Genomic DNA, 72,089 nt, shown 5'->3' with positions numbered 1-72,089 from the left:
ATAGTCATTACCGCTATCTAATCACCACCAACACTAGCTTAAAGAAGAAACATTCACCTGTACTAGAAGCAAAGATATCATTGAGTTCAACATGGTCATGAGATTAAGTTCAGGACGAAGAACACAGACATGAGAGGACAAGTACCACTAGTAGAAAAAGGGTCAAACGTGAAGCACATTAGTGCCGGTTTGAATTAGAGGGTTTCTCGTTTATGGAGGTGACGAAGAGCTCGTCGTAAAGGGTTACGTCGACGCTAGCTTCGACACAGATCTGGATGACTCTAAGTCACAAACCGGATACGTGTATATTTTGAATGGTGGGGCAGTAAGCTGGTGCAGTTGCAAGCAGAGCGTCGTGGCGGGATCTACATGTGAAGCGGAGTACATGGCAGCCTCGGAGGCAGCACATGAAGCAATATGGGTGAAGGAGTTCATCACCGACCTAGGAGTCATACCCAATGCGTCGGGGCCGATCAAGCTCTTCTGTGACAACACTGGAGCTATTGCTCTTGCCAAGGAGCCCAGGTTTCACAAGAAGACAAGGCATATCAAGCATCGCTTCAACTCCATTCGTGAAAATGTTCAAAATGGAGACATAGAGATTTTTAAAGTACATACGGACCTGAATGTAGCGGATCCGTTGACTAAACCTCTCCCTAGAGCAAAACATGATCAACACCAGAATTCCATGGGTGTTCGATTCATCACAATGTAACTAGATTATTGACTCTAGTGCAAGTGGCAGACTGTTGGAAATATGCCCTAGAGGCAATAATAAAAGCATTATTATTATATTTCCTTGTTCATGATAATTGTCTTTATTCATGCTATAATTGTGTTATCCGGAAATCGTAATACATGTGTGAATAACAGACACCAACATGTCCCTAGTAAGCCTCTAGTTGACTAGCTCGTTGATCAACAGATAGTCATGGTTTCCTGACTATGGACATTGGATGTCATTGATAACGAGATCACATCATTAGGAGAATGATGTGATGGACAAGACCCAATCCTAAACATAGCACAAGATCGTATAGTTCGTTTGCTAGAGTTTTCCAATGTCAAAGTATCTTTTCCTTAGACCATGAGATCGTGTAACTCCCGGATACCGTAGGAGTGCTTTGGGTATACCAAACGTCACAACGTAACTGGGTGACTATAAAGGTAGACTACGGGTATCTCCGGAAGTGTCTGTTGGGTTGACATGGATCAAGACTGGGATTTGTCACTCCGTATGACGGAGAGGTATCGCTGGGCCCACTCGGTAATGCATCATCATAATGAGCTCAAAGTGACCAAGTGTCTGGTTACGGGATCATGCATTTCGGTACGAGTAAAGTGACTTGCCGGTAACGAGATTGAACGAGGTATTGGGATACCGACGATCGAATCTCGGGCAAGTAACATATCGATTGACAAAGGGAATTGCATACGGGGTTGATTGAATCCTCGACATCGTGGTTCATCCGATGAGATCATCGTGGAGCATGTGGGAGCCAACATGGGTATCCAGATCCCGCTGTTGGTTATTGACCGGAGAGTCGTCTCGGTCATGTCTGCTTGTCTCCCGAACCCGTAGGGTCTACACACTTAAGGTTCGGTGACGCTAGGGTTGTGAAGATATGAATATGCAATAACCTGAATATTGTTCGGAGTCCCGGATGAGATCCCGGACGTCACGAGGAGTTCCGGAATGGTCCGGAGGTAAAGAATTATATATAGGAAGTGCTGTTTCGGCCATCGAGACAAGTTTTGGGGTTATCGGTATTGTACCGGGACCACCGGAAGGGTCCCGGGGGCCCACAGGGTGGGGCCACCTGCCCCGGGGGGGCCACATGGGCTATAGGGGGTGCGCCTTGGCCTATATGGGCCAAGGGCACCAGCCCCTATAGGCCCATGCGCCTAGGGTTTCCACCAAGGAAGAGTCCAAGTGGTGGAAGGCACCCCTAGGTGCCTTGGGGGGGAGGGAAACCTCCCCTTGGCCGCCGGCCCTAGGAGATTGGATCTCCTAGGCTGAGCACCACCCCCCCTTGGCACCCCTATATATAGTGGGGGAGAGGAGGGACTTGATGAACCAGCCCCTGGCGCCTCCCTCTGTCCCCGTTACGTCTCTCTTCCTCGTAGTATAGGCGAAGCCCTGCTACTGTGACGCCCTGCATCCACCACCACGCCGTCGTGCTGCTGGATCTTCGTCAACCTCTCCTTCCCCCTTGCTGGATCAAGAAGGAGGAGACGTCTCCCGTCCCGTACGTGTGTTGAACGCGGAGGTGTCGTCCGTTCGGCGCTTGGTCATCGGTGATTTGGATCACGTCGTGTTCGACTACATCATCACCGTTCTTTTGAACGCTTCCGTGCGCGATCTACAGAGGTATGTAGATGCATCCAATGACTCGTTGCTAGATGAACTCCTAGATGATCTTGGTGAAACGAGTAGGAAATTTTTTGTTTTCTGCAACGTTACCCAACAGTGGCATCATGAGCTAGGTCTATGCGTAGTTCTTCTTGCGCGAGTAGAACACAATTAGTTGTGGGCGTAGATTTGTCAACTTTCTTGCCGTTACTAGTCTTTTCTTGCTTCAGCGGTATTGTGGGATGAAGCGGCCCGGACCAACCTTACACGTACGCTTACGTGAGACCGGTTCCACCGACTAACATGCACTAGTTGCATAAGGTGGCTGGCGGGTGTCTGTCTCTCCCACTTTAGTTGGAGCGGATTCGATGAACAGGGTCCTTATGAAGGGTAAATAGAAGTTGACAAATCACGTTGTGGCTTTGACGTAGGTAAGAAGACGTTCTTGCTAGAACCCTAATTCAGCCACGTAAAACTTGCAACAACAATTAGAGGACGTCTAACTTGTTTTTGCAGCAAGTGGTTTGTGATATGATATGGCCAAAGTTGTGATGAATGATGAATGATCTATATGTGATGTATGAGATGTTCATGCTATTGTAATAGGAATCACGACTTGCATGTCGATGAGTATGACAACCGGCAGGAGCCATAGGAGTTGTCTTTATTCTTTTATATGACCTGCGTGTCATCGAGAAACGCCATGTAAATTACTTTACTTTATTGCTAAACGCGTTAGCCATAGTATTAGAAGTAATAGTTGGCGAGCAACTTCATGGAGACACGATGATGGAGATCATGGTGTCAAGCCGGTGACAAGATGATCATGGAGCCCCAAGATGGAGATCAAAGGAGCTATGTGATATTGGCCATATCATGTCACGTTAATTATTTGATTACATGTGATGTTTATCATGTTTTGCATCTTGTTTACTTAGAACGATGGTAGTAAATAAGATGATTCCTCATAACAATTTCAAGAAGTGTTCTCCCCTAACTGTGCACCGTTCCTAAAGTTCGTCGTTTCTAAGCACGCCGTGATGATCGGGTGTGATGGATCCTTACGTTCACATACAACGGGTGTTGACGAGCCTAGCATGTACAGACATGGCCTCGGAACACATGCAAAACACTTAGGGTTAACTTGACGAGCCTAGCATGTACAGACATGGCCTCGGAACACAGAAGACCGAAAGGTCGAGCATGAGTCGTATAGAAGATACGATCAACATGAAGATGTTCACCGACGTTGACTAGTCCGTCTCACGTGATGATCGGACACGGCCTAGTCAACTCGGATCATGTAATACTTAGATGACTAGAGGGATGTCTAATCTAAGTGGGAGTTCATTAATAATTTGATTAGATGAACTTAATTATCATGAACATAGTCTAAAATCTTTGCAATATGTCTTGTAGATCAAATGGCCAACGTAGTCCTCAACTTCAACGCGTTCCTAGAGAAAACCAAGCTGAAAGACGATGGCAGCAACTATACGGACTGGGTCCGGAACCTGAGGATCATCCTCATAGCTGCCAAGAAAGATTATGTCCTACAAGCACCGCTAGGTGGTCCACCCGTCCCACAGAACCAAGACGTTATGAACGCTTGGCAGACACGTGTTGACGACTACTCCCTCGTTCAGTGCGGCATGCTTTACAGCTTAGAGCCGGGGCTCCAAAAGCGTTTTGAGAGACATGGAGCATATGAGATGTTCGAAGAGCTGAAAATGGTTTTTCAAGCTCATGCCCGGATCGAGAGATATGAAGTCTCCGATAAGTTCTTCAGCTGTAAGATGGAGGAAAATAGTTCTGTCAGTGAGCACATACTCACTATGTCTGGGTTGCATAACCGCTTGTCTCAGCTGGGAGTTAATCTCCCGGATGATGCGGTCATTGACAGAATCCTCCAGTCGCTTCCACCAAGCTACAAGAGCTTTGTGATGAACTTCAACATGCAGGGGATGCAAAAGACCATTCCTGAGTTGTTCTCAATGCTGAAGTTGAAGGAAATATGCCCTAGAGGCAATAATAAAGTTATTATTTATTTCCTTATTTCATGATAAATGTTTATTATTCATGCTAGAATTTTATTAACCGGAAACATAATACATGTGTGAATACATAGACAAACAGAGTGTCACTAGTATGCCTCTACTTGAGTAGCTCGTTAATCAAAGATGGTTATGTTTCCTAACCATAGACAAAGAGTTGTTATTTGATTAACAAGGTCACATCATTAGTTGAATGATCTGATTGACATGACCCATTCCATTAGCTTAGCACCCGATCGTTTAGTATGTTGCTATTGCTTTCTTCATGACTTATACATGTTCCTATGACTATGAGATTATGCAACTCCCGTTTGCCGGAGGAACACTTTGGATGCTACCAAATGTCACAACGTAACTGGGTGATTATAAAGGAGCATTACAGGTGTCTCCAAAGGTAGATGTTGGGTTGGCGTATTTCGAGATTAGGATTTGTCACTCCGATTGTCGGAGAGGTATCTCTGGGCCCTCTCGGTAATAAACATCACATAAGCCTTGCAAGCATTACAACTAATATGTTAGTTGTGAGATGATGTATTACGGAACGGGTAAAGAGACTTGCCGGTAACGAGATTGAACTAGGTATTGGATACCGACGATCGAATCTTGGGCAAGTAACATACCGATGACAAAGGGAACAACGTATGTTGTTATGCGGTCTGACCGATAAAGATCTTCGTAGAATATGTAGGAGCCAATATGGGCATCCAGGTCCCGCTATTGGTTATTGACAGGAGACGTGTCTCGGTCATGTCTACATTGTTCTCGAACCCGTAGGGTCCGCACGCTTAAGGTTACGATGACAGTTACATTATGAGTTTATGCATTTTGATGTACCGAAGGTTGTTCGGAGTCCCGGATGTGATCACGGACATGACGAGGAGTCTCGAAATGGTCGAGACGTAAAGATTGATATATTGGAAGCCTACGTTTGGACATCGGAAGTGTTCCGGGTGAAATCGGGATTTTACCGGAGTACCGGGAGGGTTACCGGAACCCCCCGGGAGCCATATGGGCCTTCATGGGCCTTAGTGGAAAGGTGAAAGGGCTGCCCACAAGGGCTTTGCGCCTCCCCCCTTCCCCTAGTCCTATTAGGACTAGGAGAGGTGGCCGGCCACCCCTCTCTCCCTTCCCCTCCGAGGAATCCTAGTTGGACTAGGATTGGGGGGAGGAATCCTACTCCTAGAGGGAGTAGGACTCCCCTGCGCCTCCTCCCTTGGCCGGCCAGCCTCCCCTCCTCTCCTCCTTTATATACGGAGGCAGGGAGCACCTCTAGACACACAAGTTGATCCACGTGATCTATTCCTTAGCCGTGTGTGGTGCCCCCTGCCACCATATACCTCGATAATACTGTAGCGGAGTTTAGGCGAAGCCCTGCTGCTGTAGTACATCAAGATCGTCACCACGCCGTCGTGCTGACGGAACTCTTCCCCGACACTTTGCTGGATCGGAGTCCGGGGATCGTCATCGAGCTGAACGTGTGCTCGAACTCGGAGGTGCCGTAGATTCGGTGCTTGATCGGTTGGATCGTGAAGACGTACGACTACTTCCTCTACGTCGTGTCATCGCTTCCGCAGTCGGTCTGCGTTGGGTTCGTAGACAACACTCTCCCCCTCGTTGCTATGCATCACATGATCTTGCGTGTGCGTAGGAAAATTTTGAAATTACTACGAAACCCAACAGTGGCATCCGAGCCTAGTTTTTATGGTTTGATGTTATATGCACGAGTAGAACACAAGTGAGTTGTGGGCGATATAAGTCATACTGCCTACCAGCATGTCATACTTTGGTTCGGCGGTATTGTTGGATGAAGCGGCCCGGACCGACATTACGCGTACGCTTACGCGAGACCGGTTTCCCCGACGTGCTTTGCACAAAGGTGACTTGCGGGTGACTGTTTCTCCAACTTTAGTTGAACCGAGTGTGGCTACGCCCGGTCCTTGCGAAGGTTAAAATGGAGTCTATTTGACAAACTATCGTTGTGGTTTTGATGCGTAGGTGAGATTGGTTCTTGCTTAAGCCCGTAGCAGCCACGTAAAACTTGCAACAACAAAGTAGAGGACGTCTAACTTGTTTTTGCAGGGCATGTTGTGATGTGATATGGTCAAAATGTGATAAGTTATAAGTTGTTGTATAAGATGATCATGTTTTGTTGAAGTTGTCGGCAACTGGCAAAATCCTTATGGTTGTCTCTCTATTGCATAAGATGCAAGCGTCCAATAATTGCTTTACTTTATCGCTATGCGATAGCAATAGTTGCAAGAGCAATTGTTGGAGAGACGACCACGTGACGACACATTGATATAGATCAAGATGATGGAGATCATGGTGTCATGCCGGTGACGATAGAAATCATGACGGTACTTCGGAGATGGAGATCACAAGCACAAGATGATGATGGCCATATCATATCACATATATTGATTGCATATGATGTTTATCTTTTATACATCTTATTTTTGCTTAGTTTGACGGTAGCGTTATAAGATGATCTATCACTAATTATCAAAAAGTGTTCTCCCTGAGTATGCACCGTTGCGAAAGTTCTTCGTGCTGAGACACCACGTGATGATCGGGTGTGATAGGTTCTACGTTCAAATACAACGGGTGCAAAACAGTTGCATACGCGGAATACTCAGGTTATACTTGACGAGCCAAGCATATACAGATATGGCCTCGGAACACGGAGACCGAAAGGTCGAGCGTGAATCATATAGTAGATATGATCAACATAATGATGTTCACCAATGAAATTACTCCATCTCACGTGATGATCGGACATGGTTTAGTTGATTTGGATCACGTGATCACTTAGAGGATTAGAGGGATGTCTATCTAAGTGGGAGTTCTTAAGTAATATGATTAATTGAACTTTAATTTATCATGAACTTAGTCCTGGTAGTATTAGCATATCTATGTTGTAGATCAATAGCTCGCGTTGTTGCCTTCATATGTTTATTTTGATATGTTCCTAGAGAAAATTGTGTTGAAAGATGTTAGTAGCAATGATGCGGATTGGATCCATGATCTGAGGTTTATCCTCATTGCTGCACAGAAGAATTATGTCCTTGATGCACCGCTAGGTGACGGACCTATTGCAGGAGCAGATACAGACATTATGAATGTTTGGCTAGCTCAATATGATGACTACTTGATAGTTTAAGTGCACCATGCTTAACGGCTTAGAATCGGGACTTCAAAGACGTTTTTGAACGTCATGGACCATATGAGATGTTCCTGGAGTTGAAGTTAATATTTCAAGCAAATACCCGAGTTGAGAGATATGAAGTCTCCAACAAGTTCTATAGCTAAAAGATGGAGGAGAATCGCTCAACTAGTGAGCATGTGCCCAGATTGTCTGAGTACTACAATCGCTTGAATCAAGTGGGAGTTAATCTTCCAGATAAGATAGTGATTGACAGAATTCTCTAGTCACCATCACCAAGTTAGTAGAACTTCGTGGTGAACTCTGATATGCAAGGGATAACGAAAATGATTCCCAAGCTCTTCGTAATGCGGAAATTGACGAAGGTAGAAATCGAGAAAAACATCAAGTGTTGTTGGTAGACAAGACCACTAGTTTCAAGAAAAGGGCAGAGGGAAGAAGGGGAACTTCAAGAAGAACAGCAAGCAAGTTGCTGCTCAAGTGAAGAAGCCCAAGCCTGGTCCTAAGCCTAAGACTAAGTGTTTCTACTGCAAAGGGACTGGTCACTGGAAGCGGAACTACCCCAAGTGATTGGCAGATAAGAAGGATGGCAAAGTGAACATAAGTATATTTGATATACATGTTATTGATGTGTACTTTACTAGTGTTTATAGCAACCCCTCAGTATTTGATACTAGTTCAGTTGCTAAGATTAGTAACTCGAAACGGGAGTTGCAGAATAAACAGAGACTAGTTAAGGGTGAAGTGATGATGTGTGTTGGAAGTGGTTCCAAGATTGATATGATCATCATCGCACACTCCCTATACTTTCGGGATTAGTGTTGAACCTGAATAAGTGTTATTTGGTATTTGCGTTGAGCATGAATATGATTTGATCATGTTTATTGTAATACGGTTATTCATTTAAGTAAGAGAATAAATTGTTGTTCTGTTTACATGAATAAAACCTTATATGGTTATACACCCAATGAAAATAGTTCGTTGGATCTCGATCGTAGTGATACACATAATCATAATATTGAAACCAAAAGATGCAAAGTTAATAATGATAGTGCAACTTATTTGTAGCACTGCCGTTTAGGTCATATTGGTGTAAAGCGCATGAAGAAACTCCATGCTGATGGGATTTTGGAATCACTTGATTATGAATCACTTGATGCTTGCGAACCATGCCTTTTGGGCAAGATGAATAAAACGCCGTTCTCCGGAACAATGAAGCAAGCAACAGATTTGTTGGAGATCATACATACTGATGTATGTGGTCCGATGAATATTAAGGCTTGCAGCAGGTATCATTATTTTCTGACCTTCACAGATGATTTGAGCAGATATGGGGATATCCACTTGATGAAACATAAGTCTGAAACATTTGAACAGTTCAAATAATTTCAGAGTGAAGTGGAAAATCATCGTGACAAGAAAATAAAAGTTTCTACGATATGATCGCAGAGGTAAAATATTTGAGTTACGAGTTTGGTCTTCAATTAAAACAATGTGGAATAGTTTCACAAACTCATGCCACATGGAACACCACAGCATAATGGTGTGTCCGAACGTCATAATCGTACTTTATTGGATATAGTGCAATCTATGATGTCTCTTACTGATTTACCGCTATCATTTTGGGGATACGCTCTAGAGACGGCCGCATTCACGTTAAATAGGGCACCATCAAAATCCGTTGAGACGACGCCTTATGAACTGTGGTTTGGCAAGAAACCAAAGTTGTCGTTTCTTAAAGTTTGGGGCTGCGATGCTTATGTGAAAAAGCTTCAACCTGATAAGCTCGAACCCAAATCGGAGAAATGTGTCTTCATAGGATATCCAAAGGAAACTATTGGATACACCTTCTATCACAGATCCGAAGGCAAGACTTTTGTCGCTAAATTCAGAAACTTTCTTGAGAAGGAGTTTCTCTCGAAAGAAGTGAATGGGAGGAAAGTAGAACTTGACGAGGTAACTGTACCTGCTCCCTTATTGGAAAGTAGTACATCACAGAAAACTGCTTCTGCGACACTTACACCAATAAGTGAGGAAGTTAATGATAATGATCATGAAACTTCAGAACAAGATACTACTGAACCTCGTAGATCAACCAGAGTAAGATCCGCACCAGAGTGGTACGGTAATCCTGTTCTGGAAGTCATGCTACTAGATCATGATGAACCTACGAACTATGAAGAAGCGATGGTGAGCCCAGATTCCGCAAAGTGGCTTGAAGCCATGAAATCTGAGATGGGATCCATGTATGAGAACAAAGTATGGACTTTGGTTGACTTGCCAGATGATCGGCAAGCAATTGAGAATAAATGGATTTTTAAGAAGAAGACTGACGCTGATGGTAATGTTACTGTCTACAAAGCTCGACTTGTCGCAAAAGGTTTTCGACAAGTTCAAGGGATTGACTACGATGAGACCTTCTCACCCGTAGCGATGCTTAAGTCCGTCCGAATCATGTTAGCGATTGCCGCATTTTATGATTATGAAATTTGGCAGATGGATGTCAAAACTGCATTCCTGAATGGATTTCTGGAAGAAGAGTTGTATATGATGCAACCGGAAGGTTTTGTCGATCCAAAGGGAGCTAACAAAGTGTGCAAGCTCCAGCGATCCATTTATGGACTGGTGCAAGCCTCTCAGAGTTGGAATAAACGTTTTGATAGTGTGATGAAAGCATTTGGTTTTATACAGACTTTCGGAGAAGCCTGTATTTACAAGAAAGTGAGTGGGAGCTCTGTAGCATTTCCGATAAGTATATGTGAATGACATATTGTTGATCGGAAATAATGTAGAATTATTCTGTAAAGCATAAAGGGGTGTTTGAAAGGAGTTTTTCAAAGAAAGACTTCGGTAAAGCTGCTTACATATTGAGCTTCAAGATCTATAGAGATAGATCAAGACGCTTGATAAGTTTTTCAATGAGTACATACCTTGACAAGATTTTGAAGTAGTTCAAAATGGAACAGTCAAAGAAAAAAGTTTCTTGCCTGTGTTACAAGGTGTGAAGTTGAGTAAGACTCAAAGCCCGACCACGGCAGAAGATAGAAAAGAATGAAAGTCATTCCCTATGCCTTGGCTATAGGTTCTATAAAGTATGTCATGCTGTGTACCAGATCTATTGTATACCCTGCACTGATTTGACAAGGGAGTACAATAGTGATCTAGGAGTAGATCACTGGACAGCGGTCAGAATTATCCTTAGTGAAATAAGGATATGTTTCTCGATTATGGACGTGACAAAAAGGTTCGTCGTAAAGGGTTACATCGATGCAAGTTTTTGACACTGATCCAGATGATTCTAAGTCTCAATCTGGATACATATTGAAAGTGGGAGCAATTAGCTAAAGTAGCTCCGTGCAGAGCATTGTTGACATAGAAATTCGCAAAATACTTACGGATCTGAATATGACAGACCCGTTGACTAAAATTATCTCACAAGAAAAACATGATCACACCTTAGTACTCTTTGGGTGTTAATCACATAGCGATGTGAACTAGATTACTGACTCTAGTAAACCCTTTGGGTGTTGATCACATGTCGATGTGAACTATGGGTGTTAATCACATGGTGATGTGAACTATTGCTGTTAAATCACATGGCGATGTGAACTAGATTATTGACTCTAGTGCAAGTGGGAGACTGAAGGAAATATGCCCTAGAGGCAATAATAAAGTTATTATTTATTTCCTTATTTCATGATAAATGTTTATTATTCATGCTAGAATTGTATTAACCGGAAACATAATACATGTGTGAATACATAGACAAACAGAGTGTCACTAGTATGCCTCTACTTGACTAGCTCGTTAATCAAAGATGGTTATGTTTCCTAACCATAGACAAAGAGTTGTTATTTGATTAACGAGGTCACATCATTAGTTGAATGATCTGATTGACATGACCCATTCCATTAGCTTAGCACCCGATCGTTTAGTATGTTGCTATTGCTTTCTTCATGACTTATACATGTTCCTATGACTATGAGATTATGCAACTCCCGTTTGCCGGAGGAACACTTTGGGTGCTACTAAACGTCACAACGTAACTGGGTGATTATAAAGGAGCATTACAGGTGTCTCCAAAGGTAGATGTTGGGTTGGCGTATTTCGAGATTAGGATTTGTCACTCCATTGTCGGAGAGGTATCTCTGGACCCTCTCGGTAATACACATCACATAAGCCTTGCAAGCATTACAACTAATATGTTAGTTGTGAGATGATGTATTACGGAACAAGTAAAGAGACTTGCCGGTAACGAGATTGAACTAGGTATTGGATACCGATGATCGAATCTTGGGCAAGTAACATACCGATGACAAAGGGAACAACGTATGTTGTTATGCGGTCTGACCGATAAAGATCTTCGTAGAATATGTAGGAGCCAATATGGGCATCCAGGTCCCGCTATTGGTTATTGACCGGAGACGTGTCTCGGTCATGTCTACATTGTTCTCGAACCCGTAGGGTCCGCACGCTTAAGGTTACGATGACAGTTACATTATGAGTTTATGCATTTTGATGTACCGAAGGTTGTTCGGAGTCCCGGATGTGATCACGGACATGACGAGGAGTCTCGAAATGGTCGAGACGTAAAGATTGATATATTGGAAGCCTATGTTTGTGTTGGAAATATGCCCTAGAGGCAATAATAAATTAGTTATTATTATATTTCCTTGTTCATGATAATTGTCTTTATTCATGCTATAACTGTATGATCCGGAAATCGTAATACACGTGTGAATACATAGACCATAATATGTCCCTAGTAAGCCTCTAGTTGACTAGCTCGTTGATCAATAGATGGTTACGGTTTCCTAACCATGGACATTGGATGTCGTTGATAACGGGATCACATCATTAGGAGAATGATGTGATGGACAAGACCCAATCCTAAGCCTAGCACAAAGATCGTACAGTTCGTATGCTAAAGCTTTTCTAATGTCAAGTATCATTTCCTTAGACCATGAGATTGTGCAACTCCCGGATACCGTAGGAGTGCTTTGGGTGTATCAAACGTCACAACGTAACTGGGTGACTATAAAGGTGCATTACAGGTATCTCCGAAAGTGTCTGTTGGGTTGGCACGAATCGAGACTGGGATTTGTCACTCCGTGTAAGCGGAGAGGTATCTCTGGGCCCACTCGGTAGGACATCATCATATGCGCAATGTGACCAAGGAGTTGATCACGGGATGATGTGTTACGGAACGAGTAAAGAGACTTGCCGGTAACGAGATTGAACAAGGTATAAGGATACCGACGATCGAATCTCGGGCAAGTAACATACCGCTAGACAAAGGGAATTGTATACGGGATTGATTAAGTCCTTGACATCGTGGTTCATCCGATGAGATCATCATGGAACATGTGGGAGCCATCATGGGTATCCAGATCCCGCTGTTGGTTATTGACCAGAGAACGTCTCGGTCATGTCTGCATGTCTCCCGAACCCGTAGGGTCTACACACTTAAGGTTCAGTGACGCTAGGGTTATGAAGATATGTGTATGCAGTAACCCGAATATTGTTCGGGGTCCCGGATGAGATCCCGGACGTCACGAGGAGTTCCGGAATGGTCCGGAGGTAAAGAATTATATATAGGAAGTGTTGTTTCGGCCATCGGGACAAGTTTCGGGGTTATCGGTATTGTACCGGGACCACCGGAAGGGTCCCGGGGGCCCACCGGGTGGGGCCACCTGTCCCGGGGGGCCACATGGGCTGTAAGGGGTGCGCCTTGGCCTATATGGGCCAAGGGCACCAGCCCCTATAGGCCCATGCGCCTAGGGTTTCCATATGGGAGGAGTCCCACTAGTGGAAGGCACCTCTAGGTGCCTTGGGGGGGAGGGAAACCTCCCTTGGGCAGCCGCACCTAGGAGATTGGATCTCCTAGGCTGGCGCACCACCCCCCTTGGCCCTCCTATATATAGTGGGGGAGAGGAGGAACTTCACACACCAGCCCCTGGCGCCTCCCTCTCTCCCCGTTACGTCTCTCCCTCGTAGTATAGGCGAAGCCCTGCTACTGTGACGCCCTGCATCCACCACCACGCCGTTGTGTTGCTGGATCTTCATCAACCTCTCCCTCTCCCCTTGCTGGATCAAGGCATGGGAGACGTCTCCGGGCTGTACGTGTGTTGAACGCGGAGGTGCCGTGCGTTCGGCACTTGATCATCGGTGATTTGAATCACGACGAGTACGACTCCATCAACCCCGTTCACTTGAACGCTTCCGCATAGCGATCTACAAGGGTATGTAGATGCACTCTCCTTCCCCTCGTTGCTAGTCTCTCCATAGATAGATCTTGGTGATACGTAGGAAAATTTTGAATTTCTGCTACGTTCCCCAACAGTGGCATCATGAGCTAGGTCTATTGCGTAGATTCTATGCACGAGTAGAACACAAAGAAGTTGTGGGCGTTGATTTTGTTCAATGTGCTTGCCGTTACTAGTCTTATCTTGATTCGGTGGCATCGTGGGATGAAGCGGCCCGGACCAACCTTACACGTACTCTTACGTGAGACCGGTTCCACCGACAAACATGCACTAGTTGCATAAGGTGGCTGGCGGGTGTCTGTCTCTCCCACTTTAGTCGGATCGGATTCGATGAACAGGGTCCTTATGAAGGGTAAATAGCAATTGGCATATCACGTTGTGGTTTTGCGTAGGTAAGAAACGTTCTTGCTAGAAACCCATAGCAGCCACGTAAAACATGCAAACAACAATTAGAGGACGTCTAACTTGTTTTTGCAGGGTATGCTATGTGATGTGATATGGCCAAAAGGATGTGATGAATGATATATGTGATGTATGAGATTGATCATGTTCTTGTCAAGGGAATCACGACTTGCATGTCGATGACGAGACAACTTCAAGAAGACACAATGATGGAGATCATGATGATGGAGATCATGGTGTCATACCGATGACAAGATGATCATGGAGCCCCAAGATGGAGATCAAAGGAGCTATATGATATTGGCTATATCATGTCACTATTATTTGATTGCATGTGATGTTTATCATGTTTATACATCTTATTTGCTTAGAACGACGGTAGTAAATAAGATGATCCCTTACAACAATTTCAAGAAGTGTTCTCCCCTAACTGTGCACCGTTGCTACAGTTCGTCGCTTCGAAGCACCACGTGTTAATCGGGTGTGATAGATCCTTTCGTTCACATACAACGGGTGTAAGAAGTTTTACACATGCAAAAACACTTAGGGTTAACTTGACGAGCCTAGCATGTGAAGACATGGCCTCGGAACACAGAGACCGAAAGGTCGAACACGAGTCGTATGGAAGATACGATCAACATGAAGATGTTCACCGACGATGACTAGTCCGTCTCACGTGTTAATCGGACACGGCTTAGTTGACTTGGATCGTGTAACACTTAGATGACTAGAGGGATGTCTTATCTAAGTGGGAGTTCATAAGATGAACTTAATTATCCTGAACATAGTCAAAAAGGATTTTGCAAATTATGTCGTAGCTCGCGTTTCAGTTCTACTGTTTAGATATGTTCCTAGAGAAAAATTAGTTGAAAGTTGATAGTAGCAATTATGCGGACTAGGTCCGTAAACTGAGGATTGTCCTCATTGCTTCTTAGAAGGCTTATGTCCTTAATGCACCGCTCAGTGTGCTGAACCTCGAACGTTGTCTGTGGATGTTGCGAACATCTGACATACACGTTTTGATAACTACATGATAGTTCAGTTAAACGGTTTAGAGTTGAGGCACCAAAGACGTTTTGAAACCTCACGAAACATATGAGATGTTTTGAGGGCTGAAATTGGAATTTCAGGCTCGTGCCCACGTCAAGAGGTATAAGACCTCCGACGATTTTCTTAACCTGCAAACTAAGGAGAAAAGCTCAATTGTTGAGCTTGTGCTCAGATTGTCTGAGTACAACAATCGCTTGAATCAAGTGGGAGTTGATCTTCCAGATGAGATAGTGATGTTTCTCCGAAGTCATTACCACCAAGCTGCTAGATCTTTGTGATGAACTATGATATGCCAGGGACATATATGATGATCCTTGAGATATTCGCGATGATTGACACCACGAAAGTAGAAATCAAGAAGGAGCATCAATTGTTGATGGTTTGTGAAACCGCTAGTTTCAAGAAGGGCAAGGGCAAGAAGGGATACTTCGTGAAACAGCAATTCAGCTGCTGCTCTAGTGAAGAAACCCAAGGTTGAACCCAAACCCGAGACTAAGTGCTTCTGTAATAAAGGGAACAGCCACTGGAGCAGAATTACCCTAGATACTTGGTAGATTAGAAGGCTGGCAAGGTCGATAGCAGTATATTGGATATACATTATGTTAATGTATACTTTACTAGTACTCCTAGTAGCACCAGGGTATTAGATACCGGTTCGGTTGCTAAGTGTTAGTAACTCGAAATAAAAGCTGCGGAATAAACGGAGACTAGCTAAAGGTGAGATGACGATATGTGTTGGAAGTGTTTCCAAGCTTGATATGATCAAGTATCGCACGCTCCCTCTACCATCGAGATTGGTGTTTGCGTTGAGCATGGACATGATTGGATTATGTCTATCGCAATACGATCATTCATTTAAGGAGAATAATGGTTACTCTGTTTATTTGAATAGTACCTTCAAATGGTCTTAGACCTAAAATGAATGGTTTATTGAATCTCGATCGTAGTGATACACATGTTCATGCCAAAAGATAGTAATGATAGTACCACCTACTTGTGGCACTGCCACGTAAGTCATATCGGTATAAAACGCATGAAGAAGCTCCATGTTGATGGATCTTTGGGGTCACTCATTTTTGAAAAGTTTGAGACATGCGAACCATGTCTATTGGTGTATATGCATGAAGAAACTCCATGCAAATGGACCGTTTGAACTCACTTGATTTTGAATCACTTGAGACATGCAAATCATACCACATGGGCAAGATGACTGAAAGCCTCGTTTTCAGTAAAATGGAACTAGAAAGCAACTTGCTGGAAGTAATACATTTTGATGTGTGCAGTCCAATGAGTGCTGAGGCATGTAGCGGATATCGTTATGTTCTTACTTCACAGATGACTTGAGTAGATGTTGAGTATATTTACTTGATGAATCACGAGTCTGAATTATTGAAAGGTTCAAGTAAGTTCAGGGTGAAGTTGAAAGATCGTCGTGACAAGAGGATAAAATATCTATGATATGATCATAGAGATGAATATCTGAATTACGAGTTTGGCACAGAATTAAGACATTGTGGAAATTGTTTCACAACTAATATAGCCTGGAACACCATAGTGTGATGGTGTGTCCGAACATCATAACTGCACCCTATTGGATATGATGCATACCATGATGTCTCTTATCAAAATTACCACAATAGTTTATGGGTTAGGCATTAGAGACAACCACATTCACTTTAAAAGGGGGCACCATGTAATTCCGATGAGATGACACCGTATGAACTATGGTTTAGAGAAACCTAAGCTGTCATTTCTTAAAAGTTTGGGACTGCGACGCTTATGTGAAAAAGTTTTAGGCCGATAAGCTCGAACCCAAAGCGGATAAATGCATCTTCATAGGACAACCCAAAACAGTTGGGTATACCTCCTGTCTCAGATCCGAAAGCAATAAAGGATTGTTTCTAGAATCGGGTCCTTTCTCGAGGAAAAGTTTCTCTCGAAAGAATTGAGTGGGAGGATGGTGGAGACTTGATGAGGTTATTAACCATTACTTCAACTAGTGTATAGCAGGGCACAAAGAGTTGTTCCTGTGGCACCTACACCAATTGAAGTGGAAGCTAATGATATTGATCATGAGACTTCGGATCAAGTCACTCCCAAACCTCGTAGGATAACAAGGATGCGCACTACTTCAGAGTGGTACGTAACCCTGTCTTGGAAGTCATGTTGCTAGAAAACAATGAACCTACGAGCTATGGAGAAGCGATGGTGGGCCTGGATTCCGATAAATGGCTTGAGGCCATATAATCCGAGAGAGGATCCATGTATGAAAACAAAGTGTAGACTTTGGAAGAACTACTTGATGGTCGTAAGGCTGTTAAGTACAGATGGATTTTAAAAGGAAGACGGTCAATGATGGTAAGTATTACCATTAAGAAAGCTCGACTTGTCGTTAAGATGTTTTCCGACAAGTTCAAGGAGTTGACTATGATGAGACTCTCTCACTTGTAGCGATGCTAAGAGTCTGTTGGAATTATATTAGCGATTACTGCATTATTTATGAAATCTTGCAGATAGGATGTCAAAACATTGTTTCCTCGACGATTTTCTTGAGGAAAAGTTGTATGTGATACAACCGGGAGGTTTTGTCAATCCTGAAAGATGCTAATAAGTATGCAAAGCTCCAGCAATCCTTCTGAGGACTGGAGTAAGCATCTCGGAGTTGGAATATATGCTTTGATGAGATAATCAAAGATTTTGGGTGTATACAAAGTTTATGAGAAACTGGTATTTCCAAAGAAGTGAGTGGGATCACTATAGAATTTCTGATAAGTATGTTGTTGACATATTGTAGATCAGAAATGATGTAGAATTTCTGGAAAGCATATAGGGTTGTTTGGAAAGTATTTTTCAATGGAAAGCCTGGATTAAGCTACTTGAACATTGAGCATCAAGATCTCTAAGCATAGATCAAAACGCTTAATGGTACTTTCAAATGAGCACATGCCTTGACGTGATCTTGAAGGTGTTCAAGATGGATCAGTCAAAGAAGGAGTTCTTGCCTGAGTTGTAAGGTATGAAGTTAAGACTTAAAGCTCGACCGCGGCAGAATAGAGAGAAAGGACGAAGGTCGTCCCCTATGCTTAAGACATAGGCTCTACAGTATGCTATGCTGTGTACCGCACCTGAAGTGTGCCTTGCCATGAGTCAGTCAAGGGGTACAAGAGTGATCCATGAATGGATCACAGGACAGCGGTCAAAGTTATCCTTAGTAACTGGTGGACTAAGGAAGTTTCTCGGTTATGGAGGTGGTTAAAAGAGTTCGTCGTATAGGGTTACGTCGATGCAAGCTTAACACCTATCCGGATAGCTCTGAGTAGAGATACCGGATGCATATAATGGAGCAACAATTTAGAATAGCTCCAAGTAGAACAGTTATTTGGAATAGCTCCAAATAGAGCATGGTAGCTACATCTAGGAGATGACATAGAGATTTGTAAAGCACACATGGATCTGAAAGGTTCGGACCCGTTGACTAAAACCTCTCTCACAAGCAACATGATCAAACCTAAAACTCATTGAGTGTTAATCACATAGTGATGTGAACTAGACTACTGACTCTAGTAAACTCTTGGGTGTTAGTCACATGGCGATGTGACCTGTGAGTGTTAATCACATGGCGATGTGAACTAGATTATTGACTCTAGTTCAAGTGGGAGACTGTTGGAAATATGCCCTAGAGGCAATAATAAATTAGTTATTATTATGTTTCCTTGTTCATGATAATTGTCTTTATTCATGCTATAACTGTATTATCCGGAAATCGTAATACACGTGTGAATACATAGACCATAATATGTCCCTAGTAAGCCTCTAGTTGACTAGCTCGTTGATCAATAGATGGTTACGGTTTCCTAACCATGGACATTGGATGTCATTGATAACGGGATCACATCATTAGGAGAATGATGTGATGGACAAGACCCAATCCTAAGCCTAGCACAAAGATCGTACAGTTCGTATGCTAAAGCTTTTCTAATGTCAAGTATCATTTCCTTAGACCATGAGATTGTGCAACTCCCAGATACCGTAGGAGTGCTTTGGGTGTATCAAACGTCACAACGTAACTGGGTGACTATAAAGGTGCATTACAGGTATCTCCGAAAGTGTCTGTTGGGTTGGCACGAATCGAGACTGGGATTTGTCACTCTGTGTAAGCGGAGAGGTATCTCTGGGCCCACTCGGTAGGACATCATCATATGCGCAATGTGACCAAGGAGTTGATCACGGGATGATGTGTTACGGAACAAGTAAAGAGACTTGCCGGTAACGAGATTGAACAAGGTATAAGGATACCGACGATCGAATCTCGGGCAAGTAACATACCGCTAGACAAAGGGAATTGTATACGGGATTGATTAAGTCCTTGACATCGTGGTTCATCCGATGAGATCATCGTGGAACATGTGGGAGCCATCATGGGTATCCAGATCCCGCTGTTGGTTATTGACCAGAGAACGTCTCGGTCATGTCTGCATGTCTCCCGAACCCGTAGGGTCTACACACATAAGGTTCAGTGACGCTAGGGTTATGAAGATATGTGTATGCAGTAACCCGAATATTGTTCGGGGTCCCGGATGAGATCCCGGACGTCATGAGGAGTTCCGGAATGGTCCGGAGGTAAAGAATTATATATAGGAAGTGCTGTTTCGGCCATCGGGACAAGTTTCGGGGTTATCGGTATTGTACCGGGACCACCGGAAGGGTCCCGGGGGCCCACCGGGTGGGGCCACCTGTCCCGGGGGGCCACATGGGCTGTAAGGGGTGCGCCTTGGCCTATATGGGCCAAGGGCACCAGCCCCTATAGGCCCATGCGCCTAGGGTTTCCATATGGGAGGAGTCCCACTAGTGGAAGGCACCTCTAGGTGCCTTGGGGGGGGAGGGAAACCTCCCTTGGGCAGCCGCACCTAGGATATTGGATCTCCTAGGCTGGCGCACCACCCCCCTTGGCCCTCCTATATATAGTGGGGGAGAGGAGGAACTTCACACACCAGCCCCTGGCGCCTCCCTCTCTCCCCGTTACGTCTCTCCCTCGTAGTATAGGCGAAGCCCTGCTACTGTGACGCCCTGCATCCACCACCACGCCGTCGTGTTGCTGGATCTTCATCAACCTCTCCCTCTCCCCTTGCTGGATCAAGGCATGGGAGACGTCTCCGGGCTGTACGTGTGTTGAACGCGGAGGTGCCGTGCGTTCGGCACTTGATCATCGGTGATTTGAATCACGACGAGTACGACTCCATCAACCCCGTTCACTTGAACGCTTCCGCATAGCGATCTACATGGGTATGTAGATGCACTCTCCTTCCCCTCGTTGCTAGTCTCTCCATAGATAGATCTTGGTGATACGTAGGAAAATTTTGAATTTCTGCTACGTTCCCCAACAGTTTGGACATCGGAAGTGTTCCGGGTGAAATCGGGATTTTACCGGAGTACCGGGAGGGTTACCGGAACCCCCCGGGAGCCATATGGGCCTTCATGGGCCTTAGTGGAAAGGTGAAAGGGCTGCGCACAAGGGCTGTGCGCCTCCCCCCTTCCCCTAGTCCTATTAGGACTAGGAGAGGTGGCCGGCCACCCCTCTCTCCCTTCCCCTCCGAGGAATCCTAGTTGGACTAGGATTGGGGGGAGGAATCCTACTCCCAGAGGGAGTAGGACTCCCCTGCGCCTCCTCCCTTGGCCGGCCAGCCTCCCCTCCTCTCCTCCTTTATATACGGAGGCAGGGAGCACCTCTAGACACACAAGTTGATCCACGTGATCTATTCCTTAGCCGTGTGCGGTGCCCCCTGCCACCATATACCTCGATAATACTGTAGCGGAGTTTAGGCGAAGCCCTGCTGCTGTAGTACATCAAGATCGTCACCACGCCGTCGTGCTGACGGAACTCTTCCCCGACACTTGGCTGGATCGGAGTCCGGGGATAGTCATCGAGCTGAACGACTACTTCCTCTACGTCGGTGGTGCCGTAGATTCGGTGCTTGATCGGTTGGATCGTGAAGACGTACGACTACTTCCTCTACGTCGTGTCATCGCTTCCGCAGTCGGTCTGCATTGGGTACGTAGACAACACTCTCCCCCTCGTTGCTATGCATCACATGATCTTGCGTGTGCGTAGGAAAATTTTGAAATTACTACGAAACCCAACAGAAGTCAGCGGAGGTAGAAGTCAAGAAGGAACATCAAGTGTTGATGGTCAATAAAACCACTAAGTTCAAGAAAGGCAAGGGTAAAAAGAACTTCAAGAAGGACGGCAAGGAGGTTGCCGCGCCCGGCAAGCAAGGTGCCGGGAAGAAGCCAAAGAATGGACCCAAGCCTGAGACGGAATGCTTTTATTGCAAAGGGAAGGGTCACTGGAAACGGAACTGCCCCAAATACTTAGCGGACAAGAAGGCCGGCAACACCAAAGGTATATTTGATATACATGTAATTGATGTGTACCTTACCAGTACTCGTAGTGACTCCTGGGTATTTGATACCGGTGCCGTTGCTCATATTTGTAACTCACAGCAGGAGCTGCGGAATAAACGGAGACTGGCAAAGGACGAGGTGACGATGCGCGTCGGGAATGGTTCCAAGGTTGATGTGATCGTCGTCGGCACGCTGCCTTTGCATTTACCTACGGGATTAGTTTTAAACCTCAATAACTGTTATTTAGTGCCAGCTTTGAGCATGAACATTGTATCGGGATCTCGTTTAATTCGAGATGGCTACTCATTTAAATCTGAGAATAATGGTTGTTCCATTTATATGAGAGATATGTTTTATGGTCATGCTCCTATGGTGAATGGTTTATTCTTAATGAATCTCGGGCGTATTACTACACATGTTCATAATGTGAGTACCAAAAGATGTAAGGTTGATAATGATAGTCCCACATACTTGTGGCACTGCCGCCTTGGTCACATAGGTGTCAAACGCATGAAGAAGCTCCATGCAGATGGACTTTTAGAGTCTCTTGATTATGAATCATTTGACACGTGCGAACCATGCCTCATGGGTAAAATGACCAAGACTCCGTTCTCAGGGACAATGGAGCGAGCAACCAACTTATTGGAAATCATACATACTGATGTGTGCGGTCCAATGAGTGTTGAGGCTCGCGGTGGCTATCGTTATGTTCTCACCCTCACTGATGACTTGAGTAGATATGGGTATGTCTACTTAATGAAACACAAGTTTGAAACCTTTGAAAAGTTCAAGGAATTTCAGAGTGACGTTGAAAATCAACGTGACAGGAAAATCAAGTTTCTACGATCAGATCGTGGAGGAGAATACTTGAGTCACGAATTTGGTGCACACTTAAGAAAATGTGGAATAGTTTCACAACTCACGCCGCCTGGAACACCTCAGCGTAACGGTGTGTCCGAACGTCATAAGAGCACTCTATTGGATATGGTGCGGTCTATGATGTCTCTTACTGATTTACCGCTATCTTTTTGGGGCTATGCTTTAGAGACTGCCGCATTCACTTTAAATAGGGCTCCGTCGAAATCCGTTGAGACGACACCGTATGAATTATGGTTTGGGAAGAAACCTAAGTTGTCGTTTCTGAAAGTTTGGGGATGCGATGCTTATGTCAAGAAACTTCAACCTGAAAAGCTCGAACCCAAGTCGGAAAAATGCGTCTTCATAGGATACCCAAAAGAAACTATTGGGTACACCTTCTACCTCAGATCCGAAGGCAAGGTCTTTGTTGCCAAGAATGGGTCCTTTCTAGAGAAAGAGTTTCTCTCGAAAGAAGTAAGTGGGAGGAAAGTAGAGCTTGATGAAGTATTACCTCTTGAACCGGGAAATGGCACAACTCAAGAAAATGTTCCTGAGGTGCCTGCACCGACTAGAGAGGAAGTTAATGATAATGATCAAGATACTTCTGATCAAGCTCCTACTGAAATTCGAAGGTCCACAAGGACACGTTCCGCACCAGAGTGGTACGGCAACCCTGTCTTGGAAATCATGTTGTTAGACAACGGTGAACCTTCGAACTATGAAGAGGCGATGGCAGGCCCGGATTTCGACAAATGGCTAGAAGCCATGAAATCCGAGATAGGATCCATGTATGAAAATGAAGTATGGACTTTGACTGACTTGCCCGTTGAACGGCGAGCCATAGAAAATAAATGGATCTTTAAGAAGAAGACAGACGCGGATGGTAATGTGACCATCTATAAAGCTCGACTTGTCGCTAAGGGTTATCGACAAGTTCAAGGGGTTGACTACGATGAGACTTTCTCACCGGTAGCGAAGCTAAAGTCCGTCTGAATCATGTTAGCAATTGCCGCATTCTACGATTATGAGATATGGCAAATGGACGTCAAAACGGCATTCCTTAATGGTTTCCTTAAGGAAGAATTGTATATGATGCAGCCGGAAGGTTTTGTCGATCCTAAGAATGATGACAAGGTGTGCAAGCTCCAACGCTCGATTTATGGGCTGGTGCAAGCATCTCGGAGTTGGAACATTCGCTTTGATAAGATGATCAAAGCGTTTGGGTTTACGCAGACTTATGGAGAAGCCTGCGTTTACAAGAAAGTGAGTGGGAGCTCTGTAGCATTTCTCATATTATATGTAGATGACATACTTTTGATGGGAAATGATATAGAACTCTTGGACAGAATTAAGGCCTACTTGAATAAAAGTTTTTCAATGAAGGACCTTGGAGAAGCTGCTTATATATTAGGCATCAAAATCTATAGAGATAGATCGAGACGCCTCATAGGTCTTTCACAAAGCACATACCTTGATAAGATATTGAAGAAGTTCAATATGGATCAATCTAAGAAGGGGTTCTTACCTGTGTTACAAGGTATGAAATTGAGCTCAGCTGAATGTCCGACCACGGCAGAAGATATAGAAGAGATGAGCGTCATCCCCTATGTATCAGCCATAGGTTCTATTATGTATGCCATGCTGTGTACCAGACCTGATGTAAACCTTGCCGTAAGTTTGGTAGGAAGGTACCAAAGTAATCCTGGCAAGGAACACTGGACAGCGGTCAAGAATATCCTGAAGTACCTGAAAAGGACTAAGGAAATGTTTCTCGTTTATGGAGGTGACGAAGAGCTCGTCGTAAAGGGTTACGTCGACGCTAGCTTCGACACAGATCTGGATGACTCTAAGTCACAAACCGGATACGTGTATATTTTGAATGGTGGGGCAGTAAGCTGGTGCAGTTGCAAGCAGAGCGTCGTGCGGGATCTACATGTGAAGCGGAGTACATGGCAGCCTCGGAGGCAGCACATGAAGCAATATGGGTGAAGGAGTTCATCACCGACCTAGGAGTCATACCCAATGCGTCGGGGCCGATCAAGCTCTTCTGTGACAACACTGGAGCTATTGCTCTTGCCAAGGAGCCCAGGTTTCACAAGAAGACAAGGCATATCAAGCGTCGCTTCAACTCCATTCGTGAAAATGTTCAAAATGGAGACATAGAGATTTTTAAAGTACATACGGACCTGAATGTAGCGGATCCGTTGACTAAACCTCTCCCTAGAGCAAAACATGATCAACACCAGAATTCCATGGGTGTTCGATTCATCACAATGTAACTAGATTATTGACTCTAGTGCAAGTGGCAGACTGTTGGAAATATGCCCTAGAGGCAATAATAAAAGCATTATTATTATATTTCCTTGTTCATGATAATTGTCTTTATTCATGCTATAATTGTGTTATCCGGAAATCGTAATACATGTGTGAATAACAGACACCAACATGTCCCTAGTAAGCCTCTAGTTGACTAGCTCGTTGATCAACAGATAGTCATGGTTTCCTGACTATGGACATTGGATGTCATTGATAACGAGATCACATCATTAGGAGAATGATGTGATGGACAAGACCCAATCCTAAACATAGCACAAGATCGTATAGTTCGTTTGCTAGAGTTTTCCAATGTCAAAGTATCTTTTCCTTAGACCATGAGATCGTGTAACTCCCGGATACCGTAGGAGTGCTTTGGGTATACCAAACGTCACAACGTAACTGGGTGACTATAAAGGTAGACTACGGGTATCTCCGAAAGTGTCTGTTGGGTTGACATGGATCAAGACTGGGATTTGTCACTCCGTATGACGGAGAGGTATCGCTGGGCCCACTCGGTAATGCATCATCATAATGAGCTCAAAGTGACCAAGTGTCTGGTTACGGGATCATGCATTACGGTACGAGTAAAGTGACTTGCCGGTAACGAGATTGAACGAGGTATTGGGATACCGACGATCGAATCTCGGGCAAGTAACATATCGATTGACAAAGGGAATTGCATACGGGGTTGATTGAATCCTCGACATCGTGGTTCATCCGATGAGATCATCGTGGAGCATGTGGGAGCCAACATGGGTATCCAGATCCCGCTGTTGGTTATTGACCGGAGAGTCGTCTCGGTCATGTCTGCTTGTCTCCCGAACCCGTAGGGTCTACACACTTAAGGTTCGGTGACGCTAGGGTTGTGAAGATATGAATATGCAATAACCCGAATATTGTTCGGAGTCCCGGATGAGATCCCGGACGTCACGAGGAGTTCCGGAATGCTCCGGAGGTAAAGAATTATATATAGGAAGTGCTGTTTCGGCCATCGGGACAAGTTTCGGGGTTATCGGTATTGTACCGGGACCACCGGAGGGGTCCCGGGGGCCCACAGGGTGGGGCCACCTGCCCCGGGGGGGGGGGGCACATGGGCTATAGGGGGTGTGCCTTGGCCTATATGGGCCAAGGGCACCAGCCCCTATAGGCCCATGCGCCTAGGGTTTCCACCAAGGAAGAGTCCAAGTGGTGGAAGGCACCCCTAGGTGCCTTGGGAGGGAGGGAAACCTCCCCTTGGCCGCCGGCCCTAGGAGATTGGATCTCCTAGGCTGCGCACCACCCCCCCCTTGGCACCCCTATATATAGTGGGGGAGAGGAGGGACTTGATGAACCAGCCCCTGGCGCCTCCCTCTCTCCCCGTTACGTCTCTCTTCCTCGTAGTATAGGCGAAGCCCTGCTACTGTGACGCCCTGCATCCACCACCACGCCGTCGTGCTGCTGGATCTTCGTCAACCTCTCCTTCCCCCTTGCTGGATCAAGAAGGAGGAGACGTCTCCCGTCCCGTACGTGTGTTGAACGCGGAGGTGCCGTCCGTTCGGCGCTTGGTCATCGGTGATTTGGATCACGTCGTGTTCGACTACATCATCACCGTTCTTTTGAACGCTTCCGTGCGCGATCTATAAAGGTATGTAGATGCATCCAATGACTCGTTGCTAGATGAACTCCTAGATGATCTTGGTGAAACGAGTAGGAAAATTTTTGTTTTCTGCAACGTTACCCAACACCACCATCACCATTTAGTGTCGGTTCTTACAACGAACCGGTACTAATGAGTTTATGGCAAGCTGTTTTTAGTCCCACCTCGCCAAGAGAGAGGCAGTATGAGCGTTTTATAAGCCGTGAGTGCACAGACAATGATGAAGAGTTGCAATGCTCACCTACATGTTGATTAGCTTCAAGCCTTGCGGAATAGCATAGATTGCACTGAGCTATGTGGAGTGCAGTCTACACTATTCCGAATGGCTTGAAGAAAATTAACCAGCATTGCACCTCTTTTTTATTTTTAATAACTTATTTAAACTCCGGACTTCTTTTGTGTTCAGTATGCAGCATTTAAAGCGACGTCATCAATTTCCAACATGTTCTGACATCATTTGTTGTTTTTCGGTCATTTACCTAATTGTTTAGAGAGCTAAATTACCGTGAAATTGAAAATCACTACAAAATGAATCCTGAAAATGTTGAAACTTGGCATGGTATCATCATATCACTCGCATAGCATGCGCGAAAGAGTAGAGAGGGTCACAGCAAAAACTGGACGCACTTCGTGTACAAACTGGACAAACTCTTTCCGAGTATCAGGGTTTCGGAGTCCGGAGTGGGTACTAATGTGCATCTCACCAATCAGGAAGAATCACACGGATCGTGTGTTTCTTTCTAGCTCTTGCGAGTCGTTGGATCAAGGGTGTGTTTCTTCCTAGCTCATGTGAGTCGTTAGATCGAAACTACCACAATCACTTTGTGAGCCAGACGACCCTATATATAGCTAGTCCACCTCTCGCCTTCCCTGCATAAGTCTTTCAGTTCATCAACTACATACATCTACCAGTTCATTGACTGCATACATCTACCAGTTCATCGACTGAATACAAATCATTCGGATTCGCCATCATACGTCCAACCGTGCATTTGATATGCATATATATGCATCACGAGCCACGGTTGGGCTGTATGATGGCGATACCGATTGGTTTGTTCTACATCCGACATAAAAGGTTTGATACAACTTCTTTTTTGTGACATAAGAGCTATCTCTCCTCCTACCTATTTTAGTTACACAACTACCTATTTGTGCCAAATTTTCACTTTTGCTGTTGCTCTTGCATCATAAGCATCCATGTTAACTGGACTTACAACTAATGCAATTTAACCAAACTATATTGTGATCTTCGCCAAGAGAGAGGCAGTATGAGCGGTTTATAAGCCGTGAGTGCACAGACAATGACGAAGAGTTGCAATGCTCACCTACATGTTGATTAGCTTCAAGCCTTGCGGAATAGCATAGATTGCACTGAGCTATGTGCAGTGCAGTCTACACTATTCCGAATGGCTTGAAGCAAATTAACCGGCATTGCACCTCTTTTTTATTTTTAATAACTTATTTAAACTCCGGATTTCTTTTGTGTTCAGTATGCAGCATTTAAAGCGGCGTCATCAATTTCGAACATGTTCTGACATCATTTGTTGTTTTCGGTCATTTACCTAATTGTTTAGAGAGCTAAATGACCGTGAAATTGAAAATCACTACAAAATGAATCCTGAAAATGTTGAAACTTGGCATGGTATCATCATATCACCCGCATAGCATGCACGAAAGAGTAGAGAGGGTCACGGCAAAAACTGGACGCACTTCGTGTACAAATTGGACAAACTCTTTCCGAGTATCAGGGTTTCGGACTATACAAAAATAAATAATGCAGAAAATAAAAAAACCATACAAAAAAATTACTAAAAAATAAATAGAAGAAAATAAATAATGCAGAAAAGAAAAAACTATATAAAAACTACTCAAAAATAAATAAAAGAAAATAAGTAATGCAGAAAAGATAAAACTATATAGCAAATTTGTTGGCACACTGCCCTGTGGGTCTACCAGACCTAGGGTGTGCAAATGCAGGCCCAGGAGGGCCAGCAGACCCACAGGGCAGCGTGCCCTAATTAATTAGGCCCAGAAGCCTGCTATATAGAGGAGTTCGAAGAGGTAGCCGCGGTTGGGTTTATAAACCAGTGCGGCTGCCCTTCGCCGGGCGAGGTGGGACTAAACTTTGGGGTGGCAGCGCAAGGCCTTTAGTACCGGTGGGTGGCTCCAACCGGTACTAAAGGCCCCCCCTTTAGTATCGGTTGGAGCCACCAACCGGTACTAAAGTCCTGCTCTTCCCGCCTCTTTGCCTGGCCAAAGTAGGCCTTTAGTATCGGTTGGTGGCTCCAACCGGTACTAAAGGCTCACCCTATATATACAGCACTTATGAAATTTCAGTTACATCTCCCCACTTCTTTCGTCAACCTCTCGCGCGCCGCTCCCGTCGTTGCCGCCCGTCACCCGTCGTCGTCGTCGTCGTCCCCGCCGCCGCCCCGAACGCCGTGCGCCGCCGTCCGTCGTCGTCCCGCGACGCGGTCCCGTCGTCGTCCCGTGCCGCCGTCCGTATGTATCTCGCTCTCTCCTCGCGCGTACCCGGCCGCCGCGCCGCGCGCCGTCCGCCCCGAACGCCGCGCGCCGCCGTCCGTCCCCGCCGCCGCCCCGAACGCCAGCGCCCCCGCCCCGTACGCCGCCGCCCCCGCCCCGTACGCCGGCGCCCCCGCCCCGTACGCCGGCGCCCCCGCTCGTACGTATGGGGTGGCGCGCATGCACACACACACACATGCATATACCACACACGCATACACACACATACACACATACGTACACACATATACGTATACACACATACACATACATTTTTTTTCTTATTTTCTGTTTTTCAGAAAAGTTAATTAGATGATCGAATGTTAGATTACTGTCGAATGTTAGATGAATTAGCTAGATAGAAAAATTGTCGAACTAGAGATTAGAACTAGTTGAATAATTAATATAACTAGTTTATTTTTAGTAAGAAAATTTAGGTATATGAGATTTGAACTAGTTCAATAATTAATATAACTAGTTTATTTTTAGTAAAAAAATTTGGGTATATGAGATTTGAACTAGTTCAATAATTAATATAACTAGTTTATTTTTAGTAAGAAAATTTAGGTATATGAGATTTGAACTAGTTCAATAATTAATATAACTAGTTTATTTTTAGTAAGAAAAATTTAGGTATATGAGATTTGAACTAGTTCAATAATTAATATAACTAGTTTATTTTTAGTAAGAAAAATTTAGGTATCTGAGATTTGATGATCTAATTAAAATATTATTTGTTAATGAGTTTTTATGTTTATTTAATTTTTTATATATTTTGAGTTTATATAAATGTTAGATTAATGTCGAATGTTAGATGAATTAGATAGAAAAGTTAAATATATAATAATGTCAATTGAATATATAGTTAGATATATTAATGTCAATTGAATATATAGTTAGATATATTAATGTCAAATGTTAGATGAATATATATTTGGCTAGATATAGGTGTTTAATGTTTCACCTATATGAACATAGGAAATGTCATCTGACGACGAAAAAGATTTTATTTTGTGCGAACACTGTGAAGACCTGCGCGGCCTGTGCGACCAAAATTTCCTTGTTGATGGTAGGCGCTTCAGCATCAAGCTGGATGAGACATTCGAAGTTGATACAGTAAGTCACTTTGTCAATTATTATTTGAATGCAAAACTTATGCTTCATTTGCTTCAACTTAATTTTAAATTTTCACTATTCTACTATAGCGCATCCCCTGCCATGCAAGAATTTTTGTCTTGGATAAGATAGGTTTTAGTGCTATAGATGATATGGAGGTAAAGAGAGTTTACTTGAAGACGGAGCATGGGTATACTTTCAACGTCAAATTATATAATGGAGACACATACACCCATTTTGAATGCAAAACTTGGCAAGCACTATGCAAGGCTTATGCATTTGAGCCTGATATGGTTATCACCTTTGATATTCGTCCGGAAGATGATATTGAAGGTAATATAGACATCTGGGTCGATGTGCAAACGCCTCCAGTTCTACCATTTGGTGAGTTTTTCTCAACCATGCATGCATATGTTTATGTCTTTCATACAGTTTATTCAAAAATAGTTGACAACTAATTTGTATTGTCAGCTTATTTCGGTTCAAGCAAACATGTCCGGCGCTTGGTAGACAGGACCTACTACTGCCCCGGGGCTCAACTAAACTGCGAGGAGATAAGTCATTATGTTTCATGGCTTGAGGATCTTAATACTGTCAAGACAAATTTTTTTCCTAAACTTAGAAATGTGAGTACTCAAAACGTGCGACCAATTGTGATCGTATTGAACTACGGTCACATCTATAATCAAAAGATGGTAAGATTTTAAATATTTGTCCTTAATTAGTGCATCTTTTGCATACATTATTTTTGAAGCTAAACTTTCATTGCTTAGTATATTAATTACTATACGATGTTGTTCAATAGGGACTTCCGATGACAGTTGTGCCTCAGTGGATCGAGACAAAAGGTCGCATGTCAATGGTTAGCTTATGACCAAGATTTCCTACATTGCACATGAGTGCATTCAAGATTTCTGAAAGCAAAGAATGCTTAATAGTGAAAGATTGGAGCAAAATTGTTAACGATCGCAGAGAAGTACTAGGGGGCAGTAAGGTGAAGCGCAACCCAAGATTAGGAGACAGATTCATCTGCATGCTCCAGTATGATGAATCAGGAGAGCTATACATGTTCTATGCTATTCTACCTGAGAGGGAGCAGCAGGATCAGTAGCTACTAGTTCATGCTCTTAATTAGTACTTGTCTCATGTCCGTGTCCTGAACTTCGATCTTGGTGACGATTATGTTGAACTTGATGATATCTTTGCTTCTGTTACAAAGTGAATGTTTCCTCTTTAAGCTAGCCAGCGTTGATGATCATTAGATAGCTAGCGCGGTAATGACTATGATGATTAAATAGTGGTAATTAGACGACTACGATGATTTTTAGCTAGCTAGAGTTTATTTATTTATTAATATGCGATGATGATGATGATGATGACGACGACTACAACTCATTATAACGTAAAACAATCCTAAATTAAATTGATAACACAAATTTAATTGAAAAATACAAAATAAAACAAAAACCCACAACCATTTAGTACCGGTTGGTGTTACCAACCGGTACTAAAGGGCTCCCGGCCCCCGGAGCTAGCTCGTGCCACGTGGTTCCCCTTTAGCACCGGTTCGTGCTGAACCGGTACTAAAGGGAGGGGGCTTTAGTGCCGAAACGTTAGTGCCGGTTCCATAACCGGCACTAAAGGCCCTTACAAACCGGTGCTAATGGCCCGTTTTCTACTAGTGTACTAAGAGCATGAACTAGCTAATCACTCCTGTTGCTCTCTCTCTCTCTCTCTCAGGTAAAATAGCATAGAACATGTATAGCTCTCTTGATTCATCATATTGGAGCATGCAGATGAACATGTCTCCTAATCATGGGTTGTGCTTCTGATTGCTGCCCCCTAGTACTTCTCCGCGATCCTTCACAATTTTGCTCTAGTCTTTCATTATTAAGCATTCCTCGGTTGTAGAAATCCTTAATGCACTCATGTGCAATGTAGGATGTCTTGGCCGTAAGCTAACCATTGACATGCGACCTTTAGTACCGATCCACTGAGGCACAACTGTCATCGGGAGTCCCTGTTGAAGAACATCGTATAGTAACATTACTTAGCAATGAAGTTTAGCTTGAAAAATAATGTATGCAAAAGATGCACTGAGGACAAATAGTAAAAATCTTACCATTTTTCCTAAATAGATGTGACCGTAGTTCAATACGATCACTATTGGTCGCACGTTTTGAGTACTAAGATTTTCAAATTCAGGAAAATAATTTCTCTTGACAGCATCAAGATCCTCAAGCCATGAAACATAATGACTTATCTCCTCGCAGTTTAGTTCAGCCCCAGGACAGTTGACGGTCCTATCTACCAAGCGCTGGACATGTTTGCTTGAATGGAAATAAGCTGTCAATAGAAATTAGTTGTCAGCTATATTTCAATAAACAATATCAAAGACATAAATATGGTTGAGAAACTCACATAATGGTAGAACTGGAGGCGTCTGCACATCGACTCAAATGTCTCTAATACCTTCAATATTATCTTCGGGACGAATATCGAAGGTGATAAACATATCAGGCTCAAATGCATAAGCCTTGCATAGTGCTTGCCAAGTTTTGCACTCAAAATAGGTGTAGGTGTCTGCATTGTATAATTTGACGTTGAAGGTATAACCATGCTCGGTCTTCAAGTAAACTCTCTTTACCTCCATAGTTTTGTTAGGACTGAAACCTATCTTATCCAAGACAAAAATTCTTGCATGGCAGGGGATACGCTAGTAGAATAGTGAAAATTTAAAATTATAAGTTGAAGCAAAAATGAAGCATAAGTCATGCTTAATTACGAAAAAAGACTTGTCATTGTGACTTACTGTATCCACTTCGAAGGTCTCATCCAGCTTGATGCTGAAGCGCCTATCATCAACTAGGAAATTTCTGTCGCACAGGCCGTGCTGGTCTTCGTAGTATTTGCACATAATGAAATCGTTTTTGTTGTCAAATGACATTTCCTATGTTCATAGGTGAAACATTAAACACTTATTAGTTCTATTAATTCAACTAATTCAACTAGTTCTATTAATTTAACTAGTTCAAGTAATTCAACTAAGCACTTACTAAAAATAAACTAGTTCTATTAATTTTCTTACTAACTAGGACCTACTCATCATCATTATGTCACATGACAAGTACTAGCTAGGACCTACTCCTCTCTCTTAGGTAATAAACCCCTCCATCTGCAATACGGAGAATAGAGATCCACCTATCTCCAATTTGTGGCATGCGCACATCGATTCCATCTCCAATTGGTTGCCTGCACTCATTCATTACTATTATCCATCCTTTGATTTTGAGAACATCTGTTAGAGAAGTCGAGTATGCACTTTGGAAAAGCCACCGGCAGACTTGGCCATAAGCTAATAATACTCATTTCACCTTCGGTATACATCTGGTGAGGCCCAACATCCTTCGAAAGCTTCTGTTTGAAGAACATACTAGTAACATCATTAGCAATATGGTGTACTTAAGAAGAATGTATGCAAAAGATGGACTTGTGATACAATAGTAAAAAAAATCTTACCATGCTATTTGCATGGATCTTACCATCGCTCAACTCGTGGACTAGTGGTACGGATCCACTATAATTTTGGGTAACTTCATAATTTATCTTAAAAGTCTTACCATCATTAGCAAGTAAGACAAGATAAATTTTCTCCTCCCAAGTTAGCTCTGAACCATAACTGTAGTAGGTCGTGTCTGCTACCTTCCATGTATTTCTTGGAGAAAGGAAATAAGCTGTCAATTATAAATAAACAAGTTTAGTAGGGATGAAGGGAGTACAACAAAGATAGATTTGAAGGTAATCCTCCCCAACTCACTCTTTCATTTCTAAGTTTGGTAGTGCATTGGTATGTATTTTCTTCAAATTTATGTTTTGCTTTGTTTTGACTTATGATAAAATTATGGTGGCTAAAATGAATGAAAGCTTGTAGCTATGCATTTTTTGAAAGGAAGGGAGGAAGAGTATTAAAAAAATCATTTGGTTGCTGGTCCTCAATTGGACGAAAAAAGAACCAGAAAAGGAAATTGCTATTGAGAGTGAATGGTGGTATAATGTATGAAGAAATATTTTGCTGTTACACTCATTTCAGTTTTGGGCACACAAAAATTTGACCGACCCCCTGATACAGCTTTCCTGGCTCCGTGACTAGTAGGGGGTGGGAGCGGGTGGCGTCCCTGGGAAATCCACTCCCGGGAGGACGACGCGAGGGTCCAAAATCTTTTGGTCCTACATTTTCGTTCTGCATCTGCTCTCTAGGGAACTTCTCCGAGTTGAGTTGAGGAAAGGAGCCTTTGAGATTGATAGATGCAAGCCGGCTTGCTTGATTATTGTCCACTATCATTCCATATCCATAACCATCGTCCATCTAAACATGAGAGTAAAACATTAACATATATACATAGCGGATTAACAATGACATGCAAGCACAAAGCGGCATGCACCGTGAATCCTTGAACCCGAGAAAGCCCTTCCATTACCAGCATAGTACTCGCACACCATCTCTTTCCACGCGTACGTGCTGGGCGGCATCCATTATGATGGACAGGTCAATTGTGGTAGTCTATCTTTGATGAAAGTAGGGAAATATCTTCAGTATTCACCTCTTTCTTGGTTCGGCATGTTTTGAGGGCTGCTAACGTTCCAGCAAATATGTGTGCTAAGTATGCTACTAGTCTCAGTAGCTCAGAGTGTTTGATAAGAGAAAGTATAGGTTTTCTTGTAAGTAACCTTCTGGCAAAGTGTAACCGAATTTCTCTTGTTTCTATATCTATACCTACTAATAAAGAACAGAGCATTTCTGCTCGTCTGTCGTCATATGTTTTACAAAAAAGCCCCTGATTTTTTCTTTAAATAACCCACAGTGCAACATTAAGTGCCCTTTCTCTATTGAGCTTCGGCCCAACAGCGACAACAGCTATCTCGCGCACCTTGGCGCTGGTGAGTATTCCGTGTCCAGCTGCAGTAGACCCAGTTCACTCTGTTTTCAGCCCGTTACGTCCCTGGGTATTATTATTTAATTTACAAAGAATATGTTAAACATGACTATGCAATAACTTTGCAACGTAATTCAGATTAAAATAATTTATATATGTAATTTGATCAGATAAATATGTAGTTTCCAACCGTGCTATTATTTGTTTTTGTTAACCACATTAAAATTTTGTTCAGGGCATAAACTTAATTAACCTAACTAATTTTTATGGTGTATTTTAGGAAATGCTAACACGCAATAAATTATATATATAATATATTTTAGGAAAATGGGTTGATACTCCTGGGAGTACATACTCCCAACCCGACCACAACTGACGATGCGTGCTACCATGTCGGGGGATGCATACCCATTTAACCATTGTGTAATTAAATAAAGCATTAACTAATAATCGACTATATCTCATGGCATGAATCAGGTTTGGTCTACAAAAATCTTCCATTAAAATAGGATCTGGGTGTGTGCATTGCCCACATATAGGCAGCGACTCACAACATGGTTATTCTCGCAGGAACCATCTTTGTTGGCCGCCGGCCGGCGATGGCTTCGTCAAAATTCAACGAGCTAATAATTTCTTCCACATAGTTAATTGCATGTAGTGTTCTTGTTAATTCAGGCATTCATATGTTCCTCCTACTCTTACTTGCTACAGGTCGCTCAGTGCTGAAGTCGGGCCATCGACCGCTACACGACAAAGATGAGATGCCGCAGCAGCGACAAAGGAGACGAGACGCGTGCAACAGGGGTTTGATGAAACATACGAGCTGAGTCGCGGTGGCCGGCAACCTGTGCTCTTCACATCTATCAAATGTGTTCAGTGCAACATGTGCGTCAGCGGCGGCAAGGCGGCGACGATTATTTCATCCCGGGCGGTGAAACAGTGCAGTTTTCCATTTCTGTGGTTCACGACAACTGATGAATACAAACATTGGTCCTATAATACTCTAGTTATTAGTTAAGCCATGAGGACCTGAGAGTCCACTCTACGGGGTATTTTTCATATCATTCAACGTCCGAGCTATATCAACCCTGCTACACATCAGCTTGGTACTAGTTTTTATATGCGTGCCGTGTATCATATCATCTTGATTCTTGAACAAAGACTAGCTATGTAAATAGCATACAGACCAGCATCTATATCCTTCTAATTTTCTCCCTACCCAAATCGCGCAATCTCAGTCCGTTGTGGACTGAAACCGATTTGTTGTTCAACTCTGTACGTGCATGCTTCCTTCAATGTAAAGGTTGTATGATGAAAATAAATGCATACTTCTAGCGACGATGCATTAAAAGTTTGTTTTCCGAACATATATACTCTATTCTTCAGGTTGTATCTTAGATATAATATATTCCTTCTGCAAGGAATTTTTTCAGTGTACTACTCCAAACATTCAGAAGGTAGTATATACTTATTCATGAATAATGTTGTATATACTCTTTTTTAGGGGAAATGTTGTATATACTCTATCATGGAAAATGAAGTACATACCTGCAAATAATGTGGTATATAGTAATATACTCTATCATAAAAAGGACAGCACATACCCCTTTTCTAGATGAGTTTATACTCCTTAAAAAAGTTAGTATCTATTCCTTATAAAAATGCAGACATACCAGTTAGAATGTCAGTATAAACTCCTCGCAAAAAAAGTATATATGCCTTTAAAAATAAATTTTGTATGTACTCTTTTAATAAAAATTCAGTATATACTCCTTTAAAAAAAATCAATGTGTACTCCGTCAAAGAAATCAGTATATACTCCTTATATATGAAGTTTATACTCTTAAAAAAGGTCAGTATATACTCCATCAGCAACTGTGGCAGTAAGCGGTAACTTCATGCTCTTATTTTGTTTCAGATATACCTAGTCATCGTTCATTGTGGGTGTAATTCCTAACACATGATTCATATGTATGCCATATAGTCATTTTTACCAATGCAAAAAAAAGTGAAGGTATATGCAAAACATGGCGTCCCGGATGAGCTTCCATTTTTCTAAACTTAAGCCACCGCTTGCATGCCCTTTCTTATAGGTAGTAGTTATGCATGCTTAAGCTAGTTAGTTTGCTTCTTGTACGGGCGTGATCAACAGATATCCATCTAGCTACCTTATCCAATTAGGGAGTACATACTCCTAGGAGTATAAAAGAGGAGTCCTAAATGTATATATGTTATGAGGGCCTATATGGATCGGAAGGAGTATGAATGATCGATTTCAATGGGCATACAGAAGTAATAAATAAAGAAGAGAATAAATTGTGTGATCAGTGTGGATAACAGAAGAATGGGAGATTCCTAAAAATATGGAGAGAATAACATAAAGGAATTGGTATTAATACCAAGGGTGTGCCATGCATGCAATGCAATAATAAAAAGGAGTTAATACTGAGGGACGTGGGAGGGGCAGGCATATATGCGTTGTTAAGAATTAGGCGATGCCGGCGCTCTATCGATGTAGATCGAATCAAAGCCGACGTGTAGGGCGGTCCCGTGGGTGTATGGAGTTGATGCCGTTGCGATTTGTACGCAGGTTTTTGCGGACTTTGGGGTTTGTGGCTAAACAAAAATCAATCTACTAGATGTGAATTAGAAATTCCAAACTTGAGAAATCGATCAAATCTAATGTAGTTTATCTGCAATGTAGGAATTTTTTAGCTCATGATATGAACTAATGGTATAATTAATTCTATAGTTTAGAAATAGCATAGTAATTTTTATGACTTATGTAGTGCACTGTTGTGTTCTTTCATATTTACTAGCAAAAATACCCGTGCGTTGCAACGGGTGAAATAAAATCCGCCACAGGTATACGTCCTCTATTTCAACACGGGGCCACACCTGTTTTGTCGTTTATCCTACTTTCCGCCCTTGTCGACATTGATGAGAGTATTTGATCACGTCCGCACCACATTCTTCTTGCCCTGCATCGTTTCCATGGCCTACATATGACCATCTCGCACATGCAAATTAATTATAAATTTTCAATATAAGATATTGCAGGACTCTGAAGAAATATAGAGGTGAGGCATACATTTGATTATGATAAATAAAAAGCAACTACTTATTTATCTTTAGTACATTTTGCCGATGGTATATAAATTCCTAAAATACAGTCTGTAAGGATAAATCTTTTGAGCTCTTCTACGGTACCCTGAAATTAACATGGACCCTTCATTTGTCCTAATCCAGTGGTTAAGATTGGATGGTACTCCAATACGTGTACCCAGGAGTACCACCACTAATTACCCGGGAGTACCATAAGTTGAGGGGCAAAAGTGTCACAGAATAACTTTCTGAAAGAACAAATATATCGCGTCGTGTATTTTGGCTCATATGAATCGCCCGCTGCTCGCCGGACCGGCCATAGCTGCGATGCGCCAGTGCGACGTTGGAAAGGGCCAACTTGGGTGGAGAACTGTAGCCTGAGGCGAGAGGCCATGAAGCAAGAACATGTGGAGATGCAGAATACTTTTTGACCTGGATTTGGATGCAAGGTAGTATCGTACCGAACAAAATCTCCTCCCGCAAGATCTGAATGCAAAGGTAGCAAGTATCAAAGGTCGAAAGAATTAATGGACGTATGAATAAACGGGATAGGAGTCGACTATCCCTAAGGTCAATTTGATAGATTGTGTCGCCATAGATTTCTAGAACAGACCAACCCGTAATTCACATATTCCCTTGCACATGCGCTGCTAGTGCCTCCAGCGATGTAGACCATGGCCGAACTTGGGTGAGATTCGCGGAGTAAAACATGTATCCTTGTTTGGTAGGAAGAAGACGATGGCGGACGGCGGCGTGCGCGTCAACGGGGTCGATCTAATCTGAGAAATTATATTACGATCAAACACCAATTAATTAGCACGGTGAAAAGACTAAAGTAACCCTATAGATGAGCGGCCAGATTTTCTGAGTACTCCGAGCTTGCTCTATGGAGTACCAGGGTACCATAAAAACTCTCAAATCTTTTTCCACCTCAAATGTTTTTGTAATTCTCAAGCATGTCTCAAAGAGCAATAAGTTGGGAAACCATGGTAAGGAGTGTCTTATTTTGGTTTAATCTGGGTCACCTATAAGTGGTAATTTAAAACTAAGTGGACATTATTGTTGATGGGCGGGCAATGCTTCACGGTGAGCGAAAAACTGAAAAATAGGCCAAATACATCCATCTGGTCACCCATCACTGGTTTTTATATGATCGTACCTTCAACATTAGCTAGATTAGCACCATATATTCAGAATGCCCAATAGTTGAAGGTTTCTTATTTGCACTTGAAGCAATTCTACACATTAGCATAATCTGAATCATACTGTGACATAAACAAAGAAAGTACTTGGATTGGATATATCAAGTTCCAAAGCATATATGTGTAAAGGTGATCGACTTGCTGGCCTTTTCCAAGTGCCTCTTCCATCCTATGCATGGTCATAGTCGGTAAGTAGCCTATTGCAAAATTATACATGGTTTTTCCCAAGCAAGAACAACATACTTGACTCTCTGGAGGGAGAAAAGGTGACTCTGCTTTCGGTCTCAAATCACCTAATAAAAGTGGAATTCCTATTTCACAATAAAAAGGAACACTGGAATTCCTTTATGAAAAAAGGAAAGGGAACATGACATCTAGAAATCAAATATAGTGAGATATCATATCGTACGCCTTTACTACCATTCTTCTTCTAAGGATTAGAACAAAGAGTGAAGATTTCATTCCTTTCAACACTTGAAAACAACTGAACGATGTACCTCCGGTGAAGCATGGGTAGATGTAGTTGTGCCGAAGTCAGCAGAACACAAAAGGGAGTTGAACCCGTTTGTCTGTCAAATGTATGATGCAAAAGCAAAACTGTTCTAAGTCTGTTGTATCCTAAGAGCTGAACCAAAACATTCCTAGATACTCCCTCAGTTCCTAAATATAAGTCGTTTTAGAGATTCCTATATGAACTATATACGAAGCAAAATGAGTGAATCTACACTCTAAAATATGTCTATATACATCCGTATGTAGTTCATGTTGAAATCTCTACAAAGACTTATATTTAGGAACGGAGGGAGTATTTTACAGTCTGCTATTCATGCACACTAAAAGGTTCTATATCAATAGCATGGTCATTATTTAACCTAGCTTGCCTAGGTTTAACTACATATACTGGTGTAAACTCAGCATTCCATGCCTAGATATTTTGGAGAGCAAAAGGTATAGCTTAGTTTCAGTTACTTTGGCAGATGTACAGTGAGTAGAGGAAAGAGGTAGTAGGTCGTATTTGACTTTGATAGCAGCTAATTGAGTTCCTTGCCAAATTTAACAGAACTGCACAACTTATATGCCTGAGATGTACTAATTACCGTTGTTGGTGTTCAACTTACCCACTTCGGTCCGGTCTAAAAGCTTTGAGCGTGAACATGACGTTGTTATGCTTGTCGATGCTATTGAACATGTCCTTGAGCCCCTTGATCTGCTCCACCGAAACTGCAAAAATGCTAGTAGAAAATTATCAAGTTTAATAGTCTGAGGAAATGTTGTTCATCTCAGAGCATGCACATACGCCTAGTGTTGATTTCTTGAACTCGTTCATGGTTCTGAACTGCTTCATCATCTAGTCACGCCCACATCTTGGCACATACACGAGCAGAAGCAGCAAGCACAAGAACTTTCATTATTTCCCGGACGGAGGAATTGGCATGTTAGACACGAAGAATCCATGTGTATTTTGTGGCTGTGGTAGCGGCCGGCCGGTCGCCACAGAGGCCTTGCTCCCAGCCGCCTAGCTCCCTCGCCTATGCCCTCCCGCATCAGGGTCGAGGGAACAAGCGCTCCTCCTGGTTGTCAGTTAGGTAGCTTCTTCATGTCTTACAGTACGGCAAAGTCATCGATGGAGAGGTTCAATTCTGGCCTCTTGCAACGCATGTCCAGGGTGTGTCCGTCGCTCCTTGTTGCGTCGACCACATGATTGCCAACTTCGGCGTCGACACATCCAACGGCAGCATGGAGAGCTCCAGAATCTGTATGCTGTCCTTTACCCTCTGCTGCTCCCCCGATGCGGTTGCATGCACGCTAGCCCCCAGTAGCAGGACTGTCACCTGCGGACCGCGATGTGTGCGACACCTATGGCCTGGAAGTGGCGGTGGCAGCGCAAGCTTTGTCAGTCATGTCCGCCACGCAGACAAAACCATGAGGCACGAGCCTTGCCGGCCATGTGTAATGGCACTGACGACCAATCACGAAACGGTAGCGGCGGCCAGGCCTGCCGTGTGCTTGGCCACCACGACATGGCGGCAGCAGCTAACCAGCCATGCTGATCGTGTTGTCCAACGTCACCAAGAGATGCGTGGCCGTGGCGAATGTCGGCGAGCGCCTGCCCGCCTTCCTCGGCCGCGAGTGCCTTGACATCGCTGCCGTCCGCGATCACACGACCGTCGCTTTCCAGTCGTTGGCATCCATTGATCGAGGGGCTCAAGAGAGGAGCAGGGAGGCTGCCAAATAGATGAGATCCAAGAGGCAAAGAGAAAGGCGAGATGTTTACGTACTAGATGGGGCGGAGACCTAGGCCGTGGCCCATGCTGCATCCTTTTGTGTAACGAATAAGGAAACAAACTCTACTTTTTTCTCCTGATGGAGAGCTCCGCCAAGGTATTGGCCGGATTTGGCCCATCCGAATGAGTGAGCCTGCTCGCCACGTTCAGTACTCGTCGCTTACGGAAAAAGTTGACTATCCTTTTATATCTCAGCCATCGATCTTTATGATTAACATAAAATCAACGAATATAATAGGATGACGTATGGAGAACTATAAAAGCCTCCGTCCTTTATTATTAGGTAAAGATAAAGATTGCAGACAGGATGGATTGCAGAAGTTTACAAATTTTCTCGTTTTAATATTCCAAATGTGGAAGGGGAGCCTTGGCGCAGCGGTAAAGCTGTTGCCTTGTGACCAGGAGGTCACGGGTTCAAGTCCTGTAAACAGCCTCTTGCAGAAATGTAGGGAAAGGCTGCGTACAATAGACCCAAAGTGGTCGGACCCTTCCCCGGACCCTGCGCAAGCAGGAGCTATTATTGTATTTGGAGACACTTTGAAGGCAATTTTGAGGCAGTTGTTTTCTTATTTGTGATGCATCCTTTTGATGTTGGTGACCGCTGTGAAATTGAGGAAGTTTAGGTGTGGTAATCTTTTTCTTGCTCCTTTGCTCATTAAATCTAATTTTAGCTTGGACTCATTGGAAGTTTTAACCACCTGAATTTCAGGTTGTTGTCGAGGAAATGAATATCTTGACAACAGTCTTTCTCCGTTATGACAACCTGAAGATATATTATCCAAACAATGTACTGGCCAACATACCGATTATGAACTTCTGCAGGAGTCCTGATGTATTCTTCTGTAGGTGAATGCATTTAGAGAGTGCAAAGCCCTTGCCCTAACCCTTAATGATACAAAAATTGCAGTATCCAAGCTCAACCAGATGACTAATGTTGTTGGTGGCATCATCGTGTTTGTTCTCTGGCTTCATATTCTTGGCATAGCGACAACGAATTTCCTTGTTTTCCTTAGTTCACCATTTTTGGTGGCAATTATTGTATTTGGAGACACTTTGAAGGCAATTTTGAGGCAGTTGTTTTCTTATTTGTGATGCATCCTTTTGATGTTGGTGACCGCTGTGAAATTGAGGAAGTTTAGGTGTGGTAATCTTTTTCTTGCTCCTTTGCTCATTAAATCTAATTTTAGCTTGGACTCATTGGAAGTTTTAACCACCTGAATTTCAGGTTGTTGTCGAGGAAATGAATATCTTGACAACAGTCTTTCTCCGTTATGACAACCTGAAGATATATTATCCAAACAATGTACTGGCCAACATACCGATTATGAACTTCTGCAGGAGTCCTGATATGGGAGAAGGAATTGACTTCTATATCCACGTAGCCACACCAGTAGTGAAACTAGCACTCATGAAGGAAAGAATACTACGGTTCGTATTAGTGCCTTTATCACATGGTTTGATCAAAACTGATTTGTTAACAACTGAACTATGAGCATGTTGACAACTAAACGTGAAACATAATTTTGGAAGTTTCCTATGTTTTTTACTTGTGTCATTTAGAATACCACATCGAACTAACCAATTTTTACACTTATGACTCCAGATGCATCAACAACAAGAAAGAGCATTGGTACCCAGGGGCGATGGTTGTCCTTCAAGATGTAGATGAGGCCAACAAACTAAAAATATCCATATGGCTCTGTCACACGTTCAACTTCCAGGACATGGGGATGAGGTGCGTGAGGAGGGAGCTGGTGCTCCAGGAGATGATGAAAGTCCTCAAGGACCTCAACATTGAGTACCGAATGGTACCACTCAACGTGAGCGCACGGAATGTGCCTTCTATTGAATCCACAAGGATGCCAACAACATGGAATTATTCCTGAAGCAGTGAACGTTCATGTGACATTTCATATCCAGATCGGGCATTTCCTATCCAGTTCGAGCATTGAGAGCTACAAGAGCCGCTTGCTACCAACTGGTGAGTAGGACATGATATGAGCTGTTAGCGTGCCTAAGCCAGATCACTTGGTTCGGTCTGTAATTATTGTGTTGTGTAGTATGTACGCTTTGGAACACAATCATTGATCATTTTAAATATTTTCCAATTATGAATAGAAGACACACATGTGTGTGCATGCGTGTAGTTGTTTTCTTCTTCTTAAGGTGGGACTTGGGCCTTGTCGGGCTAGCACGACGTGAGCCCGATATGCCTCAGGATATAGCCATGCCATATCAGCCCAATCCGACCAGCTCTCCTAATGTGCCATGTTGGCACAAAATGCCTCAGGTGTCGCTCAACCCTAGAACATTGACGCGCTTGTGCCGGGCCGGCCTAGGAACGGTCCACGTCGATCCGTTTGCGATGTTGCCGCATAGCGATTCACTGTCCCCGGCAGTGTGCTGCTGTGCATCTTCCTTGAGGAGCACGGTCCCCATCATTAGGTAATTGCGGAGTGAGCCAACAAGAACGGACACCTCCTAGATCTCCTTGGATACAAGTGGGATGATGGTGGGCAACACCGGCCGCCCCTGCGCGGTGAGGGTTGCGGCCAGCTTCTTCGAATGGTGCCATCGAGACGCCACACGGAGGTGGATCGAGATGAGCACTAGTAGGTGTGAAAGATCAACGGTGTCGACTAGACGGGGTATATGAATATGCGACTTACCAAATTTTATTCAAAAACACTTTTTTCATACAATTGTGGAATTGAAAGTTCACTAATGCAATAACTAAGTGAACAACCTATACGAAGTCAACAAATATAAGCAAAATAAGCAAGCTTGTAAAGTAAAGCAGAAGAATAAATGCATCAACACAAGTAGTTGACCCTAAACGTGGATCCTTGTGAGGATCCTACATTGCCGTTTAGCTGCCCCAAATATAGATGTCTGGACTGGCTACAACTCAGGATTACTCCGAGCTATAGCTCAGACATACAATTTTATCCCGGACACTCCAGGTATATCCTGGATACTCCGAGCTATAGCTCAGACACTCTGAACTATCTTAAATCCAACACAAACTCCAGACAACAAAGAGTTTAACATAAAGCATTGAGCTACTTTTCTAGCATTTCCTTGAATATACTATGGGTTTTCTCATTACGCAATGTTATTTCTTGGAATCACCGGAAGCCAAGAAAAATAGAAACTCATAAAATTGTAGTCTTCCTTTCTCTTTCCTTTGGGTGGGGTGGGCGGGGGTTACCAGTGCCTATAATACTTCCTTGTGGTGATAAAAAAACACATTGGTCCCTTAATCTTTCTTCATTATTCATCAAAACCAACTTAGAGGGCCTAGATGAACTTTCAATCTTGTTAGACATATTAGGGTTTGGAACAATGCTCGATACCCTTGGTGGGTACGGCTGTCATATATTTATAAGAAGGAACCATACAAAATACAGGTTATGTTACAACACGTACATCTCATATATATACTTAGTCTAACACCCTCCCTCAATCTTAACTATGTCCTGAAACACTCAGAAGGTTAAGATTGCGACGACATCCTTCAAAAGAAGGCAAGGGCAAGGGTTTAGTGAAAATATCCGCAAGCTGATCCTTAGAAGAAACAAACTTAATCTGAAGGAGCTTCTGAGCAACACGTTCCCTCACAAAATGATAGTCAACTTCGATGTGCTTCGTTCGGGCATGAAATACTGGATTGGATGAAAGGTATGTGGCACCGATGTTATCACACCAAAGAACAGGCGGCTGAGTTGGGGAGACCTTCAACTCTCGAAGCAATGACTGCACCCACATGATCTCAGCTGTGGCATTAGCAACAGCTTTGTACTCAGCTTCGGTACTACTCCGAGACACCGTAGCTTGCTTGCGAGCTTGCCAGGCGATCAAGTTAGGCCCAAAGAACACAGCATGTCCCCCCGTGGATTGCCGATCATTAGGACTACCAGCCCAATCGGCATCAAAAAATGCTGAGATCAGTCCAGAACGTGCAGGCTGAAGATGGAGACCATATGAACCAGTGTGACAAACATAGCACAAGATGCGCTTAACAGCTGGCCAGTGAGAATCACATGGTGCATGAAGATACTGACACACACGGTTAACTGCAAATGATATGTCTGGTCGAGTAATGAGCAAGTACTGCAGTCCACCCACAATGTTGTGGTACTCAGTGGCATCCTCAGGAGAGAGCAAGTCACCAGCAAGAGCTGTCAGTTTGTCTGTGGCAGACATGGGAGTCGTAGCATACTTGCACTGCAACATACCTGCACGACGCAGGACATCCTGAGAGTACTTCTTCTGAGTAAGAGTCAAGCCACTATCAGAATGAAGAACCTCTAGGCCCAGAGAATAATGCAGTTTCCCAAGATCCTTAACAGCAAACTCAGCACCAAGAGGACACAAGCCTATTCGTAGCAGAAGCAGACGAACTGACAAGGATGATGTCATCAACATAGACCAGAATGTACATAGTCACCTCAGGTCGCTGAAGAATAAACAGAGACGTGTCTGTTGTAGAAGGAACAAACCCATGTGCACGAAGAGCAGCGCCAAGACGGGCATGCCATGCACGCGGGGCCTGCTTCAAACCATAGAGAGCTTTGACAAGGCGACACAAATGATGTGGCTGAGCAGGATCAACAAAACCTGGCGGCTGATGCATATACACCTCTTCTTCCAGAACTCCATGGAGAAAGGCATTCTGAACGTCAAGCTGTCGAAGCGACCATCCGCGAGTAACAGCCAAAGAGAGAAGAACACGAATAGTAGTTGGTTTAATAACAGGACTGAATGTGTCTTCGTAATCAATGCCGTACCGTTGTTTGAATCCCTTGGCAACCAAGCGTGCCCTGTACCTCTCAATGGAGCCATCAGCATGTTTCTTCACCTTAAATACCCATTTAGAGTCAATGATATTGACACCAGATGGAGGTGGAACAAGATGCCAAGTGTTGTTTCTTTGAAGAGCATGAATCTCCTGCTCCATCGCAGCACGCCAATGTGGGATGCCAAGCGCTGCTCGAAAATGTCGTGGTTCAGTCGTAGGGTCAGCCTCAGCATGCACCACACAGGCCGCAAGCCACGCGACAGTGCCATCAGTGCGCTTCTTCGGTTGGAAGATGCCACTTTTGCTGCGAGTATGGGGACGCAGGACGACAGGAGGTGATGGCGCTGGAGCTGCCACATCAGAGGAGCCGCTGTCCATCAGCAGCGAGGAGGACGCGCCGGCGGGCGAGTCAACAAGTGCATCTGGTGGCACGGTCAGGGTCGGCGAAGACAGACCGGGCGTGACCGGCCTCGACGGACCAGGCGACGAAGACTCGGTGACCTGCGAGTCCCCCGGCCCAGGGGATAGCGCCGCGGGTCCAGCCGGCCCGGCCGACAGCTCCGCAGGTTCGGCCGGCCCAGGCGACAGCGAGGCCGCTGGCCCAGGCGATTCGGGCACCCCGTCGGATCCACGTGCATGGGACATGCATGCGTGATCGACGTCGGGGTCAGACGGGGTAGTGACGGGGGCAGCCTCGTCGAGCGCCTCGTCCGGCGTAGCAGCAGCTGGTGCAGGTGTGGCTGTATCATCATCCAGAAGCTCAAGTCGAGCGCCTCGTCCAGTCCCTGCACCATGGTTAGGCAACAACATAGGAGAATATGCAGCATCCACAAATTGATCAGGCAAAACTGGAAAAGAGTGCAACTCGGTGACGGGAGTATCTGTGGGTGATGTGAGCGTGGAAAACGGGAAGACAGTCTCATCAAACACAACATCACGAGAAATGTAAACACGATTTGTCGGAATGTGAAGACACTTGTAACCTTTGTGGAGAGGACTGTATCCAAGAAACACACATTGTTTGGATCGATACTCAAGTTTATGCTTATTGTATGGACGAAGATGCGGCCAACACGCACAGCCGAACACTTTGAGGAGGGAGTAATCTGGAGTTTCATTAAGCAACACTTCTAGCAGAGACTTCATGTGAAGACGTCGTGTGAGAATCCTGTTTATCAAAAAACAGGCAGTAACAAAAGCATCGCTCCAGAACCGAAACGGGACAGAGGCATGTGCAAGAAGTGTCGGGCCAGTTTCAACTATGTGACGGTGCTTGCGTTCAGCTGCACCATTCTGCTGATGTGTATGAGGACAAGACACATGGTGTGAGATGCCAAGCTTCTTACGATACTCACCCCCCCCCCCCAGTCTGACTGAACATGGATAATTTTGTGCTTAAGCAATCGTTCAACATGTGCTTGAAATTGCATAAAGACATGAAACACATCAGATTTGCGCTTAATAAGATAAATCCAAGTAAAGCGACTGAAAGCATCGATGAAACTGACATAATAGTTGTGACCACTAACAGAAGTTTGGGCATAGCCCCACACGTCTGAAAACACAAGTTCAAGAGGAGCCGTGACAACACGACTTGATACAGAAAAAGGCAACTGATGACTCTTGCCTTGTTGACAGGCATCACACACTAGAAACTCCTTATTACTCGACTCAACAGGAAGACGATGACGATGAAGCACATGGCGCACAAATGGGAGTAGCGGGGTGGCCAAGGCGAGAGTGCCACTGCGACGATGACACCTGAACACCACTGAAAACTTGAGAGACTCGTGGCACATCAAGCGCGTATAAGCCGTCGCAAGCTCGACCACTAAGAAGAACGTCCCTCGTGTCCCGGTCCTTAACAAAAAAATGGAAAGGGTGAAACTCAACAAACACATTGTTGTCACGAGTTAATTTAGGAACCGAGAGTAAACTACGTGTGACTGAAGGAACACGAAGGACATCAAGCAGACGCAAGGTTTTAGTGGTACGTGAAAGGAGAGATGCCTAACCAACATGTGAGATGGGCATACCTGATCCATTGGCCGTGCGGACCTGATCGTGATCGGTGTAGGGCTGGCGAGTGGCCAGCTTGTCAAGCTGGCTCGTCAAATGGTCCATAGCGCCCGTGTCCATGTACCAGGCAGGATCCACCGAGTATGAAGGAGTGAACCCGGGATCCGGTGTAGCGAGAGCAGCTTGCTTCTCATTGCCCTTCCCATTGTTTCCAATGCCAAGAAAATCTCGTTTAAAGCGACGATGGCAGCGAGACGCCAAGTGCCCCTCAATGCCGCAGAGTTGACACTCAACCCCACCACCACATGCCTCGCAGTGGAGCCGCTTGCAGCCAGCCGTCGGAGGTTGAGCGGGTGGACGGGGCTGGTTGCTCGAGGTCGGCGGCGCTTTCTGCTTGGCACCGCGGGCGCCCCTGCGGAGAGCGGCGTTCGCAGAAGGACCCTCCGTGTAGACGCCAACGGAGCGGCGAGCAGAGAGCCTCTGTTCGGTGTTGAGGAGGCGTGCATAGAGATCGCGAGGCGGCATCGGCGTGTCACGTCCATTGATGTTTTCAACGAGAGAATCATAGTCCTCATCAAGCCCATTGAGAATGAATGAAGTGAACTCCTCATCACGGAGAGGCTTCCCAATGAATGACAGTGTATCAGCCAGGTTTTTGACCTTGTTGAAGAAGGCCGTGACGGAGAGATTATTTTTCTTGACCTCACCCAGCTGATTACGGATGGCAGAAGAACGAGCCAGCGACTGTGAGGAGAAGCTGGAGTCGAGCGTGGCCCATGCGTCCCTTGACGTCACGGCAAAGACCACCATGCCGGCCACGGAGGGATTGAGCGAGGACTAAATGGCACCCAGAATAGCCTGATCCTGAGCAATCCACCGACGATGAGCAGGGTTGGACACCATGACAGAATCACCAGCAGCCGAGGGCACCGGAACCATGGCCGGAGGACACGGGAGAGTACCGTCAACATACCCCTCAAGATAGTGACTACGCATCAGCGGCAACACCTGAGCGCGCCACAGGAAATAGTTATCGGCAGAAGTTTCACGGTCACCAGATGAGCGAAGTGAAACGATCCTGGTTCAGCCACCGATGCGAAGAGATGCGAGTCGTACGTCGGAGGAGCACTGTATGGGATCAGCGCATCGGCCGACGGAGGCGCACGGTAGTGTTGGTGATGACCGTAGGGCGCCGTAGGAGATATACCGTAGGGCTGCAGGGGCGGCGTGACGGACGGCGCATGAGCGGCGTAGGGCGCGCCATACGGCGTCTTGTAGGGCACCACGGAGGACGAAGCATACGGCACCAGCGACGGCGCGACGTACGGCGCGGGATACGGCCCGCCGTAGAGCACCTGGACGGGGGCACCACGGGGGCCTGGAGCCGGCGGCGCATCGCGAGACGGAGGCCCGCCGTAGGGAAGTTGCGCAGAGGCGCCATGGAGCTGCGGCGCGAGAGACGCATCACGGGACAGCGGCGCGTTGGAGCTGTAGTTTGCTGTGTAGAACGCATCGCGGGGACCTGATGCATGCACGCCGTAGGGCTGCTGTGTAGAGTTCGCTGCAAGAGAAGCATCACGCGAGACCGATGCATCATTGGCAAGCGATGGATGGATCGGTGGCGATCGGGGCGCTGGAGGACGCGAGCCCGATGCAGCCGGACGAGCCCAGGCGAGCGGGGTCAATGCCATGAACGGCGATTCCGTCGCCAGGGTTGACAGAGGCGGCACGGCGGCGGAGGCCGACGCGGCGGTGGCAGAGGAGGCGGAAGCACGGCGCGGATTGAATGCGTCGTCAGATACCATGTTAGACATATTAGGGTTTGGAACAATGCTCGATACCCTTGGTGGGTACGGCTGTCATATATTTATAAAAGGGAACCATACAAAATACAGGTTATGTTACAATACATATATCTAATATATACTTAGTCTAACAAATCTTCAATCGCCCCATTTTTCTGGTGATTCATGCCAAATTGGTTAAATGTTAGAATTAGATTATAGGAAAAATTTTGATTTGGGATTCTTCAATGCATGTTGAGCATCCCCTGAAGTTGTGCATTTATTTTGTTTCTCTTCAAATGCAAAATGCACAGTTTTAGATATGTGATAGATAACTCACGTCAAAATGCACAGTTTTAGAATCCCTGGGGTGCATGGTGTGGCAAATTAAATATCATAATTAAAGACACCATGCACAGTTCTAGTAGTCCCTCAGCGACCGCCGACCAGTTTACTTTAGCGAACAGGTCTTTTTCCCACTAGTTATTTTCTTCTTTCTGTTCATTTTTTGTTTTTTCGTTTCATTTTCATTTTTCCATTTCCTTTTTTTCTTTTTTCAAAAATATGCTTGCACTTTTAATTTTTTTCCTTCAAATATTTATTTAGAAAAGCATTTACTGTTTTTAATTTATCTCTTTGTATTTATTAGGTACTCCCTCCGTAAACAAATATAAGAGCGTTTAGATCATTACTTTAGTAATCTAAATGCTCTTATATTAGTTTACAGAGGAAGTATGTTAAAAACTTAAAATATAGGTTTTAAGTATTTGTTTCATTTATAATATTAAATACTTTTTCTTTCGAACCTGGCATGGATGCTTATCATGGACATGCCCACATACTAGCAAAATTTAGGGTCATATCAAGGATGTTCAAAACAAACCATGTTCAACGTAGGATGTTCGGTTAGGCTAGAAGCCAAAAGGCTCCATCTGAGAGCAGGTTGTTTTTTGACATCCTTGAAATGAACACCTATCCACTTTCAACCGAGAAGATTTTGAACATAGAATATGCTCTTCATTTATTTAAAACATTGTAAGAAACAACAAGAAATCATCAAACACTCATTTCTTCTAGGCGTCTATCCACACCAAGATGCATGCAGAGGAAGCTCCGAACGAATGAGAGAAAATGAAGGCACAAGCTAATCGGCATTATTCAGGCAAGCGACAACAGGAGATGATCCGCCGTGCAATCACGCGGCGGGCGTGCAGCGGCGCTCGCAGAAGTTGGTGATGCTGTCCACGCACTGGAAGCCGGCGGTGGACCTGACGCAGCTCTTGCAAGCCGAGTTGCATCCGGTCGGCGACACATCCTGGCACCTGCACTGCGGTGGGATGGACTTGGTGCACACGCCGCACTTGTCGCAGCACGGCCACGGGCTTGCCCCTGCAGGCAGCAACCAATATCAATGAACTGCTACACTGGTGACTTTGAGTTACTCGATCGGCGAGGAGCAAAACAGAAGCGATTTCGAATCAAGAAAGAAAGAAGGGTCCCTCACCTTGGCCATGTGTGAGGGGCAGCGCTGTTAGGACGGCAACGACGGCCAACGCGAGGAGCAGCGCCTGAGGCCTCATGCTTGCTTGCAAGGATGGGAGCCGGCTCGTGGTTTGGCTTGGCTATCTGAGACTGAGTGTGCGCCGCTAATGCCTGATGCGATGGGTATGGAATGCATGCCTTCTTCTTATAGGAGTCTCGGCTGAGGCAGACGAGAGCAAAAGCAACAAGTCCAAAGAAAAAGTCATAACAGAAGACTTTTCCGTTTGTCCCCCTCTGATGTCGATGTCGGGACTTGCCAACGCATGGCGCCGTCGCCTCCATTGAATAATCTGAACAAGAGTACAACCAGACAGTACTCCACTTATGTGGTTGGTTTGTGTGGATTGGCTTTGAATTTGTGATAATTTGAACAAGAGTACAACCAGTACAAGAATAAGGCCAATACTAGAGGCTGTGATCGGTCCTTGTTTGGTGCTGGGTATCTTCTGGCTAGGATACGCTCAGACCATATAAATGGATGGGAGAAGGGCACCCATCGCCGTCTCCTTCTGTGAATCTGACTACGCTGAGACCATGTGCTGGGTATTTTCTCATTCAAAAAACGTGGAGACTGGAGATGGGTACGGCATCAGTGTGTGACAAGGCATCAGAGAACGATGAGTTCCCGCTGTACATGCGCTGGGAACTGATGCTGCCGATTCCACCGTCCTGTTGCCGAGCATGGAGTTAGAGCATCAACAGCCGGCTCCTCAAACGCCCCCTATACATATAGGCGACCGGCCAGGTCAGTGACCGGTCACAAAATCATGTTGTTGCAGAAACTAGCAAGCACGATCACAGAGAACGAACGCGTGGGAGAGAGATGGAAGACACAGAGGTTTTGCGATCCTCTAACAACTTGGTAGTTTTTCTGTTTCTCTCCTTATTTATCTGAACTCAAATGAGCTCCTGAAAACAAGCAAGAAATGGTCATGCGCGCCAAGCTTACAGGTCATGCCATCCTACGACACTCGAATGTGCAAGATCCCTACATGGTCGCGGCGAGGAATGCGTGATCCATGCCATCCCATCACGATTCCTACGGCGAGCTGAAAACTAGCTAACTACTCCCTCCGTTCCTAAGTCTTTCTAGAGATTCCACTATGGACTACATAGTGAGCAAAATGAGTGAATCTGCGTTCTAAAATATGTCTATATACATCTATATGTAGTTTGTAGTGGAATCTCTAAAATGACTTATATTTAGGAACAGAGGAAGTACTTAACAGAAACACTAACTGAACCCGTACGTGGATAGATACACGCTGACTGTCAGGTTTATTCAGAGAACTGAAATTTGCTAAGTCTAAAACTAAGTGTGTGAGCGGATTATCCAGCAAATAATGGGTGAAGGTTTTTTCTAATACCAGGGTAAATATGTGATTTAGTGATTTTTGACTGCTGGTCAGCTGATGTGGCCGCTTTATTTGCCACTTGTGCACTTAGAAGCGAACCCACCACCCATCAATAATCATATCAGTGGAGTTAAAATGATAGATTAGAGCTAGCTGCAATGAATTACATCAAAAGATGTTGTTTTATCAAAAAAATAAATAGCGAAGAGTTAGTGTTCTTTCGAAAATCGACCCCAATACTTAGTGGTTTGTGCAATTTCCTACCCCCCTCAATGGTACAGAGAAGCGGCATCTTTATAAGATGAGATGATTGTGAAATATCACCATGTGAAAATGCATAGAATTTGACAACTGCTAAGCAAATCCTTGTGCAAATCTCATGTTGACACTACTTGTACATTGTTGGAGTATGTTAATTTGCAAAACCAAGTCTTAACGCCGGCCCCTTTTTGTTGTTGTTGGAAAACCTATTGACCACCCTTGTGTTACCAGCTGTATTGTTGAAGAATAATCGTAACATCTCCGGATGTTTATGCACATAGGGCAGGGCGTTGTTCAATTTTCTGTTCTGACTAAAGCGTGCACCATTTTATTGTGTGGTACCAGCACATAGACAATAGGCATCATGTAGTATCTGCACCATTCATGTGAGCTCTTAGGGTATCTGCACCATTCATGTGAGTTCTTGAACGACAGTGATGGCGTGTCGCTGCGGAGGCTTCATTTCATCACAGGCCTCACACTTCCATCAAGCCCAATCAGAAGCCACACTCACGCACTTATCAAGCCAAATCGGAAGCTACACTAAAGCATAAGCACAACATAGCCCAATTATTGCCCACAACCTGCCAAACTTTATTCTTTCAGTACACCTATCTATTTCAAGATTACGAACTTGGGTTCCACATCCGTTTGTGCGTCCAATTAAGCTCTCCGGCTTGCATAGCGTGACTTTCCTAATTAAATCACTAAATAAATTTTGCACAAATCAGTGAACATCTTTTAATTAGGGTAAACGTGAGGTTAAATACATGAATTCCATACTTCCATAGTGGGTTTTAATAATTATTTTTTGCGAGATTTTGCTTGTGCATGTAGATACTTGTCAACTCAAAATAGTCACTCCTAAACCAGTTAAATCATCTCCAAAAATCCATAGTTCATTTCATGACAAATTATCTTCTCCGTGAATACGATACTGAAACTTTTAAAACCAAACTTACATAGGGATTGATATTTTTTAACAAACTACACAAAAGGTTCAACTAAAGATTTTGAGCATAGACTATGCTCTTGTGCGCTTATTGTAACGTTCATTTCTTCTCGGGATCAATCCAGATGCAAAGGGAGCTAAAGCTCTGAGCAGCCGGCGTGCAGCAGCTCTCGCAGAAATCGTTGATGCGGTTTGTGCACTGGAAGCTGTTGTGGCCTGATGGCGGACATGACACAGCTCTTGCACTTGGTCGACGGTAAAAAACCCAGGAGCTTAAGTAATTCCAACGCGTGCACCCCGGAGAGTTGGACTTGGTGCACGAGTCACAGTTGTCGCAGGACGGCCATGGGTTCGCCACTGCAGGCAGCAAACAAGCATCGGTAAGCTGCTATACTGACCTACTCGAGGAGGAGCAAAACAGAAGCGATTTTGACACAGTGAAATGGATGAACAAAGAAAGAAGAATCCCGGCCTCACCTTGGCTGTGGGCGAGGGACAGTGCTGCGAGGACAGCGAACGCGACGAGCAGCACCTGAGGCCTCATGCTTTGCAAGGATGGGCCTGGTTTGAACTTTGGAGGGAGGGACCTCGTGCTTTGGCTTGGCTATTCCGGGACTTGTCAATGCTCATCAGCGTGGTCGCCTCCATTGTCAGTCTTTTTGGTTAGTTTGTGTGGATGTTGAGAGAACAATTATTGTGAAGAAGAAAGCCAGGAGGACTATACTAGAGGATGTACGAGCTCGGTCCTTGATTGCTACCTGTTGGGAATCTTCAACTAGGATATGCTCAGAAACGTGTGGACGAGATGGACGGAATCCAATAAATTTCCTTCAACGAATCTGACTATTCCGGTAGTGGGGATGGGCACGGCATCACAGAAATGATGAGAGGGAAGAAGATATCACGAAGGTGCGCTGTGAACAGAGCGAGGAGCTGGCCGGCCAGCCGAAGCTGAGAAAGAAGCATTTTTTTCTCGAATACGCATAAGCAGAGAAGAAGCGGCAAAGAAGCCGGGCACACATCCCACCTGTACTATGATACATGCATCACCTAGATCAACCCATGCCAATGCAATAAGGCAAATCACAGAGCTATCAAGCCGCGTCACAGCCAACACCGAAGACCTCTACAACATGACCAACATCTGAGGACAGCACAAACCAACATAACCCACCCATTTGCGCTAAGAGGAAGTCGGCAGGTGGATGGCAGGGCTTGGTCAGACCTGGAGTGGCGTCGTCGAGAGAGCGTCGGCGACGATGTACATTGCGCCTCGAAGGCCCAAGCCCAGAGCAATTGCCGACACCAACTTGAGCCACACCATCAGGACTCCTCGAGCAACAAGACGATGCCTCCATGGAGGGAACGCCGCCATCACCTGGTCCGAAAGTCAGACCAAGGGTTTCCCCCGAGCACGAGGGAGGGAGTCGGATCAGGGCCAAGACAATGCCTCCAGGGAGGGGACGGCACCCGCGGGAGTCGACATTGTCAGCCTCGGCCATCGCGAAGCAGGGATTTCTCCCAACCCCAGATCACATATCCTCATGTTCGGAGCTTCTCAAACGAGTCAGCCACCGCTGCTGCAGGAGGAGAGGGCATATCGTAGTATAGTATCCGCCACCACCGCATGAGCCAGATCAAGAACAGGGCATGGCAGCCTACCTAGATCGAAGCCGCAACCACAACACCACCTCCACCGCGACCACATGGCACCACCACCTCCACCACGCATCATAGCACGCCACCACCACCTCCTCCACCGCACATCACAGCACGCCACCACCACCACCTCCGCGCGAGGCATCACGAAGACCACCCCGGAATGCGCCGCCATGCCAAGCCCCGCCAGCCGCCAGACAGAGCAGACCCCGGGCGCTCGCGGCACCAGATCCAGGCCAAGCCCAGACCCACCGCATTCCCGCAACTCAGGCCATCCTCAACCATGCCGTGGAGGCCGCCGGCCGGCGCTCGAACCACCACCCCGCAGCAAACGGATATTGCAGGAGGACCACATATCTGCCGCCACCGGCGGAAGCCACAGCCGGCTACCCACGCTGCCCACGCAGTTGTGGTTGCACCGCCCCAGCATCCGAATTCCGCCGCCCCGCATGGCACCAAGGGGCACCGCTGCGCGCCAGCTGGAGGCCTCGTCGTGGAGCAAGGAGGCGAGCCCGCCACCGCCGTCTGCCGGACGTGCTTCGCTCACCGGCTTCCTCCGGTGGCGGCGGGAAAAGCAGGTGGATTGCGGAGGGGGTCGGGGGAGGCGGCTAGGGTTCACCCAAGCCGTCCCCCTGGAGGCAGCGCGAGCGAACGTGTTTTTTCCAGTGACTAACAAAAATAACTGTTACAAGACCGAGAATGGTGTACCCCGGCGCTCCCACCCCTTCGTCGTACCCTAGGTCTGTCAACCATGCCACCTGCATGGCCATGGTTGCCCACCCGCACCTGAGACACACGCTCGGCCCCCAAACGACATGCCTCCCGCTGCCAGAGCCGCCGCCCTGCAACCATACAACCCCGAGACTGCACAAAGGCCCCTGCTTTGGCCCAACCGGCAGCCCCCAACCGATGGAGCCTCCAACAGACGCTCCAATCCAAACATCGGCATACCTGCACCAACCCGCCCGCGGCCAAGGATATGGGGAGAAGGAGGGGACGCATCCAGACTGACAGACTTGTGCTTGCGACAAGTGACACGACTGCATCGAGGCCACCCCATCCCTCCTACTGAGTTCCCCTATCAACATGGGGAAAGGTGGAGGAGGAGCGGACGCATCCGGACCAGCACACCAATGTGCCGGTGACAAGTGAAATGTGCATCGAGGTCATCAATTCCTCCTACCGAGCTCCACGCCGAACACGAGGAAAGGGAGAGAAGAAGGAGCAGACGCATCCGGACCGCCAAACGCCTATGCCGGCAACAAGTAATGCGGCCGCATCGAGGCTACCCACCCCTGCTATCGAGCTCCCCATCAAACACACTGCCATGTCGCCCCACCATGGCAGCCGACATACATGCCCGCGAGGCCACCACCAATCGCACGCCCACTGACAAGAGGTACTAAATCGACCCGTAGCGCAGCCAAGGTAGTCACCAGGGAGGCCCTCCCGCCCCGAGCGCCGCCATCCAGCCGCAAGGGCCCGACTGGACGGGGGACTCCCACCCCCACTGTTGTCGCGCCGCCCCTTCACCATTGCACCGCGGTCAGAGAGACTGCCCGTGGCCCAGGCCGCCCACGACCCGCAGCGTCAGAAGCGGATCCGGATGCGCTGCCGCCATCACCACCCATTGGCCTACACCTCTACCATGCTACCGGTCGCACCGCCGCCCCGCCACCGTCACCGGCCCGCTCAAGAGAGATGACGTGCTACCACGGCCGGCACCTACCGCCACATCCCGGCCAGTTAGATCCGGCCCGCACAACACCCCCCGCGTGAGTACACAAAGCTGCCCACAATGTACAGACTTCGCCCGCGCGTGCCCCCTGGCGGTGGCGAGGGAGGGGGAGGAGAGGAGGGGAGGCGGCGGCCCTAGGGTTAGCCTCCCGGGCGCTTGCGGGGGTGTCGCGGGAGGAGGAGGAGGGGAGATCCAATCTGCTATTTTTCACACGCTTCCATTATTAGTGACGACGACATCGTGACACAGGTCTTTCCACTAGGCTGAGGGGCCACTAGTAGAAAAAGGGCCATTTGTCCCGGTTCGTAAGGGCCATTTGTCCCGGTTGCTGAGCCGGCACTAAAGGGTCGCTATAAAGCCCTAGGCCTTTAGTCCCGGTTCTTACACGAACCGGTACAGATGGGCCTCCACGTGGCCAGTGAGGCGAGCACAGGCAGGAGGCCCTTTGGTCCCGGTTGGTGGCACCAACCGGGACCAATAGGCATCCATGCGTCAGCAGCTCGCAAGAGCTGAGGTTTTTGTTTTTTTAAGGGGTGGGTTTTGGGGGATTAATTTAGGTGTTTCATATATTGTGTTAGTTAGCTAATTAATAGAGAGAAGTGTCCTTTCTTATCCCCGTGCTTGGTCGACGCTACGTACTATACGTATAGAGAGGACTCGACACGCTAGCTAGTAAGCAAAAATGAAGGAAACAGAAGATCGTCATGAACATATGCATACAGAGAGAAGTGATATCGACCTCTCCTTCTCCGAGAGATCGGTCGAACAACAAGTTTTCGTATATCTATCCGACGCTACTGGCTACATATATACAATATAAGATTTCTTACAATATAATCCCCTAATTATATATGAACTCAGGGTCCACATGGTATTCTCCGTCTTTATCGATCACGTGGTCAAGAAAGAATGCCGCCAATTCCTCTTGAATTGCTCGCATGCGATCTGGTGCTAGGAATTCATCCCGCATCCGAAACATCTAATTTGAAGAAGGGGGTCAATACATATATATGAATGAATGAAACTCAACACAAATGATGGTAATAAAATAAAATTCTGAATATTATTGCTTACGCACTTCATATTGTTTTTTAGTGTAGCCCCGCTCACAGGTCATGTGGCGGATGGACTCGCAAACGTAGTATCCACAGTAATTATTCCCGGCTTCCTGCCACAAGCACTTTACAAGAAATAGAGGTCAATCAAACTGATAAGCAAGCATGCTAAATGGTATTGATGAAACTAGCGCTTAAATCACTAGGAGATGCGCGGAACATGCTAGTAGTACTTACTTTCGGGTGTTTAAATTGCAGCTTCTTTGGCAGTACCAGAGCTTTTGAGGTGAATTTTTTACAAACCCTGCGAGACAAAGAAAACAATTACTTGATATCAGGAAGTGAACAAAGTTGCCGATATGGTGCGATAATGATCGATTTAACTTACTTCTCGAGCATTTGAGTCATGTCCGCATATTCCTGGGGATCTTTTCGTCTCGAGTCTAAGACGGTTACTAGTCCCTGCTCAAGCTTAATCTCTAGGAGAATATAGTGGAACCTGCGCACGCATGCATAACTCATCAATTACATTACTATAACCTCGACTAATAAGGGAAACTGAATATGCACAAGAAAGTAACACTCACTTGAAGTTGTAAGGAAAGAGTATTATAGCTTTGTTTTGATTTAATACCAACGGTCGTAGCAAGTTGGCCTCGGTATCTTTTTCCTGAAATTCAACCGGATATGCATCTATGAGATTTGTGTTAATGAACCCAATATCACCGATTTGTCTTTTCTTCAATTCGGCGACCTTCAATCTGCATAATATAATGAGGATAATTATAAATACATGCAATAAAAGAGCTGACCTATATATAAAGACTTAATGACAGAAGTAGTACTTACAGATAGTAGCAAGTGACTGTTAATTTATCGAGAGCCTTCTGATTGAAAAACTGGAAGAACTCCTCAAATGGAACATTCAACAAATCAGTTCCAACGAGGTCATGCTCCTCTTTAACTCTCAGCGTCAAAATATTCCTCCCCCCAGATTCTCTGCAGGTTTTCATGTACCAATCATGGAATCTTCGCATCATCATTGTTATAGATGTTTCATCTTTGACGAGAGGCTTCCCATACTCGTACTGTGTTCTTCCACCTCCAATAATTCATAATGTACATCGTCGAGCAGGTAATCTCCAAGATTGGTATAACCGGGCACCATCCTCGAATCATTAGCGATGATATCGCTAGACACCTTGAGCGGGGGGGGGGGGGCACGATTGGTTCGCTTGTTCGCCGAGCTAGGCAATTTTTTTCCCAGCTCGTCGTTCCGCTAACTTTTGATCACTGACGGTAGTTCCCGACCACTCTGCTTCGATAAATGACCTTTCAATAATGCGCTCATAGTTTCCTTTCGACGGAGACTTTGGTGGTTTCTTCAGGGCTTCCACAGTGCGCTTCGCTTTCACCAGATCTATCTTCTCCTCCGGAGGTGGATGTTTCTTTGCTTTCACCCCTTCAAAGAAGTTCGTCACTTCTTCTCACACGATCTTCTCGTTTTCCTCCGGGGTCCTCTCGTATGGTAACTTCTCTGGAGTCTTCAGAGAAGGACCGAATCTGTATTGCCTCCCGCCTCTGGTTGTACTGCTAGATGCCGGAGCAGACGGAGCCGCTGCGCATGTCTTCTTTCCTTGCTTATGAGGCGGAAGAGGAGGACTACGACGCGCCAGAGCAGCCGGAGCGGCGGCGGGTCTCTTCCTCCCTTGCTGACGAGGTGGAGTGCCACCACGCGCCGGAGAAGGAGGCTGAGTGCCCTGATCACTCGCCGGAGGAGGAGGCGCAGTCCCTTGACTTGCCAGAGGAGGAGGAGGAGACGGAGGCGTATAGTTCGGAAGGTTGATGAGCTCCTTCCGCCATAGGCATGGAGTCAACAGACAAGAACCCATCCGAGTCTCCCCTTCACTGGTAGGGTGGTCAAGCTCGAGGTCCTCAAATCCGTCCGTTATTTCATCCACCATCACCCTAGCATATCCTTCTGGAATCGACCGGCAGTGAAAACTTGCGCCAGGTTCAGGAGGTGCAACAGAGCCAACAGCCGCCTTGACTTTAAAGTTCATCCATTGTATCATAAGGTGGCAATTTTGAGACTCCGTGATTAAGTCCACGGGGTAGCTAGCAGGAGCCGTGAAGACAGGCTCCAGCTGCTGCAGCTGGGTGGAAGCCATGCTACTTCTCCGCTGAGATGGCAGGGTAGCTTCGAGGGAAGCTTCGGCAGGTCGCTTGCTGCAATCTGCTTCTCGTTGCTCTATCGCTTGTACCCTTGCGTGCAGCGCCTGAATTTGGATCTGCTCCACTTTCTTCCTCCTCTCCTGGCATTTGTAACCTCCTGCGTCCGGAAACCCAACCTTCCACGAAACGGAGCCTAGCGTGCCTTGTGTCCGTGTAGGGTGCTCAGGATTCCCGAGGGCCATTGTGAGCTCGTCGTTCTCTCTGTCTGGAACGAACGTCCCTTGCAGCGCTGCATCGATATACTGCCGAAGCTTCGTGACAGGTATTCGCAGTTGCTCATTCGTCCAAGGAACTTCCCTGATACAGGGTCCAAGGTTTCGCCAACCCCGAAGAACCAAGCCCGGCAACGGTCTGGCCAGTTCAATGTCTTTGGTTCGACCCCTTTATATTGCAGGTCATTCTCAGCAGGCTTTGAAGTAGCCACCTGACCCGGTGCGATGGTGAAGCTTCTTCTTTGCAGCATTTTTCTTGTTTGTCACTGACATCTCTTACTCTTGTTCGATGTCTTGTGGGCCACAAAGTCGTCCCACTGATCTCTGATCTTCTCATACCGGCCAGTGAATTCTGGTGTCTCTTCTTTGTCGACAAACGTTGTTTTCAGCTTATTCTTCCACCTCCTGAATAGTTCTGCCATCTTCTTAAGAGCATGACACTTGAGCAATTGCTCTATAACTGGCTTCTCCGGATCCTCCTCTGGCGGTAGGGTGAAATTTTCCTTCAGCGCGGTCCAAAGATCATCTTTCTGCATATCGTTGACATAATTTCTATTTTTTTTCTTCTTCTCCTCTATTCCTTTCTTCTTCTCCTTTTTTTTCCTTTTTTCCTCTTCTTATTTATTTCTCCTCTTCTTCCACTCCTCTTCTTCTCGTTTTTCTTTCCCTTCTTCCTAAACTAAACATAAACTAAAATAATCCTAAAACTAAACGAAGTTATCGGGAGGGGGTATATCGACAACGACATACCCAATAAAAAAATAAGAAGACGAAGAAGAAATAAAAAAAGGAGAAGAAGAAAGGAATAGAGGAGAAGATCGAAGAAAAAAAGAAGAAGAAAAGGCGGAGAAGAAGAAAAAAATAATACTGTTTTTTCTTCTTCTCCTCTATTCCTTTCTTCTTCTCCTCTTCTTTTTCTTTTTTTCCTCTTCTTATTTATTTCTCCTCTTCTTCCTCTCTTCTTCCTCTTCTTTCTTCCTCTTCTTATTTTCTTTTTTCCTCTCCTTCTTTTTCTTCTTCTTCCTTCTTCCTAGCTAGATATATAAAACTTTTCTAAAAATGTAACTTTTGCATATATAAAACTTTTTCTTCTTCTTCTTCTTCCTTCTTCCTTCTCTTCCTTCTTCCTAAATATATAAAACTTTTCTAAAAATGAAACTAACCTAAAATCGTCATATATATGAACAAAAAATCTAAAAAAAATAGGACATATAATCATATATATACACACATACATATACTCACACATAGAGGGCGACGGGGAGTGGAAGATTTTGGTCATGCCGGCGCCGCCCCCTTCCTCCCTGTTTTCCCCCACATATAATATGAAAAAAAACATCATATAAATGTGGGGGGAAAACAGGGAGGAAGGGGGCGGCGCTGGCCTGACCAAGGAGAGGTGCGGCGTGGTCGGGGCAAGGGTAGAGGCACGGTGTCGGGGTAGAGGGCGGCGACGGCGGCGTGGTCGATCTGGGCAGGGCGAGGGCGCGTGGGGTGGTCGGGCGGGGCAGGGGCGATGGCGGCGTGGTCGGGTCGAGGCGGCGGCGGCGTCGTCGGGGCGGGCCGACGACGGCGTGGCCGGGGCAGGGCGGCGGCGTCGACGGGACAGAGGGCGGCGACGGCGTCGACGGGGCGAGCTCGGGCAGCCTGGCAGCGGCGTCGGTGCGGGGCAACTGCAGAGATGAGTGTGAAAAACGCAAAGTGTTTTCTTATATACCCACACCTTTGGTCCTGGTTGGTGGCATCAACCGGAACTAATGCCCCCTTTCGTCCCGGTTGGTGCCACCAACCGGGACCAAAGGTCTCTTTTCAGCAGCCCAAAGGGCGGGAAGCGGCGGCCTTTGGTACCGGTTGCTGGCACCAACCAGGACAAAAGGGAGGACATTGGTCCTGGTTGGTGTCTTGAACCGGTACCAATGTACCACTTTCAGTACCAATGTATCACTTTAGTCCCGGTTGGTGGCACCAATCGGGACCAAAGGCCCTGTGCTGCCCGCGTCGCGGCCGAAAGTTTAGGCCCACCTCGCTAGTTGAGAGAGCTCGAGAGTGGTTTATAAGCGATGTTGCGCCAACCCTCTCGAGCTCCTCTCAACTGCAGGCTTTCGGGCCTAATTTGTCATGATGTGCTTGTGGGCCTACTGGGCCTCCTGCGGGCCTGAATCCTAGCCCATGGTTGGGTTTCTAGTCGTATTCAGGCCGTGGTGGCCTAGTAGGTGGCACTTTTTATTTTCTTTTTTGTTGCTTTATTTATTTTATTTTATTTCTACTTACAAAAAAAACTTACTGTTGCTATTATTATTTATTTTATTAAAGTTTATTTATTTTACTTTTATAAAGTATATTTTGTTTCTACTTCTTTATTTTATTAAATTTTATTTTATTTTATTTTATTTTGTTTCTACTTATTTATTGTATTAAATTTTAATTTAATTTATTTTGTTTCTACTTATTTATTGTATTAAATTTTAATTTAATTTATTTTGTTTCTACTTATTTATTAAAGCTTATTTAATTTAATTTACTAAAGTTTATTTTGTTTCTACTTATTTATTTTATTAAAGTTTATTTTATTTTATTTTGTTTTGTTTCAACTTATTTATTAAAGTTTATTTTGTTTCTTTCTGCTTTTCATGTTTTGAACATAAAATACTTTGATAATTTCAGTGGCATGAATTTTATATAATTTTAGTTTATAAAAACTTTTTAGTTCATTCCTTTTGCTATTATAGTTTTATAAATGGAATTTAGTTACAAAGGGATTTCATTTTTTAACTTATTTGAACTCCATAGTTTTTCTGTGTTCAAAATGCACCATTTAAAGCCACATCATTAATTTTCAACCCTTTCTGACTTCATTTGTTATTTTTCATGCATTTACTTATTATTTTGAGATATAAGACCCTGAAATTGAAAAGTATTTCAAATGAACTCTGAAAAGGTTGAAAATTGGCATGGTATCATCATTTCATTCACATAGCATGTGCAAGAAAGTAGAGAGGGTTACGGCAAAAACTGGATGCACTTCGTGCACAAAACGGGCAATCTCTTTCGAAGTATCAGGGTTTCATATGGAAATTCGTCTGTTACAAAGGGATTTCATTTTTTAACTTGTTTGAACTCCATAGTTTTTCTGTGTTCAAAATGCACCATTCAAAGCCACATCATCAATTTTCAACCCTTTCTGACTTCATTTGTTATTTTTCATGCATTTACTGGTTATTTTGAGCTATAAGACCCTGAAATTGAAAAGCATTACAAATGAACTCTGAAAAGGTTGAAAGTTGGCATGGTATCATCATTTCATCCACATAGCATGTGCAAGAAAGTAGAGAGGGTTACGGTAAAAACTGGATGCACTTCGTGTACAAATCGGACAATCTCTTTTGAAGTATTAGGGTTTCATATGGAAATTCATCTGTTACAAAGGGATTTCATTTTTTTAACTTGTTTGAACTCCATAGTTTTTCTGTGTTCAAAATGCACCATTCAAAGCCACATCATCAATTTTCAACCCTTCCTAACTTCATTTGTTATTTTTCATGCATTTACTGATTATTTTGAGCTATAAGACCCTGAAATTAAAAAGCATTTTAAATGAACTATGAAAAGGTTGAAAGTTGGCATGGTATCATCATTTCATCCACATAGCATGTGCAAGAGAGTAGAGAGGGTTACGGCAACAACTGGATGCACTTCGTGTACAAAACGGACAATCTCTTTCGAAGTATCAGGGTTTCATACGGAAACTCGTCTGTTACAGAGGGATTTCATTTTTTAATTTATTTGAACTCCATAGTTTTTATGTGTTCAAAATGCACCATTCAAAGCCACATCATCAATTTTCAACCCTTTTTGACTTCATTTGTTATTTTTCATGCATTTACTGATTATTTTGAGCTATAAGACCCTGAAATTGAAGGCAACATATAGCTCTCATGAATAGATAAGTGACCAAATTAATAGAAGTTCATCATCACATTAAAAACAAAGTACATACATAGTTCTCATTGAACAACATATAGCTCTCCAGAGCATCTAATTAAACCATACATTGAAACTATGTAAAACCTTTCAATGTAACAACAAATGCGATCATAATCACAACCAAGGTAAAAATTGATCCAACGGCATAATGATACCAAGCCTCGGTATGAATTGCATATTTTTTAATCTTTCTAGTATTCAACCGCATTGCATCCATCTTGATCTTTTAATCATCGACGACATCCGCAACATGCAACTCCAATATCATCTTCTCCTCCTCAATTTTTTTATTTTTTCCTTCAAGTAATTGTTTTCTTCTTCAACTAAATTTAACCTCTCAACAATAGGGTCGGTTGGAATTTCCGGTTCAACTACCTCCTACATAAATAAAATCTATGTAACATTGGTCGGCATAATCGTCATAAACAATAAATGAACCAAATAGTTATAAAAAGATAATATATATATACCACATCTGAATCATAGACAGGACGAGGGCCGACGGAGGCGGATAACAAAATCATCGCACTATATAATAACAAGCAATAATAAAAGTTAGAAAATTAGACAAGTATCTATGTAAAGTAAGAATTATTTTCTTTCAGAAAGAAGATAAGAACAAGAGGCTCACCACGGTGGTGCTGGCGACGAGATCGGCGCGGGTGATCGACGGCGGTGAAGACGGGGACGGGACGGGACGGACCGCTAAACCTATGCATATCTCGGGGAAAATGGAGCTTGGAGGTTGAGTTTCGAGAGAAGAAAGATTAACTAGTGTGGCTCGGGCATTTCATCAAACACCTCATGTGCATAGGAGGTGAGCTAGAGTACCCAAATGCCCTCTCGTCACGGGCCAGAAAAAACAGAGCACTGTGGAGTGCTTGGCTGTGGCGATGGGGTATATATAGGAAACTCATTTGTCCCGGTTCGTGGCTGGAACCAAGACTAAAGCCCAGCCTTCTGTCCCGGTTCAAGTCAAGAACCGGGACCAATGGTTGTGGGTCAGGAGCAAGGCCCATTGGTCCCGGTTCGTGCCTCGAACCGGGACAAATGGGTCCATACGAAGCGGGACCAATACCCACGAGGCCTCGGCCGGCCCCCTGGGCTCACGAACCGGGACGAATGCCCCATAGGTCCCGGTTCGTGAAAGAACTGGGACTAATGGGCTTGCCATGCCCGAACCAAGGCCCTATTTTCTACTAGTGGGCGTTCTCTATCAGTTTACCGAACCATGCATCTCAAGCAACTCTTGATGCAAGAACTGAATAGACATCCTTGTCATACCTGATAGATTCAGAAAGCCAAATTATGTGTCTGAAGAAAAAGAAACATTACTCAAGTCTGGCTGCTAATGTTTTTACGCCAAAAGTAAATGAATAAATAAATGGGCTGTAAATGAAAGCTCATGCACGACCAGCAATGTTCTCCTCTCCTCATCGAAGCATAAGCAAATAAGGAGTACAAGTATGGATTCAAGCAGTACAACTAATTATTCTAAATGTTATGAATTTGCTTTGATTTAGATGAAAAACATCCAGTTTTATGTAAAAATCATCCTAGTATGAATGAATCTTGTGTGTTTAAATATGCATCAAATTTGTTCCTTTTCGTTAAAATTCTTCCAAAATGAAACCGGACATATGCGAATAGCATTGGATGGCCGGATCCCGCATCCGTGTCCGCAGACGGATGCGGAAGGAAATATAAGGGTCAGGGTTGGAGATGCCCTAAGGACTAAACACATTGCAGATCCATAACACAGGAGACATATACGTTTTTTTGGGGGGGCAGGAGGAGATATATATATATGTTTAAAAATATCTCAACAACCAATTTTTTTATTTCAAAACACAACTTGATAACAGAATGACCAGAACATGCCCAGGAATAGGATTGCACGGGCTACGTACTGTGCTGCTAGTTAAAACATAGTACAGTAGAACCAAAGAGAACAGATGCAGAACCATGAATGCATGATTCAGCAAGGCAAATATACATGGGGAGTTGGACGCAACCACAGAGGCACCTTCTTCCTAGCCGCCACTCCCATGGTTTCTGTCATGTCCAGTTCACTAGGAAGAGTGCCATCCGGGAGACTCCAATCAAAATGAAATAGAAGGCTTGCAAGAGCTAGCTCAATAGTAGCGAGCCCAAATAGCATCCCGGGGCAAATCCGACGACCAGCGCCGAATGGTATGAACTCAAAGCTGTTGCCTTTGAAATCTCTGGCACTTGCCACAAACCTCTCAGGCACGAATTCTTCGGGCTCATCCCAGCATTCTGGGTCTCTAGAGATGGCCCAAACATTGACGAGAATGGTGGTGCCTTTGGGCACGTCGTAGCCGAGTATTCTGCAGTCCTCTCTGCACTCCCTTGGCACTAATGGCCCAGGAGGGTGCAGCCGCAAGGTCTCCTTGATGATGCATTGCAAGTAGCTCAGCTCACCTAGACCCTCTTCAGTAACCTTGTTTTGTCCCATGAAGGCTCCCCTGACCTCATCTTGCACCACACTGGCTTTGATGTTGTTCCGAGAGGCCTTTTTAGCGTTGATGGACCTTTTTAGCAGGAGGAGCGCTTCTTCCTCTGAACAAGTAGACCAGGAAGATATCATCGATGTGCTCTTGAGGGTGCAGGGAGAAGGAAAGGCCTCTCGGAACACCTCGGCTCTGCGCAGTGTGGTGCTCAGAGCGCACGCCAGCCTCGACGACGGGAACAGGTCGGGCAGGGCGACACCGCTTACAATCCCTACCGCCTCATCAACGTGTCGGAGCAAGGTGTCCTGCTCCGTGAACTGTCCACCCATGATCATGTGCACCGTCGTGTCTGTCAGGTACGCCGCCAGCATCTCGCTCAGATTCACGACCGGCTCTAGCGTAGCTGAGATGGACCGGATGAATCTATCCGTCTCCTCTCCCCTGATGGAGCCGAACGAGGCGATGCGCTTGGCACTCAGCAGCTCGAGGAAACAGATCTTGCGCATCTGCCGCCAGTGGTCACCGTACGGGGCAAAGACGATGCCCAGGCCATGCTTGCTAATGGCCTTGAGAGCTGAGGTCAGTGGCCTCGCGCAGAAGGTGGTGTCGTGCGTCTTCATCATCTCCTTGGCAGCCTCGGCGGTGGAAACGACGATGACCGGACGGTTCGCGCCGAACATGAGGAGCATGAGAGGGCCGTGTCGCCTTGATAGGTCTCGTAATGCACGGTGTGGGAGTGCGCCAAAAAGATGGTGGAGACTGCCGAAGACAGGTAGCTGCCATGGCCCTGGAGGGAGCTGCAGGCCACGGTTGTGACAACGAGAGGAAGCTAGGTAGTAGAACCGAATAATGTACACAAGAGGAAACAGAGCTAGCACTAGCATAAAGTAGGATGCATCATTCTCCATCGTGCTAGCTATGAATCTATAGTGACTACCGGGCCGTCTTATATAGTACTCCCTCCATCTCAGAATGTAAGACGTTCTTGTAAAAACATCTTAGGTTATGGGACGAAGGGAGTAGGATTTATGGATGATTCTAATCAACTAGAGGTTGCTTCGTTTTTTGTTTGCTTGTTGTGTGTCACGTATAGTATCTACTGGAACTAGTGTATAATACTACGAACAAGTTTGGTTCCGCAATTCTTCCCTGTTATCAGATTATTACAGCATGACATGATTCTATTAAATATGTTTGGTTGGTCCGACTCATACTGTCACATTCCAAAAGTTTGGACTACAAAATGTTTATAATCTAAAAATCGGAACCAACAGAATACTTTTGAATTTTTTTAATGGTAATTAAAACCTTTTTCTCTCCCATTGTTTTGTTCGGTCCTGTGTGAATTGTTCTTGTGTTGAGAATCCAGCAAAGGTCATCTTGTGAACCAACCCTCAACAATTTTCTAAAACCCTACTTTGGCCAAATCTCATATTTCCCAAAGTTTTGACTTAGCAAGAGCTAAAAATTCCGAGTTTCAATTAAAATATATGTATTTTAATGGGAATCTATGAAGTGCTACTCGCATCTACTTCCCTATAACAAATGAATTTGCACATGCTTCACCAGGATGAGTGTCGTCGGCTACACTGATGCAACCAAGGGCGGCGCGGCTGCTTCAACGACTTCAAAAGCTACCAGAATTATTTTGAAGTTGGCTTCATGAATGACGAGCAGACCGTGGTGTGGCACTCCCAGGCAAACGACGAAGACCAAGCCATTGATGAAGGAAGCCGGTGCGGGGTTACCATCTGGTGAGCGAGCAACGAGGGCGGCTGAGGCTTCCTTGCCATCCGGTGTTGAGAAAAGCTTGGCTTCCTTGCGTGATTCCGCGGCCGGTCGTGGGTTTGGATACCGGTTAGGCACTAATTAATTGCTAAAGAACTCGGAGGACTAATCTCTTAGATGGAAGGTCAAAAACACTCTTTTCAATATTTTATAAGAGGGGGTGTACCGAAGCACACCTCACTACAAAAAGAAATAGATTCACGTGAGGCCAGAACTGAACGCAAATCATGTGAGGATGGCTAGCAATTACTCCCTCCGTTCCGAATTACTTGTCATAGGTATGATATATCTAGATGTATTTTAGTTCTAGATACATCTATTTCTACAATGAGCGATTTGGAACGAAGAAAATAGTATTTAAAATGCGGTAGGGGCTTGATCATGCTTCCAGCAAATAGAGTTTTTTTAAAAGGAACTGAAGGCAACTATTTAAGGGTGGTTAGTAAGGAACAATTAGATGCATGAACTTGATCATGCTTCTTTTAGAATAATCCGGTCATGGAGTGGTCGAGCCGCCGGCTTGACTTGCAAGTACAGCGCAGCTCAATATCAACATGGGCTGCTGAAGAATAGAAAACAAATACTCATCTGGTCCTTTTTACTTTGCATATAAAAAATAATTATTTTTTTATTAAAAAATATCAACATGTACAATATCATATACTTCCTCCGTTTCATATTACTTGTCGCAGATTTAGTAGAAGTTGTACTAAATCAGCGACGAGTAATATGGAACGGAGAAGGGTCAGTTCGTTAATAACACACACACACATAGAGAGAGAGATATCTGTGTGCGCGCGCGCGCGCCGTATTTCAACTAGACTCTTTGGATGAAGTGGCTTACAATTAAATGAGAAAAGAGAGGATGTGGTATGATGATATTAAATGTTGTACTAGTTTGTGTCATGCATGGCAATTAATAAATCAACCTAAGATACTTACTTATGATACTATACATTACGGAAATGGTATCATATACATGATACTAGTATATGATACTCCCGTTTATGACCATCCTTAGCCATACGCGTAAAAACCCCTCTGTGACTCTTAGCATTGCTCTTTTAGAAATGCCCATTGGTTTGGCAAACAACATGTGCTGCTAAAAGAGTAGAGAACAAATATTATGTTGCCCGTTGTTTGGTTGTCCATCCGAATGAGAATTTGCCTACCCAAATGGCCGCGTTGGCCATCGATCAATATTAGTTATATCTTTATGTGATTGTGGGCTGGCCGATAAGAAATGCCCATTGACATGGCAGACGGTCACCGAATTTACCACTCGCTTATCCAAAATCTGACGTGTAGCAATTAGATGAAACTCATTCCATTTTCTACATATGCATGTTGAGTGGGTGAAAATGACAAATCTGACCATACCGTGATGACAATGGAAACAAAATGAACCCTGATGTGGACATGGATATGACGCCAAGGTGCGACAATTACGACTTCGATCGTCATCTACTTCAATTACTGTAGGTACTACAGCTATGACACGATGCAAATGCAACGACACCTTGGGCAGCCAAACTGCAGAACAAGTAGGCCAAGAATTTGTCATGGCAGAGACGTCTAATGCCAGAATACAGGCGATTGGGTCCTGGTGAACGGCGTCGATGCATGCATATGCCGCTCAAGTTGCCCTTGAGCTGCTGCTTCACGACGTGGACGTGTTTGGTGCTGCAACTTGGGTTCGCGTGGTGATCTTAAAAAAGAAAGGACGCCGATAACATCCACACGTGTGGTGAGAGCAACATTGCCCACACACGCTATAACACATAAATTATGTCACGTCACCGCATGCATACATGTAGGAATTTTTTTGGATTTCTAGTTTTTAAAATATTTTATTTCTTAAATAAAAAATCCGATTGAAGATCCGTTTTCATCACTAAATTCATCGCGACGAGATCTTCGAAACTACTCCCTCCGTTCTAAATTACTCGTCGCAGAAATGAATGTATCTAGAACTAAAATACATCTAGATACATCCATTTCTGTGACGAGTAATTTAGAACGGAGGGAGTAGATCTCATATCAATATGTTTCTGATGATTTTTTTGTTAAAAGTTGCCATGTCTATTGCACATGAATTGCTGTGGTGTTTACACTAAAATTGTCATGATATGTTTCAGCTATTTTGCTTCTACCTTTAAAAGTAATTTTGACATATTATAAAATGAGGAATTAAGAAACTAGACTTGCCATGAACCATAAACTAAAATTGACATGATACATGCACTTAAAATTGTCATGGTTCATACAAAAAATAATTTTCATGGTCAAAGTATTGGAATTACCATCGTCAAAATACTAAAATTGCCATGATCTATAAACTAAAATTGCCACATGGCAACTACAGTGTAAACATCATGACAACTTTTGGCTAAAAAAAATTTCATCGAAGCATATCAACATGGGATCTAGTTTTGAAGATCTCGTCACGGCGGATTTAATGGTGAAAACGGGTTTTTAATTGGAATTTTTAATTAGGAGATAAACCATTTTTTAGCTAAAAACCAAAAATATTTCCACTGATGTCATCTGTATTGATGTGGC

General features: G+C 44.8%; 2 protein-coding genes, 1 non-coding gene and 2 pseudogenes across 3 annotated transcripts; 1 reads left to right on the top strand and 4 right to left on the bottom strand.

Moving 5' to 3' along the window:
• The first annotated feature begins 41,427 nt into the window (after window positions 1-41,427).
• On the top strand, window positions 41,428-43,554 carry LOC125532539 (mechanosensitive ion channel protein 5-like; annotated as a pseudogene).
• A 400-nt stretch (window positions 43,555-43,954) lies between these two features.
• Window positions 43,955-49,298, bottom strand: LOC147988446 (uncharacterized). The gene is made up of 6 exons (XM_087534854.1): window positions 48,506-49,298; window positions 46,289-47,254; window positions 45,907-46,071; window positions 45,737-45,861; window positions 45,404-45,634; window positions 43,955-44,086 (listed from the first exon to the last, which is right to left on the bottom strand). The coding sequence occupies exons 1-6, from the start codon at window positions 49,296-49,298 to the stop codon at window positions 43,955-43,957; spliced, it is 2,412 nt and encodes an 803-aa protein (XP_087390980.1).
• Window positions 49,299-51,267: 1,969 nt separating this feature from the next.
• LOC125537487 (Bowman-Birk type trypsin inhibitor-like) lies at window positions 51,268-51,932 on the bottom strand. The gene is made up of 2 exons (XM_048700833.2): window positions 51,777-51,932; window positions 51,268-51,661 (listed from the first exon to the last, which is right to left on the bottom strand). The coding sequence occupies exons 1-2, from the start codon at window positions 51,850-51,852 to the stop codon at window positions 51,468-51,470; spliced, it is 270 nt and encodes an 89-aa protein (XP_048556790.1). The 5' UTR covers window positions 51,853-51,932; the 3' UTR covers window positions 51,268-51,467.
• Window positions 51,933-54,308: 2,376 nt separating this feature from the next.
• Window positions 54,309-55,132, bottom strand: LOC125537410 (uncharacterized). The gene is made up of 2 exons (XR_015615335.1): window positions 54,860-55,132; window positions 54,309-54,739 (listed from the first exon to the last, which is right to left on the bottom strand). It is a non-coding gene; the product is annotated as an uncharacterized LOC125537410 (transcript).
• Window positions 55,133-67,085: 11,953 nt separating this feature from the next.
• Window positions 67,086-68,710, bottom strand: LOC125537334 (desmethyl-deoxy-podophyllotoxin synthase pseudogene; annotated as a pseudogene).
• Window positions 68,711-72,089: the final 3,379 nt, after the last annotated feature.

The sequence above is a fragment of the Triticum urartu genome, chromosome 1A (genome assembly GCF_056163025.1).
Source record: "Triticum urartu cultivar PI428250 chromosome 1A, HENAU_Tu73, whole genome shotgun sequence".
NCBI classification, from domain to species: domain Eukaryota; kingdom Viridiplantae; phylum Streptophyta; class Magnoliopsida; order Poales; family Poaceae; genus Triticum; species Triticum urartu.
This window is presented reverse-complemented; position numbering and strand designations above follow the sequence as displayed.

Excerpts from the sequence above, each read along its gene's own strand:
- LOC147988446 (XM_087534854.1), bottom strand. The coding sequence starts at position 49,298 with ATGGTGGTCTTTGCCGTGACGTCAAGGGACGCATGGGCCACGCTCGAC. Across the intron at positions 45,862-45,906 it reads GGATGTCCTGCGTCGTGCAG|ACAAACTGACAGCTCTTGCT; the intron begins GTATGTTGCAGT and ends TGTCTGCCACAG. Across the intron at positions 44,087-45,403 it reads CATTGCTTCGAGAGTTGAAG|GAAGATGCACAGCAGCACAC; the intron begins GTCTCCCCAACT and ends GTGCTCCTCAAG.
- LOC125537487 (XM_048700833.2), bottom strand. The coding sequence starts at position 51,852 with ATGAGGCCTCAGGCGCTGCTCCTCGCGTTGGCCGTCGTTGCCGTCCTA. Across the intron at positions 51,662-51,776 it reads GCCCCTCACACATGGCCAAG|GGGCAAGCCCGTGGCCGTGC; the intron begins GTGAGGGACCCT and ends TGCTGCCTGCAG.